The following is a 60948-nucleotide window of genomic DNA, read 5'->3' on the forward strand; positions in this document are numbered from 1 at the left end:
AGCAATACTCTGGTTTTAAATAGGAATCTCCAAAAATTTTTGAGTAGGATAGAATATTGTACACCAATTTGTTATTTATATGGTGCTGCGAGTATTCAAAACTCAAAAGGAGACCTTAAAGGGGCAAAAAAAAAAAAAAAACAAAGGAAGACCTCATGACTCATGAGGTCAGTTCAAGTTTCTGAATTATTCTATCAAGGGTACAGGAAAGCAGCCAAAATTGGAAAAGAATAGAAAATTATGAATGAAACACAAAAAGAAACCAAGAAATCTATAAATAACCCTCAAATTGCAATGCTTTTCCGGTTAAAATGAAGTTGTACTTTATTACTCTTATTATTATGTTTTTCTTTTGGTCAAATGATGTCGTACTCAAATAGAGTGGAATTTGCCAAGAAATATAAGGGTTCAAATCTTATCTATTAGAAACTAGCTTCCTTAATTTCAAAGAAGGAAGTTGATTAGAGATCCCCTCTTCATATTCTAGTTTTTAACACAGTGGAACTTAAACATTTGCAAACCCTTACATTAATAAAGAAAAAAAAAAGCCAACCAATCGTTCTTGATTGCACACATGTTGCTAAATCTTGTCGTCAACATTGGTTCTTGGTTGCCTGCATAATTCTCATCTTTTAATTTTGCAATTAATTACACTAGCTGGAAATGAATACAAGTTCCACTTCACAGCTAAAAAAGATTATTAGCAGAAGTAAAATTTATTAGCATAATTTATTTGTAGCCCATGATCGCATGTGCAATATTGCAATGCAACATTGGCAATCGGCTAGGCGAGAAGACGGAAGAGATAGAGATGCCGCCGCCGAGCCTTAGCACCTAGCTGTCATGTGGCCGATGCCCTTCCGTTTTTCTTTTTGGGTAGAGAATGGGAGGGTGGGTAGATAGGGAAGGACCAGAATCACCAATTTCTAGAATGAGAAATAGATATCTTTAGTCATTCAGTTTATAGCTGTCAAACAAACCCATTTAATTAAGTTTATTCATACTCGCCCATGAATAAATGGGTATGGATATCTTAAATTTTTACGTATGGATATAAATGGGTTACCCAATAATATTGGGTATTATTGGGTAACCTATCAAACCCAATTAACCCATTTAGAATTATCTTCTCCCAAACCTCCTCTCTTCCCCCACCCATTTTTTTTTTTCAAATTTTCATTTTGTCATGATGTTAACTACTTTTGTTTCATTATTATTATTATTTGTTGGTTTTATCTTATCATTTTAATTTTCACTTAGTTTGTTAACTTGCTCATTTTTCAGCATTACCAATTTATGACAAATTTTAGTCTCTTTTCTTACTTTTTCAAAATGAAATTTTAAATTTACACACGAAAAAATGTTAGAGGTCTAAAATTTTTGGATTAAATTTTTATGTTAACTTTTATAGTACTTAGTTCAAATTTTTATATTCTTATTGTTTAATTATTAAATAGTATGTAATTTTGCAACATAGAGTACAGATGGAAAAAAAATTGATAATTAGGTTTATTAAGCATTATAAATAAATATTTAAAACTAATGATGGGTGCAAAGGATGGTACAAATTGATAATTTAGTTTGCAAAAATGAATTTAAATGAATTTACAAAAAGTTAAAATAAATGGGTTATAAATGGGTAATTGAGTTTCCCAATTCATTTTTTTTACTTACCCATTTATACCCATCTAATTAAATGGGTATAAATGGGTTGACTCACTTATACCCATTACCCATTTTATCCAACCCAAATCCGTCCAAATCATCCATTTTGACACCTCTAATTCAGTTATATCAGATTGATTAATTAGAGTTACCACAGGCAAATTTGGCAGCTAAAACCCAAGTTTTGTGAACTTATTTCACATATAAGTAGTAAAATACTAGTAATGAAGAATGTAAACATGCAAAAAGTTTGTCTATTTGGTAGTGCACCAAATAAGAGGTGGATCCAAAGTTTTTTTTTTCTATCAAAGTGTTGCAACTTAAGTGGTGAATGATAATTTTAAAACTTTAATAGTACACCTACCTTCTTCTTTTAATTATATTTAGATCTTATATATATATATATATATATATATATATATGTTAAATATCCAATAACACTGGCGCATTCACGTGGAACAAGCTAAGAATCTTCTGCTGGAAATATTTTCATTGAACCATTTTTTACTCTTTTCTTGTCATATTCCTACAATCAACATCAATTGCCAAATATGAGTTGAATCAATACAATAATGCAATATTTAGCCAAAATCACAAGAAAATATTAGCAATTTCATTAACCATTATGTACCCTATCACAGTCTAACAATTAAGTGATCAATGACCAGAAGAATGTTTGGTATATGTTAATTTGTCACAAATATTTGTAAAATGAGCAAAACTTAGGATCCAATAGCTTGTATACTTGCAAGAAACTACTACACAAACAAACGATAATTCTTTTGGCCGGAATGTGATCAAAGCATCTTAGTATAAGCTCGAATCTTGTACTAATTGATGACAAACATCTATGAAATAGTTAGAGACTTACTCTCAAGTCTCATCCTAGCAAATCAATTTCTTAACTTGAGGTGTATATGATAACAAAATTGAGTTTCTGTTTAAAAAGTATAAGTTGTGAATTGCCAGGTTTTATTTTTTATTGGTTAATAACTTCCAAATATTAGATTCATGGTTTCTTTTTAGAAATTCCTATGTTTTATTTGATATATTTACTTTAATTTGACATATAAGCATCATTCAATGTGATATGTAGCAGGGGCGGATTTAAGGTGGGGGCACTAGGGGCACGGGCCCTTACTGCCCCCCTTAAATTCCTATAATACTTATACAATTTTAATATAATTTTAAGTGTGCCCCCAGAGTTTTCTTAGAAAGGATATGAAAGAATTACGTGATTTTTTAAGTTAGTTCATAAACTAAAATTTTAAAAAGATACGTGGGGCACAAATTCCATTTGAAATAAACTAAAAAAAGCCTTTTCATTTCAACTAGCAAGTACCAATCATATCATTCACTTTCTTTGGGCCCCACTCCCCAATTTCCCTTCCCTCCTCTGGTCCCCTATTTTTCCCTCCACAACCGAGAGCCATTCTTACTTCCACAATCAAATTAGTTATCAAAATATAAAAACTCGCAGTGAGCAATTGTAAATAGTTTAATTTGTTTTTGAAAAAAAATTATTATTACATTAATAATTTTAAATTTGTCTTTTTATGTTTTTCATGGAATATATGCATCATTTGTATTTGTTGGTGAATTTTTTTTTTGCTTAAAAAACTATAAAAAGATTAGGTAAAAAATTTTAGTGCTGCTTTTGCCCCCACTAAGAATTTTTTTCTGGCTTCGCCCCTGATATGTTGTAAGTTTTTTCCAGCTTCCGCTATTGTCAAAATTTTATTTTCTTTTGCAAGTCAAAATCAAATTAGGATTTGTTATCCCTTATGTTATGTCCAGAACCTAGTAGAATAAGATTAAGTAGCATTACATTATTTGGTAGAAACTATGTTTAATTAAGTAATTTCTTTCCAAATCTAACTATATTTCTAAGAAAAATGCAATATACTTCTCTTCCTAAAATAAATATTTAACAATGATATTACACAATTACCCTCAACAATATCAATAAGTCATTCAAATTTAGAACTAGCCAGAATATGTTATGGGAGGGTTAATGTTGGAAAGAAAAAACTAATTTTTACAATAATTAATAAAGTAGAAATACTTCTTCAATTTCCTTTTACAATATGGTTCCCTTTTTTTGGGTTTAACTTTGTTTTACAATATGGTATATGGTTTCCTTTTTTCTTTTGTTTAACTTTGTTTGGAATTCCTTTCCTTTTAGAATACTAAATTTTAGAAGACAATAATTACATCAACACTAATATCCATAAATATCCTTCCCCCAATTCGTATTTGAAATTTAATATACGCTTCATTATTTCATTATACAAGGGCATTACTGGAAAGCGAAAACTAAATTACTAAAACACCAAATCACATTTAAGGATGGCAACGGGGTGGGGTTGGGGCGGGGTGCCTACAAATTCTCCCGTCCCAACCTCGTCCACCGCCCCCCGCCCCATCCCGCCCCGTTCCGCTTTGACTGCGGGTGCCCCCGCGAGACTAATAAAAATTTGTTATATAACTTTATTATAGTTAAATTTTAGCAAATAATCAAGTGCTAAAATATCAACACATCACCAAATTATTATTCATTGTAATTTCATAATTGAAACTTATAAAAATAATCAAACAAAAATTATTTGAATACAATCCAACATGATGAAATAAATACAACTAAAGTAGTAAATTTTTTACTTTTAGCACAAATACAATCACTAATTCATTATTGTACTTGTGTTTTTTTTTGAGAAAAAAATGTTATTGTATTAAGTGTAATTAGGGATTTAGTATAAATGTATTAGTAAATTTAGTATAACTAATTAATAATTTCTATTAGTAGTCATATATAATTATTAGTATAATTGATAATATCAATTATATTACATATACTAATATACATTATATAATACATATAACTAATAATATCATTATCATAAGTTTGTAACTAATTAAATTAAATATTATATATAATTATATACATATATATATTTTTAAGCAGGCGGCAGGGCGGGGGCCGCCCGATTTCTAAACGGGGGGAAAAAATTCCCCCCGCCCCCGCCCCATTAGCCCCCCGCAGGGCGGGTGGCCGCCATTGCCATCCTTAATCACATTGGTGCTTTTAATATATATATATGCATATATACATACATGTATGTATGTATATATGTATGTATGTATATATGTATCAAAGCTTCAGCATCATTGAAGATATTCTTTAAACAAGACAACCATACTTGAACCAAATTTCGGATCTTTTAAAGGGTCTTTTCTTTGACATTCCAGAAAAAATCCCTAGACAAAATCCTTGTAAACCAAAACATTTCCAGGAAATTCTTGATAGATTCCTTATTAAACCCATGACCTTACAAAAAGAAACCTTTAACCCTAGGAACCTGAATAACAACTCTCAGGAATATTCAGTCCAAATGCGATTACTAATTATTGGTAATTATGTAATCGAAACAAAAGCTCTAGTTGATATAGGGTCAGACCAAAACTATATGCTTGAAAACCTTATTCCAATCCATACAGATGTATATATATACATATATGTATGTATGTATGTATGTGATAGACATTTGCACAGAGAGGTTTATTGGGTATCTAGTCTAGGCGATGTCCACAAAGCCAATGAGGCAACCACAAAATTAAAAAAATAAAAATAAAATGCCTTGAGAAACATTAGACAGAGATTCAAGGGATTGTCAACCATGGCATTCCAAAAAACAAAGGAAAACAATAAATTAAAGAGGAGAATCATCCAGGACATCAAAAATTAAAACCCAATAAATTAACTTTCTAATGTTGAAATAATGATCAAGTGAAAAGCATCCCAAGTCCAAAACTTAAGTTCGATGTTATTTTTTGTTAATAACAGCTCATATAAGTGTGAAAACTGTGGAAGACAGAAGCATAAATCAACGTATCGAGAAGAAAATTGAATATAAACCTAGGATCCATGAGCTACTAATAACTTGGCACATGTTTCACTCTATAATTATCATGTCTGGAGGTTCAATTTTTTCTCCTGAGGTTTGTCCTTTTTGGCTAGATTATACTCACCTTTCACGATCAAATTGAATTTTCAACGTACCAAGGTTTTCTCAAATCACTTCATACAAGATGCATGATATTTGTCCTGATTTACCATATCATCTTAGCATTTGGCATGGGATCTTACTGTTGACCTCATTGTAATGACATGCCATTAAAATGGAACTAATAAGTAGGAGTATGTTTAGCGGGTGCCGACCGTCCAAATGAATCTGTCCTTTTGCAATTTTACTTGTGCAAGAATAATTAATTTGTGGGAAAAGCTCACTATTTATCTACAAGGACTAAATAAATATTGGCTATGGTTAGCGAGAATGTATCCTTGTAGAGAAGATTTTTATGTAGGGATATTGTTACGAAAAAGAGAATTTTGAAACATATAGTTGGATTGGTTTTTCCCGATTTTAAAGAGTCACAGGCTAAAAAAGTAGTAGTGGTTCAAAAATTTTCCTTTTTTTTTTTCAAATCCTAGTTTGAAGCCCCTACTTGAGTTAATAAATTGAAATTCACTAGTAAAATTAACTATTGTAGAGTCATAATTTGGACTCAAATGTGATAAAGTGCATTATTTGAGCTACTTGAATACTGTATTTGGGAAAAGCAATTTCGAAGACAAAGAAGAAACAAAGACACAAAGTTTTCCCAGTGACCATAACACTGGTTCCTAGAAACAACATAAGAAAGGAGATAGATAGAAACACATTATCGACATTATATAGTTCTGTCAATGTTTGTCAATTTTATATTGTAACTTAACATAGAAGAATTATCAAAGTCGTAAGAAATTTAAGGACAAAATACTAGAAAAATTCGTACTCACAAAAAAAACAAACTACAGCAAACAAATGGAGTGGAGCCATTGTAGTAAAAAAGAAAAAGAGAAACTAAAGCAAGAGACGTGATAGAAATTGAATAGAAAGAAGATAGACAGCAACATGATTTTGAGAGAGAGCGACGAAGCTACCTTACTCGCTACACTACAAAATCATGGAAATTATGTTAGACACAAAAGTAGGATCGTAGTTTAGACTTGTAAATCATAAACAGTAATTTGAGGCATACCTTATGACCATCGCGACTCCACAATTAACTGATATCAAGTGCCCATTATTAATACGGCTTCTAGGTCTGACATCCTTGTGGAAGAACCATGCAACTTCTAATTACAGGATACCTTCCCTACCTAGTCTTCCCTCAACTACTCTCCTGGTATGTTATTTTAGTGATGGGTAAAAATAACGTATGTCAGAATAGTGAGAGGGACCAGGAGCTCTAGAGTATTTATAGAGTCACAATCTTTCCCATCATGGAATAATGATAGACTCCAATACGCTTATTGTACTTTATTTGTTAAACCTAATGATAAGATATAGCTTAATAATCACTGTAATTATCAGATAAAGTACCACAATAAATATAATACATCCACATAGAACGAATATTGGATTCCCTGCTTCCTCCAGTTATCTATTCTCATTAGAATTTTGTAATTAGTTATTATTTATTCATATAGTTATTTATTCTTATAATTAACGGGAGTTGTCATAATAATATCATATGTGGTCATGTAGGCCACATAAATATTCTAACATTCTCCCACTTGGACAAATGACTACATAAATAATAACCGTACAGAATCAAATAAATAAAGTAGAGTGGCCACAACATTTAATTATTTTTATCCTACACTGTCATTAGAATGAATCATGGCGGTCATCTATCAATTTGAATATATTTCCTTCCATGTATCACAATTCTAACAACTTAATGTAGATAAACCTAATGAGGAAGAAATGGACAACAACTTTGATATATATCCATTTAATGGTCCAAATATTAATCCTGTGTATAATTCTCATGATAATGTGCACAAACAACAGGATTTAATATTTTTACACTTATATGTCCAAACATCAATAATAGCAAAACCCTATCGAACTTATATGTTCACAAAATCTTTTGATACCAATATTTCATTAATGGGTGTGCTCAAATGGACACCTCAAATCTGACATATTTTATGGAATAGTGTAATACATAATTTGCTTTAATGTGCTTAAATCCATTAAAGCACTTATTGTTCTATAAGGATACAATAGTGGAAAGTCTCAACGAAACATAATGGCTTAATTAACCAAAAATAGTTAGAAACATAATAGCAACTATACAATAAACTAATGAATTCTTTATGAGTCATATGATCGTAACAACAATTTAGCCGGCATCCTTAAGTTGTAACATTAATGATCATAACTCAATCTAACGAACTCAAATAGTTGCAGCTATTTCGTCATTAATATTCTAATTTTATGTCAATTTACTCAAATCAACTCCCACTTTTCCTTATATACTTTAATAAAAGTGTCAAAGTTGAATGGCCAATAGTACAAAAATAACAAAATATAGGCCGAACAACAAGTACCTAATTACAGTATTATAGCATCCATATAGCTTGCAATTATTTCAAAATATAATAAACAATATTACAATCTTAGATTCTTAAAAAACTCTTTAGTGAAGGTTAGATGAGATAGTTCAAAACATTCATTTTCTATCTCTATTAAAATACCAGATACATTAAAGGTATTACATATATCTTTCACTTAATATTTTTAGGTAAGAATTGATTATTATCCAAAATATGGAAGAAATTATTATCTATATACAAACTAAATACATGTTATCCCCACTAATCTTAATGTATAACGATTTACTAATATCATTCTTTTTAAAACAATATGAAGAATATATTAGGAAAAATAAATCATTAATGGGATATCAATTTGGTTTGGATAAAGATTCTCCATCACTTATAATCAATAGGACATACTCTCTTTTACACGAACATAGGGTAGACATTTGTCATAGAGATAGATAAATTGCATATACTTTAATGTAGTTCCAAACATAATGAACTACAAGTGCCACAACCAATATCAATAAACACTCTTATTAACATTATAAGAGATTTACTATATTTGTACTTTTTAAATTGAATAAGTCACCAACAATTATATCATTATATCGTTTAACACTACCAATATATCTTAATGATCCTGATAGACCATGCATTACCGACAGTGTTAAACAACATCTTCTATTGTAGCACCAAACTTAAATGTAGTTGTGAAAATAACTTTATAACAATCAAACCTAAAAACACACATAAACTCTTGAATTTATAAACGTAGATATTAGCAAGTTTACTTGAATTGAGAATTTCCTGACTCCCACTATTTCCTTAATAATTTGACTAGCGGGTTTATAATAGAACATTCATTATATGATCTCTCAACTAGAGTCATGTTGAAACAATTACTGAAATTTTAAATTTCTCTTAAAAAATAATTAATCTCTATAATATAATGGTAACATGTATGATTCACCTTACTTTTCAACCCCATTATTTGTGTCAAATCACTTATTCTATTTTATCAAAATCAAGTATTTCTACTATAAAACACTTTTGCAACATATGACAGTATAGTTCATGAAAATAATCATCATTTTTCTAGCGTGCAATTAGCTTCTTTAGGAACTGATTATGTTAGGATCCAAGAGCGAAATAAACAACTATTGAGATATCAAGTGTACAACAATTTAATGACAAACAAGCCACAAGCATGAAAGATAAACGACACACAATTTTAACGTGGTTCAGCTCCATTATTGAGTCTACGTCCATGGAGAGAAACTCGTTCTTTATTATGAGAAGAAAACCCTATACAAGAATTCAATTTGAATCCAAACCCAACCCTTGTATGCCATATCTCATGTTCTAAGAACCCTCTCTCTCCCCATGTATAAGACTACACATCGCCTCTTATGTGCCCTTGTGTATCCCTTGTGTAGGATGCCAATCCACATATTTATAGGGAATATTATTTAGCCAAAATTCAAATAACAATAGAAAACCAATTATAATTCCTAGATTTGTACAGAATAGGAAATAACTTCTAATTCTAAACTAAATAGAAAATACTTTGGTTACTATTTCAAGTAACTAAAATCGATTACGAAACTAGTTACTTCCACACAAAATAAGAAATTTATCTAAAAGAAATTAAGTCAATTTTCTAATAAATCTCCAACTTGGCGAAAATTTCTTTTAGTAACCATTTGCCTTCAACTACCAAATAATATGGTACCGAACTACACACCTGAATCAATACAGTCCTGATACCAAATTGATTCAATCGGCAAATGAACATGTGCAATTACCACGAGTCCAACCTCCAGTTGACTCATGAGAAGGTGCCTCAATTCACCGTCTTCTTTTGCAAGATTTCTTCTCACCACCACTTGCAATCTGGGATCCCCTTCTGCGAACTCTAACCCTAATCATTGAGGCAACCAAGTGATAAAATCACCATACTCCTTCCTGATGCGGACGAGACCCATGGTGTTCAAGTAGACCCTGTAAAGGTGCCCCAAGGCCCAGTGACACGAGCACGATCCAAGAGATTCAAGGAGTCGCTTCAAGCCTTGGTTTATGCCGTCCAAGCCCAAGAGAAACCGCCCATTGAAGGGATTGAGTTAGAAGATCCTGGCGAGACTACTAAAGTATTGCTTACGGTTGAAAATGCAAGTGGTCAAGGTTCGAATGGCGGATTGGGCCGCAGTTAAGTGGCTACGCTGAGCTGTACGGGGGTCTCGCTTATTAGGGTTTAGTCAAGACTATAAATAGCCTTAAGTCATGTTTTACATTCAATTTTTGTGATATTTTTAATAAATTTCAGAATTTCGTCTTGCATTAAGGCAAATTCCTTTAGCTTGTGAAAGCTAAGTTGAACATCCTAGCGTGGCTCCTAGGTTGTTTATTGACTTATCAATCAAGCGATCACACTTGATTGTGGCGTCCTCCACCGTTGAATTCGTTCTTGAGTGGTCCAAGTTGGGTTCAACTCCATCAATTCGCAACGTGTACTCTAAGATCCAATCTTTGCTTCCGCGTCTCACATCACTTCCCATCCTCAGGATTGTCTCGCCACATGTGGTTTCAAACACTCCATCTAAAACGAAAAACTCATAACTGTTAGAGTCTTCTTGCGCATGAAAATTAGATCTCTTTGTTTCTTTGGGACACGTGCCACACCATCCAAAAAATATAACCGAAATCTAAAAGTCACCGGGGTGAAATATCAACCGTTGGAGGAGTGAGAAAGTTTCCAACGATTCACGTCCAAAATGAACATTGGATTCCACCTTTGTCTTGACCCTTGAATCACCTGTCTAGATTTATCGTCAAGTATTTTCATGCTTTTCGACTTTCCATCCTTCACCATCAATGCTTTTTGTCAAACCATTGAAACAAGGATATCACTCTTTAAATTGTTCAATTAGTAACAACTACCAATCCGCTTAATCTTAATAGTTAACCAGGATCCATTTTTGAACAACCAAACTCTTGATACAACCATTCAATTTGTTGGAATCCAAATGCTTGTGAAGAGCCCAATCTCGCAACCAAACTCTGATATCACTTGTTAAGACCCAAACGCGGAATAAACAACTGTTGAGATATCAAGTGCAAAACAATTTAATGACAAACAAGTCACAAGCATGAAAGATAAATAACACACAATATTTAAGCGCGGAATAAACAACTATTGAGATATGAAGTGCAAAACAATTTAATGACAAACAAGTCACAAGCATGAAAGATAAATGACACACAATATTTAACGTGGTTCTGCTCCACTATTAAATCTACGTCCATGGTGAGAAACTCGTTCTTTATTATGAGAGGAAAACCCTATACAAGAATTCAACTTGAATCCAAACCCAACCCTTGTATACTATCTCTCATGTGCTAAGAATCCTCTCTCACTCCATGTATAAGACTACATATCGCCTCTTATGTGCCCTTGTGTATCCCTTGTGTAGTATGCCAACCCACATATTTATCGGAAATATTATTTGGTCAAAATCCAAATAACAATAGAAAACCGATTCTAATTCCTAGACTTGTACAGAATAGGAAATAATTTCCAATTCTAAACTAAATAGAAAATACCTTGGCTACTATTTCAAATAACTAAAATCAATTAGAAAACTAGTTACTTCCACACAAAACAAGAAATTTACCTATAAGAAATTAAGCCAATTTTCTAACAAATTTCAACCTTAGCGAAAACTTCTTTTAATAACCATTTGCCTTTCAACTATCAAATAATATGGTACCAAACTACACACCCGAATTAATACAGTCCTGACACCAAATTGATTCAATCGGCAAATAAACATGTGTAATTACCACGAGTCCAACCTCCAGTTGATTCGTGAGAAGGTGCCTCAATTCACCGTCTTCTTTTGCAGGATTTCTTCTCACCACTACTTGCAATCTGGGATTCCCTTCTGCGAACTCTAACCCTAATCATTGAGGCAACCAAGTGATAAAATCACCATACTTCTTCCCATCCTCAGGATTGTCTCGTCACATGTGGTTTCAAACACTCCATCTAAAACGAAAAACTCATAACTGTTAGAGTCTTCTAGCGCATGAAAATTAGATCTCTTTGTTTCTTTGGAACATGTGCCACACCATCCAAAAAATATAACCGAAATCTAAAAGTCACCGGGGTGAAATATTAACCGTTGGAGGTGTGAGAAAGTCTCCAACGATTCACGTCCAAAATGAACATTGGATTCCACCTTTTTCTTGACCCTTGAATCACCTGTCTAGATTCTCCGTCAAGTATTTTCATGCTTTTCGACTTTCCATCCTTCACCATCAATGCTTTTTGTCAAACCATTGAAACAAGGATATCACTCATTAAATTGTTCAATTAGTAACAACTACCAATCCGCTTGATCTCAATAGTTAACCAGGATCCAATTTTGAACAACCAAACTCTTGATCCAACCATTCAGTTAGTTGGGATCTAAATGCTTGTGAAGAGCCCAGTCTCACAACTAAGCTCTGGTACCACTTGTTAGGATCCAAGTACGGAATAAATAACTATTGAGATATTAAGTGCACAACAATTTAATGACAAACAAATCACAAGCATGAAATATAAATGATACATAATATTTAACGTGGTTCTGCTTTACTATTGACTCTACGTCCACGGAGAAAAACTCGTTCTTTATTATGAGAGGAAACCCCTATACAAGAATGCAACTTGAATCCAAACCCAACCCTTGTATACTATCTCTCATGTCCTAAGAACCCTCTCTCACTCCATGTATAAGACTACATATCGCCTCTTGTGTGCCCTTGTGTATTCCTTGTGCAGTATGCCAACCCACATATTTATAGGGAATATTATTTGGTCAAAATTCAAATAACAATAGGAAACCAATTCTAATTCCTAGACTTGTACAAAATAGGAAACAATTTCTAATTCTAAACTAAATAGAAAATACCTTGGCTATTATTTCAAGTAATTAAAACCAATTAGGAAACTAGTTACTTCCACACAAAACAAGAAATCTACCTAATAGAAATTAAGCCAATTTCCTAACAGATTACACATTCCCACATAAGCTAAAACATCTATATGTTATTATTTCAACTTCCTTAAGTATTGATAATATATCCCCATGTAAGCAAAAATACCTATCCAATCCATGACATAAATGAAATTCTTGACAATAATGGATAGACACACTAAAAACATATATAATGATATTTTTAAGATTTCACTGTACGATAATAAAGAAAAATTCAAACTGCTATATATTATGTCCAGAAGTGTTCATTTCTTGATACAAATACATAACTCAAATTTTGTCAATTAAGCATTGTATATTCTTTATCAATGCCATCTATCAAGAATTATACACACAGGATATTCAAATTATCTCATTATAACTTTATTTTCTATCTTTTATACGTTTATATCTTTTTTTCTTGTACAAATATTTTTGAATACAAGAACAAAGACATTAAGTTTGAATGGTTATCAAAATAAGATAAATAAATATCTTTGACCACTTTAACTTGACAGAAAATTATTCACAAAATTTCGCATTATAATTACTGATAGAGTAAACTCCTTTTGTCATCCATAACAATCTGACCAATCTACTTTCTGTAATGTAGTCTAAACATATGTCATGATAAAATTTAAAATCGTTAGGTCTTTTATTAAATTTTATCGTTAGGTCTTTTATTTTTATCTAAATGCACTTATGGAGACATATTTCAATCTCCTCTGCAAACTTAATGAGTTTTCATGATGCCAACATTGTTACATAAGACAAATAGAGTTTTGTTCAATTTCATACATCATTTAAAAATCTAGAAATATAAATTTATTATTTAAAACTACTATTGAATAATCAACATTAAAATTGTATTCAATAGTTATTAATTTAAAATAAACGAATTCTAGATTGCAACAAAATATATTTTGAAAAAGACTTTCTATTATGGATAAAAATACTCCACTTGTATATCCGTAAAGGCATTATTTTCTACAATAGGCACTTTACCTCAATCAAATATGTTACATTTCTCTTTTGAAACTAAACATACATTGACAATGTGAATTGTGTGATGTAAGATAATTCATCTAGTGTCATTCATAGTCATAAAAATAAGGCATTCCACTAAATTCTTTCAAAATAATTTCCAATCATAAAGACAAATATTTCAATGTTTTCTTGACTAAATAAGGACAACATATATTTATTTTAATATATATTTTCATCCTTTATGAAAACATTATTGTCTCTATCTGCATTTCTAGTTTTATGAGATACAATATTAACCTTAAGTAGTGTCTTGTCTCTCAAATTTAAACTACTCTTATTCTTTCACATACACATGGTTAAGTGTGAGTAATAACCATATTCTTTAATGTGTATTATAAAAGATTTTTGAGCAGTTCGAAACTTCAAAAAGAGAATTTAAAATGAAATGCTGAAGAAATTATCAAGAATTCAATCAATGGATTTACCATAAATAAATCAGTAGCTTGCACCTTAAATTCAAGAATTAATTCACACAATTTCAAACTTAAAACAAAATATGTTTTAAGGGTGTTTAGTCAAAATTATACTATAATTCCACAACCACCTTTATGGAAATTTTGACATTAATCACTTCATGGGTAATAACCATACATCTCTATGTGTACACAACATTTAATGAGCATATTAATTGCTCTAACTACTTGTATCCAACCATTATATTAGCACATACACATTAAGGTGACATTCACACTCACGTGTGCTAATTTAATTTTGCACCAAAATCAAGAGAGCAGAATAATATGGCTAGCATAAGGGAATAATTACAAATTATTGGAATATAATATAAGTTAAAAATAAGAATACTTGTATAAGGCATAAGGATGCTATTTTGTCATACTATAATTTTAATTAAAATAGTAAATCTAATCTCATATGCTAAAACAATAAATTAAAGAAATAGTCCTAGCCTTTGGGCGTAGAAAAATTTCTTAATTTAATGTCTAGCAAACCAACTTGTTTAATAGATTTACTAAATAATTGAACATTAGGTGAGCAATCCATTGCATTATCATATCCTACCTTTGGGTTGAATAACGACATGCCAGCGATTTACTCCATAAGTGAGAACAATTATTCACTTATAAAATCATAATAGAGATATTATATTCAATTGGGCAATTTTACAAGTGAGTGACAATTATTCACTTGCATCAGAGAAGTTATACACCTTTGGGTAATATAACAATTACTTCATGAATATAGAAATATAATACCTTTAGACAAATTATAATTCTATAACATGATTTCACATGAATATAAATAACCATTTAATAAACTTTATCATAATTAGGTCACTTTGGTGACAGCTAATTAATCATCACCATCATGTTTATCTAGGTTATTTAACCTCAGGCTGCCCAAGAATATAACTATATTAGTTTAGCGTGTACTAATTTGAAATTTTACCAAATATGATTGAGAATTCTAAAATCTCAAATTGTCCTAGTACAAATTTAATGTGGGCTCCACATCATGAGTCTTTCATGAAATCACAATAATACTTGCTACTTTGCGAGTACAATAATCTTAAATTTCATAACATAGGGGTAGTAGTTGATATACTATATAATTATTGCCGAACAACTACTTGATGTTCGCGGCAACCACTTGAAATAGTGATAAAGCATGCAAGTATCATTGTATACTAGTAACCAGTAAGCAATTAAACCAGTCACATTAATTTAATTTATACGTAAAAGTAGGCCGGGAATGGTTGATCATCAAATATGATTGCTACCACTTGGACAAGTTCAAACCATTTTCTACTAGACCCTTGTCCTCAACAAAATCTCCGTTACATGAAATCCAATTTGAACCAGAAAAGTTCCACAAAGATTTCACACAAAACTTGGAAAAATTAATTGCAGACCGTATATCATTATTATGTTAGACAACTTATGCCAAGAGGTTCAAAACAATCATCCAATGTCCGATGCTTGTCCACAAGTGTATCAAAGACACAAATTTGATTTGTATCAATATAATGATACTAAACCAGCCCATTAAAAATTGGTTTGAAATAAATATGTGCTAGAACTTCAAGTATGATTAGTCTAACTTGGAAAAATGGTGCAAAAGTTATGTGTAATGCACAAAACACCAAAAACCGCTACTCCAATTATAAACACGGAGCCAAATTCAAGCAGTTTCATTTAGGACCAAAGAAACAAAAATAGGTCCTCAATTGTAGACCAAGTCATTATAAATGGAATAAACAAACAAACAGGTTCACAATCAATTGTATATCAAATTTTATGTAAACCCAATAAAATTACTAACATAATAGATTTACAAATCATAAACATCAACTGTGAGGACCCGTAAATTTTCCGTATTTTATATTATTTTATTTTATTCTTTCACATACATTTTCTTCATTATACCTATTATATTAATTTTCCAGAGATTTTATAAGTAAGTATAGTTTTAAAATAATTTTTCTAATATAAGTTAGTTTATGTGACATTAGTAGTGTATCTTGGACGTGGGACCCACTAGTGCGGTTAGTGCGATAAAATTTTAACCCCTAGTTGAAGTTTTATGTTAAGGGATATTATTTTACAAGGTGCTAGGAGATTATTAGAGGTTAGCTAGATATATTAACAATTGGGAGAAAGAAGATAAGCTTGAAACATCTAAGGTGCCACGTGTCGCGAATCCATTGGAAGTTGGACTTGACCAACTCTTATTTAACTTTACCAAAATCAAAATTGACCCAAATCTTCTTCATTCTTGCCCTCTCTTGGCCGAAAATTTGGAGAGCAAAAGAGAGAAAGATAGCTTCATCTTCCACTTCAATTTCTTGCCTAAACTTTGAGATTTCACCGATGGTCTTGCAAAATACTCCATAGAAGTTGTTCTCTAAGGAAGCTTGAGGGTTCCTATGGAATGATTTAGGAAGAGGAAGGTGTGGATAGCCTCTTTGCCTAAGGTTTAAGGTATTTATGCTAAGAATCTTTCTCTATTTCAGATAATTGCAAATTAGTGTCTTATGGAGGCAACTTTGGTAGTTTTATGCAAAATTTCATGGTTGGAAGTGATATTATGGAAATTTTCAGTTTTATCATGAATTTTCTGTCCAAATATGAAGCTTGAAGGTTAGTTAGGATTTCCTAGCTTTGACATGTGCAAAATCTAGTGTTTATGTGTTATTTCACTTTGCTTAAAGAAATTTCAGCTTTGATGCATAAATTTCAGGTTTAGGGTTTCTAATTTGGACATGATTAGAGTTACTTTTGGATCTACAAATTGGTTGTATATTAAGGGTGTTTGATAGCTTGTAATTTGTGGGTATACTTGTGGTTGAAATTGAGAAGTGATTGGTGTTAATGTTTGGATGGAAAAGTAAAGAAAAACAAAGGGAGGTACTGTCAAAATTTCTGCAAGAACTCCTGAGCAGTCACGGAAAATCTGTTATAACTTGATGTAGAAATGTCAGAATTGAGTTCCATTTGTTGCGTTTGAAAATAGATTCACAGAACTACAAACCATGAAAATTTCAGACCCTGGTTCTGTCTGTACGATTTATGGTGATTTTTCAAAGTTGACTGAAATATTGTACCCGTTCTGTCTTTTACTGGATAAAACAGCAATTTGAGGTTCGAATTTGACTGACTTGTGTTCTGAATCTTACAATGGTGTCTTCTGGGAAGTTGTATCCCTTTGAATGTATTTTCCAACGGTATAAATTTTATCAATTTTGGACTTAAGAAATTTGAGATAGGATTTTTCTTATAGTGTTGCACAAAACTTGAAAATTCTGTTTTCTTAACCTTGATCTTACTTTCATTTTCTACTTTAAATTTGGAGTTAGTAAAGCATTGTAGGTAGGGCTTTGAGGTTGTTCCTGCCTTTAGAACCAACTGTTACCTTTTCACTCCAAATCCACCTCTTTGCTTTGCATTAATGGTTCATTTGCATGGGCATACGACTAATAGTCGAGTCTCACTTGTGCATTCTATTTACTCCGTTTTGGATGTAGATGTAGAAACTTCAATTGTTTTACTTTGGTTATTTTTAGGGTTTCTTGGCGATTAAGCGACTTTGGGTGAAAACTTTTGAAGTATCTGTACTTGAATTGGTGAGTGTACCACTTCCCTAATTTGTTACTTATTTTGCTATCCGTGACTTCTGTATACTCTGTATGAAAGGAGGGTGTACTTTATCACTCTCATTTCTCTCGTCTGTTTTATTTGTTTCCTGCATACTGTATAAGTCTGTATTTGCTCTCTGTATCTGTTATCTGTATATGTTCTCTGTATAAGTCTGCGACCTCTGAGCTCAACACCTGTGGTTAGTTACTCAAGTCGAGTCGGCAAGGGTCAGGTCGATTAGATAACGAACCACAGTAGTCTGTTTCTTGGAATCTTTGGGTATTGAGACCCTTGATTCCGGTATACTCGAGTATTACAATTTCTGTTTCCTGTTTGGCGTTCGGGTCCGGTAAGGGGTATGCTTGGTGAACGGGATTTGGCGTAAGCGGGGTCTACGGTCATGTTTGTTTCTTCGAGCATTGACGGAGAGTCAACGAGTTGGGATCAAGTACTGCAAATAGGGAAATTTGGCTCCTGAGAGCCACCCGTATCATTTCTATTTAAGATGTTTGTTCATTTCCTTATTTGATTTGCGTATGTGACTAATTGAATATGAAATTCCATGATTCTTACTTGTTATTATTTTGGTACCTCATTGATCGTAAGCTCACCCCCTTCCCGTTACCTTTTGTTTTCCTTACAGGGAACAATACTTTTGAATTATGATTTTGAAGAAAGAAGTAGAGCGAGTTCTAGTTATTCTTTTGTATAGCACCTCTGTAGTTGAAACCCTAATTGTACTTTGATCCCTCGTGAATATTCCGACTTGTAATGCTTGTTAAACTTTTAAACCTTTCAGCGTTTGTATTCCTAAAGAGATTAACCATGTAAATTAAGTGTACATGTTGAGATGGTACTTTTACTTGGCTTGATGAACACTTCTGGTATCCGTATGGTTTGGTAAGTTTTATTTTAACTTGGTGGTCTCCAATTGTTTGTTTTCTTTGGGTTTCTGTGTGCGGTTGTAGGGGTTTAAGTGATTTGATTCCGTAGACCTGGCGAGAGTTGGGCAGGCAGTCCGCTAACCCCTTTGGTACGCCTTAGGGGAAAGTGGGGCTGCACATCAACCCAAAGTTCTGATACCATATGTTAGACACAAAAGCAGGATCGTAGTTTACACTTGTAAATCATAAAACAGTAATTTGAGACATACCTTATGACCGTCGCGACTCCACAATTAACTGATGTCAAGTGCCCATTATTAATACAGCTTCTAGGTCTGACATCCTTGTGGAAGAACCATGCAGCTTCTAATTACAAGATACCTTCCCTACCTAGCCTTCCCTCACCTACTCTCCTGTTATTAAGGCTATCAACGGTCCGGGTGGACCCGCCAACATTTTTCGGATACGGATAGGTATATAGAACCGCGACCCGGACCCGGACCCGAAACCATTTTATCTAACAGAAAAGTGGGTCGGATACGGGATATACCACTCCGACCCGTATTAGACCCTGAACCTGTTTTAATTAATTAATAATTAGAAAAATATACCAATTTATCAGAAATCACCAAAAGGCATACACGTTCTTTCATTCCCCAATTTTTCGAACCCTAATACCCCAGTCGCCGCACATCTCCCTCTCACACTCTTTTCTCTTTTGCTCTGCCTCCGCCCTCCGCCAGTCCGCCGTGGAACAGGCAAAGCCAAATCCATCTCTGACGCCTGATGCTGAGCTCTGATTCTGAACCATTGAACTCATTTGCTGTCTTCTGGACACCTGACCATGATGATCGCAACATGCATGGCTCCTTTTACCGTTTCTCAAGCTGTATGCATAAGCAAAACCCAATTCTGTCCTCACTCGGGAGGCTAATTTCTGGAAGTCTCTGCCTTCTGTCCTGTGGGCTGCGGGCAGTCCGCAGTAGTTGAGTTCTTTTGTTCTCTGGCGGTGGTTTTTGGTGTAGGCTCTTTGCTTCCGGATCAGCCTCTGTTATTCTTGTTGCCCGCTATGGCTTCTTCTTCTACTTGGGTTGGTAAGTTGTTCTAGTGCTTTGCTAGTAAAAATTTTACTAGCCATGTATGGTATGGGTATGGCGCTCCCTTTCTTGTTTCATTTTTATCTTTGAATTTGATTGGCAAGCAGGCCTCTTTATTGACAGGAGATATTATTATTATTAATTTTCTTCGCATTTGCTGGATGGCATCGGAGTCAACATCCAACTAGCACAGTGGTAGGTTTATCATTAAAACTGGATGAGATATATGCGGGCAAGCCCGACCCGGACTCGGGACCCGACGAGTGTGGTTCCGAGAGAGAGATTAAGAGACCCGTCGGGTATTTGGGCCGGGTCCGGAATTAATACAGTAAGACAGGTTTGGGTCCGGATTTCAGCCCGGACCCGACCCGTTGACAGGCCTACCTGTTATGTTATTTTAGTGATGGGTAAAAATAATGTATGTCATAGTGGTGAGAGAGACCAGGAGCCCTAGAGTATTTATAGAATCACAATCCCTCCCATCATGGGATAATGATAGACTCCAATACTCGTATTGTACTTTATTTGTTAAATCTAATGATAAGATACAACTTAATAATCACTGTAATTATCAAATAAAGTACCACAATAAATATAATACGTCCACATACAACGAATATGGGACTCCCTACTTCCTCCAGTCATCTATTCTCATTAGAATTTTGTAATTAGTTATTATTTATTCATACAGTTATTTATCCTTCTAATTAACGGGAGTTATCTTAATAATATTATATGTGGTCATGTAGGCCACATAAATATTCTAACAAATTATTAAGAGGACTATGCAATTGGTGGGGTGTTCACTCTTTGTAGGTCATTATTATGAGCTAATAATCCAACAGGAAAATAGAGAACTGTTTGTGGCACTTTCAGCTTTGTAGATCATTTGGCTCTCAATATAAACTTAATGGATTCAGATCTTAACATATTCAAATCGTTTGAGAATAAAACATTGAACATTTGAATTAATTAATGACACTGAATTTTCTAGGCAAAACTTACTCTCAAAATTAAGTAATAAACTATTCACTTATCACTGAATGTGATATGTACTTAAATGTATTAGATTTAATACTTAACAATTCAATAATTTAATGGATTCAGACTTCAGATTTCAGATTTCAGTTTTATCAAATGCATTCTCAGTTATAAATGAATAACTTATTACTTAATTTTGGGAGCAAGTTTTGCCTAAAAAATTCAGTGTCATTTAATTAATTCAGATGTTCAATTTTTGTTTATCAACAATCTGAATATGTTAAGACATGAATTCATTAAGTTTAAGTGTTGAAGTGTATTATCAAATAGGGCCTTAATTTAGGATTGTTTTGTGCAGTGCCAAAGAATAAGAGATGGACTCACTTTAACTCTGTGGACATTAATTAATCGAGTCTAATCAAACTCATTGAAGCATGAGTAATATAAATTAATATTTTATATAATTTTAAATAAGGATACAATTGACATTTCACACTAATAAATATAAAAAGATTCCAAAAGGATATATTACATTTAAATCTTGATTGAGTTCAACTGAACTTGACGAGTTTTCAAACTTCATATAGTAGACTCGAACTTGAACTCTTCAACCAATTTGAGATACTCGAACTAAATATTGAACTCGGTTAACTTGAGTTTTGACAAAACATGCTTGTGAGTAATTTGATTTGAGTTCGACTCGTTTTGCACCCATACGACAAAATACTCTCAATTAAGGGAGTAAGTGACTGTGTTGCAATTTTATGGTGGGCTCATCTCCCTTTTTGTGCTCTTATGGTACTTGTGGAAAAATCTGTATTTTTGGGAAGTAGAATATTGAGTAATAAAACCGTGTAAATTAGGAGAGATTAGTGGAGAGAAATTCTATATAACTATAACTGTGTATTAGCTGTAGAGGAGCTAATTTGGTGTAAAATCTTATTCCTAGGATTAAGAATATAATTGTGTATAGTTTCCTAATATAAGCTGAAACCTGTTGTATATATTCTTTTGGATCAATGAAATAATTATTCCCCTCATTCATTATTTTCAAGTTGGTATCAGAGCATCTTTGCCTGATTTTTTTTCTGTTCCATTTTTCCTCCTTATTTTTTACATTGTCCCCTGTTCCTTCATCATGTCTGAAACATCATCAGACTCTATCATTAATTCTCAAACTACTGCCTCTTCATCCAAAAACAGAATCGAATCCTTGAAAATTGGGGTTGATTCTCACTCAATTCAGATTACTACCATTCGGCTGAATGGAGATAATTTTCTCGATGGTCACAAGCAGTCCGGATGTATATCAGAGGTCGTGGCAAGATAGGGTATTTAACTGGTGAAACAAAGGCTCCAATAAGCACAGATCCTGCTTACGCAACATGGGACGCGGAAAACTCCATGGTAATGACATGGCTTGTAAACTCAATGGAAGAAGATATCAATTCTAACTACATGTGCTATTCAACGATACAAGAGTTATGAAAAAATATCAATCAGATGTACTCTGATTTGGGAAATCAGTCCCGAATTTTCGAGTTGACTCTCAAAATTGGAAATCTACGTCAAGGGCCTGACACTGTCACAAAAAATTTCAATTCGCTTAAGCGAATATGGCAGGATTTGAATCTCTTCAACAGCTATGAGTGGAAATCAACAGAGAATTTTCGGCATCATAAGAAAACTGTTAAAGACAGCCGAATCTTTAAATTTCTGGCAGGGCTAAACGTTGAATTTGATAAAGTTAGAGGGAGACTTATTGGGAGACAGCCTCTTCCTTCAATTGGTGAGATGTTCTCAGAGTTTAGAAGGGAGGAAAGCAGAAAAAATGTAATGCTGGGAAAGAAGGATCCTGGAGTTGCTGTTGAAGGATCGGCTTTAGAGGTTTCCTCATCCTTTAAAATATCAACTTATCAGCATAGAACATGAGAAAAATCCAGTGAAAAACCACAGGTCTAGTGTGACTATTGTAATAAGCCTTGTCACACTCATGACACATGTTGGAAACTACACGGAAAACCTCCAAATTGGAAAAACAAATGAGGAGAGAAGTCTGGACGAGGAGTTCCTACTGCTAATGAAGCTGATGCTGGCCCATTCACCAAAGAACAAATGGAGCATCTTCTTATGCTACTGAAATCCAGTTCTACCTCATCTGACTTTCCTAATGCTTCTATGGCTCATACAGGTATTGGATCTAAGGCTCTATTCATTCTTTTTTGTCTAATTCCTCAACCTTTTCTGCTAATGGATCATAGATTCTAGAGTCTCAGACCATATGACAAATTCATTTAAACTCTTCCAATCATATACACCATGTTCTGGAAATAAAAGATCAAGGTTGCAGATGGAGGTTTCTCTCCTGTTGCTGGAAAAGGTTCAATATAGACCTCAAAAAATATTAACCTGAAATCTGTTCTTCATGTTCCAAAATTGGCCTGCAATCTTTTATTAGTTAGTAAACTAACAAAAGATTCTAATTGTTTGGCTATTTTCGATGAATCTCATTGTGTTTTTCAGGACAAGAATTCGAGGATGACGATTGGCAGGGCTAGAATGATCAATGGCTTTTACTGTCTTGAGGATAATTCACCTAGTGCTCAAATTGCTCAAGAGTCTAGTAGTAATATTTCTGTATCTGCTTATGAACAAATAATGGTTTGGCATTACAGAATGGGCCATCCTAGTTTTATTTATCTAAAACATTTGTTTCCTTTGCTTTTTAAGAATGTGACCCCCCTGAAACTAAAATGTGAAAGTTGTTTGCTTGCTAAAAGTCAACGAAAATCTTATGTCCCAAGGTCTTATTTACCATCAAAACCATTTTATTTGTTTCACAATGATGTTTGGGGACCCTCAAGGGTTACTACTGTTTGGGAAAAAAGGTAGTTTGTAACGTTCATAGACGACCATACTCGTCTATGTTGGGTATACTTAATGCATAAGAAGTCAGAAGTAGCAACCATTTTTTAAAATTTCTATAACATGATAGAAAATCAATTTCAAACAAAAGCAAGTATTTTGCGGTCTGATAATGGAACAGAGTATTATAATAGTATCCTTGAAACATTTTTTGAAGAAAAAGGGATCTTACATCAGTCTTCTTGCACTGATACCCCCGAACAAAATGGAATTGCCGAGCGTAAAAACAAACATCTATTGGAAGTCGCTCGTGCCATGATGTTTTATATGAACTTGCCAAAATATTTTTGGGGGGATGCTGTTTTAACAGCACCTTACCTAATTAATAGAATGCCTTCTAACGTCTTACAATATAGTACTCCTTTATAGTGCTTTAAAAAAATTTTCAGTGAATCAAGAGTTAATTCAGATTTGCCTTTAAAAATATTTGGATGCACTGCTTATGTGCATATTCCAAAGAAATCTCGGTCCAAGTTGGATCCTAGGGCCGAAAAATGTGTCTTTGTTGGTTATGCTCCAAATCAAAAAGGGTACAAATTCTTTAATCCTCTCACACGAAAAGTCTTTGTCACTATGGATGCAACTTTTTTGGAAGGTCTTCCTTTCTTTAACAAACCTTTGATTCAGGGGGAGAATTCTAGTGAATCAAATTTTTGGGAAACTGAAGCTTTACCAAATATAATTTTTGAAACAGATAAGGAAACGAAGATCCCTCAATTTGATAGTGCAGAAACTGATATTGGTTTATCAGATATAGAAATATTACGACGAGAGAAAAATCGGTCCAATCTTGAGCTTGTGGTCTACATTAGGAAAAATACTTGTAAAAAGGGTGAAGGTCCATTGATGAGTCCAGCTCTTGTTCATGAGAAGTACTCGAGTGAAGTCTGTCCAAATACATCAGGTAATACTTCACCTTTCTTTTCTTCTGCTGTTCCAGAATCTGACCCAGATTTAAACCCTATTCTTCCTACTCAAGAATTTGATCTTGATCTTCCCATCGCCATTAGGAAAGGAACCCGTACTTGTACTAGACATCCAATTTTCAAATATGTGTCCTATGATAGCCTTTCTCCTAAATATAGAGCCTTTACCACTGAAATTTCAAAACTTGTGATTCCTAGAAACATTAAAGAAGCGTTGGATGATTAGAACTAGAAATTTGCAGTATTTGAAGAGATGGAAGCATTGAGGAAGAATGATACGTGGGATGTGGTGGAGTTGCCTAGAGAGAAAAAGATTGTTGGGTGCAAATGGGTGTTTACAGTTAAAAGCAAAGCAGATGGTACTGTAGAAAGGTACAAGGCTAGATTAGTTGCGAAGGGTTTTACACAAACCCATGAAATAGATTATCAAGAAACATTTGCCCCTGTTGCCAAGATAAATTTTATTCGGGTCCTTTTATCTCTTGCTATTAATGCAAATTGGCCATTGTACCAACTTAATGTGAAAAATGCCTTTCTTAATGGAGACCTAGAAGAGAAGGTGTTTATGACTCTTCCTCCAGGTTTTGTAGACAAATATGGTGTTGGAAAAGTTTGCAAACTGAAAAAATCTTTTTATGGACTTAAACAATCACCAAGAGCTTGGTTTGAACGCTTCGGCAAAGCTGTTAAAAAATTTGATTTCTTACAAAGTCAGGCTGACCATACTTTGTTTTATAGGCATTCAAAAGAAGGTAAAGTTGCAATTTTAATTGTATACGTCGATGACATTATTTTAACAAGGGATGATTGTGAAGGATTAGAGAATTTGAAGAAGTTTCTGACCAAGGAATTCGAAATCAAGGACTTGGGAAACTTAAAGTATTTTCTAGGGATGGAGTTTGCACGATCCAAGGAGGGAATTGTTGTAAGTCAAAAGAAGTATGTGCTTGATTTGCTCAAAGAGACAAGTATGATGGGATGCAGGCTAGCTGAAACTCCCATGGAGCCAAATTTGAAACTTCAACTAGCTAGTGCAGAGAAAGTAAGAGACAGAGAAAAGTTTCAAAGACTAGTTGGAAGACTTATTTATTTATCACACACTCGGTCTGACATAGCATTTCCAGTAAGTATTGTTAGTCAGTTCATGCATTCACCGGGCCCAGAGCATTTTGAAGCAATTCATAGAATCCTAAGGTACCTAAAGGGAACACCTGGCAAAGGTATTTTCTTTAAGGCACGAGGACATCTTCAAGTTGAAGCCTATACCGATGCAGATTGGGCTGGATGTATAACAGATAGAAGATCAACTTCTGGATATTGTACGTATATGGGAGGTAATTTTGTTACTTGGAGAAGTAAGAAGCAGAATGTTGTGGCAAGGAGCAGTGCAGAAGTAGAGTTCCGGGCTGTTGTTCAAGGTATTTGTGAAGTGATATGGATTAGAAGAATATTACAGGAGTTGAAGGTTTCGGAAGTACTTCCAATGAAATTGTATTGTGACAATAAAGCAGCTATTTCTATTGCTCACAATCCAGTCCTTCATGACCGAACAAAACATGTTGAAGTAGATAAAAGGAGGTGTAGTCTGCATGACCTATGTGCCAACTAGAGACCAAGTGACAGATCTGCTTACAAAGAGTCTTCCTAAAAAACAGTTTGATTTGTTAGTGAGCAAGCTGGTGATGAAAGATATCTTCAAACCAGCTTGAGGGAGAGTGTGGGAAAATCTGTATTTTTGGGAAGTAGAATATTGAGTAATAAAACCGTGTAAATTAGGAGAGATTAGTGGAGAGAAATTCTATATAACTATAACTGTGTATTAGCTGTAGAGGAGCTAATTTGGTGTAAAATCTTATTCCTAGGATTAAAGATATAATTATGAATAGTTTCCTAATATAGGCTGAAACCTGTTGTATATATTCTTTTGGATCAATGAAATAATTATTCCCCTCATTCATTCAATGAAATAATTATTATGGTACTTAATAGAAAGTCTCTGACCAAATTTCGGCATAGATATACATGTGTGTTTAAGTAGAAATGAGGAAAGATCACAAGAGAATGAGAATCTACCACTATAGATAAAGAAGAACCCAACTCAAAATGAATTATTCTATCAAAGTTACAGGAGAGTAGGGGTGCAGCTGAGTTTTGAGCATGTTGTGGGTTAAAGTTGGTTTTAGATTTTTTTCTCCTTTCTCGTCAGTTGAAGAATGGATTGAGGAAAGTGGGACTTCAATTTCTGTAACTCAGCAGTCAGGGATTGATTTAAGAAGACATTAGACATTAATGTTGGTAGAGCTACTATGGTTGGACTAAGTCATGGACGAAGTTAATAATAGAAAATTATAAATGAAACTTTTAGAAAGCTACCGAGAAATCTGTAAGCACAGTGTTTTCACCTACCATGGTTGGACTAAGTCATGGACGAAGTTAAGAATAGAAAATTATAAATGAAACTTTAAGAAAGCAACCGAGAAATCTGTAAGCACAGTGTTTTCACCTACCAATGCTGAGAAGCAGCTTTTTTACCACTATTTGTAAACCTTGAATTCCATAATAATGTAGGCCCCGTTTGGCAAGTGAGTTTTTTGGGTGTTTATCTAAAATTTTACTGTAATTTACTATAGAAGTTTTTTAAAATTTTTTTGAAATGTATAGTTTAAAAACTTTGAAAAGTTTTTTGAAGTTATCGTAATTAAAATTTTTAAAAAACTTATAGCAGACAAACTTGGCAAAAAATTCAAGTGCCTAACAGGGCCGTAGTTACTTTAGCCTGAGCTTTAAGTACCCCCTACCCGTATTTTAGGGTAAATTAAACATAACCTCCTATGGTTTCACTCATTGTCATATAACACTATAACATTGTAAAATATCTATTTCACTCCTTTAGGTTCAATATAAACTTTACGAAAAATAATCTCTGTAATGTTGTTAGTTCAAATATTAATAATTTCCTTACTTAAATACTAAAGCAAATAAATGACAAACCACCTCGGATAAAATCGTGCGTGAATTGTGTGGATCAATGCAAAAATTGCAATAAGGTAAGGTGGGTATTTATATAAATCATGGAGGATTAAGATTTTATGATTCCATCACATACGTTTTCTGGAATGTGTTTAGTTCAATCACCTAATCAATTATGCATTCCTTCCATTTTCTACTTTGCATAAAATCACATAAAGATTATATATGTTGGATCCTTAATCCAACGTTGGACTTCGTAAACTGTCAAATAAGGTTAAGTCCAATTAAAGTGATCAAATATGGTTTGGACTTGATGTATCTAATAGGATGTGAGCCTTTAATGTGTAGAGATTTAAAGGTTCCTATTTCTATGATGGGTTGAAATAGGGTTCCAAAAGGTAACAGGAATGTTACCTATAAATAGGGTTATGGTCTCCAAGTCACACGTATCATTCTTTTGTCGTATTTTTTAGTACCACAAAATATAGTTCTTCCCCGATATCCCATCGTCAGGAAAGATACCAGAGAAATACTAAAGGACTCTCTCAAGAATCGGCGAATACGTGTAGACCTGGAAGGCCACCCCAATACCCTTCGAGATTCATATATCAGTTTATCGATATGAATCCAGGTACGCTTGCGCAAGTTTGTCGTTAATTTATTTCTTGATAATCACCATATAGATTTTAAGATTAATACATGATGGCTTTCACCAAAGGCTAATATAAATTACCACCCTAACAAGTGGTATCAGAGCAGAATATGGTTGATTATTGAGAAATAATTTGGATTTAGAAATTTTTTGGTTTTATGCAATAGACCAATATCATTGCTGGCAAGTAAAATGTCATCAACATACAATATCAGAAAAATATACTTGCTTCCACAGAACTTATGGTAGATGCAAGCATCTACTAAATTCATCTCAAAACCAAATGAGATGATCACTTGATGAAATTTGAAATACCATTGTCGAGACGCTTGTTTGAACCCATAGATGATTTTTAAGTTTGCAAACCATATTTTTTGGATATCTTGATACAAAATTTTCTGGTTGCATCATATAAATTGTCTCATCAATGTTACCATTGAGAAACGATGTCTTTACATCCATCTAATATAACTCAAGATCAAAATGTGCCACTAATACCATGATAATTCTAAAAGAGTTTTTTGAAGAAACCGGAGAGAAGGTTTCTTTATAGTCGATACCTTCTTTTTGTGTAAATCCCTTAGCGACAAAACGAGTTTTGTATCTTTCCACATTGTCTTTCGAATCCCTCTTGATTTTAAATATCCATTTACAACCAATGGGTTTCGCTCCTTCTGGCAATGGGACAAGATCCTAAACATCATTGTCTTTCGTGGATTTAATTTTCTCATTCATGGCATCGATTCACTTTTAAGAATTTAAACTTTCCATGGCTTGATGGAAGTTGATTGGATCATCTTCCATCAATCCAGAGTCATCCTCATGTTCTTGGAGAAAAACAATATAATCATCTGGCACTGCACTTCTCGTTTCTCTAGTGGATCTTCTTAATGACACTGGTTCTTGGAGCGGAAGAGTTTGTTCTTCTATAACAGTTTGTTTTTCGACATTGTCTTGATTTGTCATGTCATGATCTTGTTCAAGAATAGGATTCTGAACAATATCAATGACACCTGTGGGAATATTAATATATTCCTCTTTAAAGACAATGTCCCTTACTGTATTTTCTCCCCCAAACTCGACATCCTCAAAGAACCGGGCATTTTCTGTCTCAAAAATTGATTTAGTTGTGGGATCATAAAACTTATAACCTCTGGATCTTTCAGAATATTCAATAAAATAACAACTAATCATTCTTGAGTCCAGTTTCTTTTCATTTGGCCTATAAGGCCTTGCCTCAACTGGACATCTCCAAATATGTAAATGCTTTAAATTGGACTTTTTTCCTGTCCAAAGTTCATAAGGGGTTTTGATAGTTGCTTTAATTGGAACTCTGTTAAGGATATATACTGCAGTTTTAAGTGATTCTCCCCAGAGTGACTCTCGTAAGGTAGAATGACACATCATACTCCTTATCATATTTTTAAGCGTTCTATTTCGTCTTTCAGCTACACCATTCATAATGGGTGAACTCGGCATAGTGTACTGTGGGACGATACCACATTCCTCTAGGTATTTAGCAAATGGTTCTGGACGTTGTTCACCTGAACCATCATATCTACCATAGTACTCACCACCACGGTCAAATCTGATGCTTTTAATTTTTTTATTTAGTTGATTCTCAACTTCAGATTTAAAATTTTTTAACACGGCCAGTGGCTGTGACTTTTCTGAAATGAGATATATGTAGTCATATCTTGAAAAATCATCTATGAACCTTATAAAATATTGTTGACCATTCCAAGCAGATGTAGGAAATGGTCCACAAATATCAGTATGTATAAGTTCTAAGACGTCTAAGGACCTATTTGTTTCAAATGTCTTTTTATTGGTTTGTTTCTCCTTTATACAGTTAATACAATTATCAAAATCTGTAAAATTCAAGGGGTCGAGACTTTCATTTGACACAAGTCTTTCCATTCTCCGTTTGGAGATATGTCTCAATCTCTTGTGCCATAATGCAACTGAATTTTCATTGGTTAATTTTCTCTTTACTCCTCTAGTACTCAAATACAAAAATTCATTAAATGAAACAATTGCATTAATTAAATATAGATTATTGTAGTGCATTAAAGAACCAGAACCAACTAATTTTGAATCATGAAACAATTCAAAATTTTTATTTTCAAATGAACAAAAATAACCAAATTTGCCCAAAATAGAAATAGAAATTAAATTCCGTCGAAAAGACGGTACAACAAATGTTTCATTAAAATTCAAATAAAATCCGGTCTTTAACAATAATCTAAAAACTCCAATTGCCTCAACTTGAACTGTTTTGCCATCGCCCACGTAGATATATCTTTCATTATCATTAGGTTTTCGGCATTTCAGGCAACCCTGAATAGACACACTGATGTGAGTTGTTGCACCAGAATCTAACCACCATGTGTGCCTAGGTACCGAAATTAAATTAACCTCATAATAAATCAAATTAAGAAGCATATCTTTCTTAGCATGCCAAGCGTGATAGTTGGTGCAATGTTTCTTTTTATACCCTTCAACTCCATAGAAGAAACAACTATTCTTTCCCTGATCATCTGATTTCTTTTGTTGTTTCTTTTGTAGCGCTCTACCTGCAGTTTCTTTTTTCTTCTTTCTCTTAAGTCCCTTACTTTTATTATTAGTGGTTGATATCAGATGGACACTTTCTGTCTGGTCTTGTTTCAACCTTTTCTCTTCCTCTACACAGTGTGAGATGAGTTCATTTAGAGACCAAGTCTCCTTTTGACAGTTGTAACTTACCTTAAACTGGCTAAACTGTGTAGGAAGAGATATTAAAATCAAATGCACTAATAACTCTTCAGAGAGTGTCAATTTAAGTGCATTTAATTTTGAAACAAGATGAGACATTTTTATAATGTACTCTCTGATATTACCTTTACCACTAAATTTCATTGAAACTAGGCGAGTCAAGAGCGTACCAATTTCAGCTTTTCGTTCTTGACAAACCTTTTTTCAATGTCCTGAAAGAATTCTTTAGCGGTTACTGTCGTTTCTGACATTGTTTATCTGAATGCTTTTGGAACGGTCTTTTTAATGATCATCAGATACATGCGATTTGATCTCTCCCACCTCTCATTATTTTTCTTTTCATCAGAGGTACTCTGATCTGTAAGAGGTGGGGGAGAATCATCCCTTAACGCAAGGTCGAGATCCATTACTCTAAGTACTATCAAGAGATTTTCTTTCCAGGACTTGAAGTTTGTGTCATTCAACATATGAATATTATTGATATTGATAGTAATATTCGTAAGATCATTTGCAACTGAACAGAAAACATAAAATAATTAAAACTATACTCACATAAATCAAAATAATAATAAATTTAAATAAAGGTAACCCCATTTCAAGATACCAATGTTCCATTAATATTTTATCTTTGGATAAAATATTAAATTCTGAGTGATATCTTGGTGCAATAATAAATACTGATAATAATAACATGTCAAAAAATAAAATTTTCTTTCGGCCAATTTATAAATTACATGTAAAATCCAAATAATTATCACGTATTTATTATCACAAGTGCACATGTAATTTTATTAAATATTGTCATTCCTTTGGGCCGATCAATATTCATAAAATTACAAGTACCAAACTAGTTATATTTTAAAATAAATTAATTTTCATAATAGATGTCACTTTGGTGGCATATTATTTCAATTAATTTATTTCAAAATATATATAATCATACCAATATTCAAATTTAAAATTATACAAATTAAACAAAAATTTTGATCAAGGTCAACTTTGGTTAACTGTGGTCAAAACGCGGTCAAACCAGTCAAATCTGGTCAAATCAGTCAATTGGATCAAGACTTATTGGACTAAAAGTTCATATCCATAATTGAACCAATTTTATCATTTAAGTCCCAAATTTTCTTGAAACCCATAATTACTTTATAAAAAATTTATATTTAGTGGGCCTAATATATGGATTTTATAGGACTTAAATGTCTTATTAACTTTATTAGGGTTCACTTAAATTAAAGAAACCCTAATTTTCTTAACATAATATTGATAAGGAAACCAGCCAAAACATCCAATTATAAACAAATTGAGCTACAAAGGATCACATTGAATATCAATCTGGATTCATAAACAATGAATGGTCAACTATCACAGCAAATAACCAAAGTTTGGTTAGTGGGACTTGACCGAAACCAAAGAGAGATAATTCGTAACTTGACCAGAGACATAATGGAAAGTCATAACAAAAACTATTTTGGGTTTCGGCTCTTAGCATAGCAAGACAATGGCCCACTAGAAAGTTATGTTCTTTCATATTTCAGCTTTCTGTTTCGGCCTTCTATTTGAGAGAAGAAAAGGACAACTACTTCACAATCAATTAAGATCCCGAAACACGTGTCAACTAGTCATAGTATGCTAAGTCAAATTGTCCAGATGTAAAGGTCAATCGGCCATTATGTCAAACAAACTGATTGGATACAAATAAACTTAAGAAGCATCATAGTTCTGAATTCATGTAGTGCGGCGGAAGCAACCAAAATCATGCACATATATATAACGAAAACACTAGATCAATTGGCGACCGAAAATCAAGATAATGTTGGATTAAGGATCGGCGAATACGTGTAGACCTGGAAAGCCACCCGAATACCCTTGGAGATTCATATATCAGTTTGTCGGTATGAATTCAGGTACGCTTCCGCAATTTTGTCGTTAATTTATTTCTTGATAATCACCATATATATTTTGGGATTAATAGGTGATGGCTTTCACCAAAGGCTAATATAAATCACCATCCTAACAATATATACTATTGTGCAACTTTAGACGTGTTATGTGGCATTGAAGAAAATTATAGGGAATTATATGTAATTTATCCTTTTTTTTATCATGAATTGTAGTTATATATATTATTTTAATGCTTTTTGCCACTAAATGATATTGAACCTTTTATTGGGGGTCAAATGATGTTGTAATCAATAGAGAGAAATTTGAGAAGGAATATGAGGGTTCAAATCTCATCTACCTATTAGAAACTAGCTTCCTAAATTTCAAAAAAGTAAGTTAATTAGAGATCCACTCTTCATATTCTTTTTTTTTTTTGTGCTAGCGCTATACGTTAAACAAATTGCAAAGCCAATCGTTCTTGATTGCCCACATGTTGCTAAATCTAATCATCAGCATTAGTTCTTGGTTGCCTGCATAATTCTCATCTTTTGATTTTTCAATTAATTACACTGCAAAAGAATACGAGTTAACTTTACCACTAGCAAAACTATTAGCAGAAGTTATCTATAGCCCCTGATCTCATGTGGAACAACTTGCAATGCAGTAATGCAAAGGCAACAGAGATCCTGGGCCTAGGTGGCTAATGCTGAGCCGTAGCACTCAGCTGTCGCGGGCTGCTATGAGCTGTGGGAAGGACAGGGAGAAGGAGGCCTTTAAAAAATGAGCTAAGTTGTGCAAAGAGTGGGCTGGGAACATTAACATTAATTTTTGTACGTTTTCTCTTTGAGGTAATTTTTGGTAATAACTTTGTCCAGTGCTGAGGGAAACCCCGGTCGATTTTGCATTTTTAGTTTGATATATGAGGGCCTCTCCATCTCTGAAGACCAAATAGTATAGTTCGGAATTGCTGATGGTTCTGCAGCAAGCTCAATATCAAAGAACAGGGAGATTGATGTGAGCATCTATCAAGTTGAGATTGTTATGTATTAGGTCCTGAATCCTCTATAGTTTTGTACTTTATCACATAACCCTCTATAGTTAAAAATATATATATCGAACTCCATTATGATTTGGGTTATGGTGTCATTGTTAGTTTTCCCGTTAAAACTAATGGTCAATAGTAAAAAGTCAAAATCAAACTAATAAATTGACAAATTTATGCTTTCACTATTTTTTTCTTCTCTCTCTCCCTCTCTCTCTGGGAAGAGAAGAGGTGATTTTGAAAACCTATACTTTGGCCTACAAAATCTTAATTTTCTTCAATATAAAAGAGATGGAAGGAAAATAAAAAATAAATAAATAAGAAACAAAAAGGATGGAAGGGAAATATAAAAAAGTAAATGAGAAACAAAAAATACCAAATCTTTTTTTACTACAAATATCATTATAGGTTTTTAAACCATAATTTTGATGGCATTTTCTATTTCGTATTTATCTATTTTATTTAAATTTCTTCAAGTAGTGGAAAGATAAATTTGTCAATTTATTAGTTTGATTTTGACCTTTTACTATTAATGGTTAGTTTTAATGGAAAAAAAATTAAAGATGCCACTTTAATTCAAACCATGAGGAGATTATATATATGTTTTTAAACTATAGAGAGGTTATGTGGCAAAGTACCTAATTATAGAGGATAAAATGCAATTTACCCAACTTAATATTAACTAGCCCTTACATTGCTAAAGCAAATGGGTCAGTGGCTGCTCTTGATTGCCAACATACATATACGTAGATCATCCACATTTTTGTTCCTAATTGCCAGCATAAACCACATCTTTTGATTTTCCAATAAATACTGCCAAAAAAAAAGTAACGAGTCCTTCTATACTATTAGAAGATTATTGATTGTTCACCCGGATTTGTCAAGTTTCGAAAAAAAATCTTTAGAGCGAATTGAATCGAATTCAAATTTTGTGTTTTGTGATAATTCCTAAAAGAGAACAAATGCAGATTTTGAGTGTAAAAATATTTTAAGAAACAGTGATACACATTATTGTAAGTTTATTAGCACAATCAAGGCACAATAAGATAAAGAGTACATTAACAACATCAAGCATTATACACAATACATACAATAAATAAGAAGGTAAGACACAGAAGATGATGAACTTCTCTCACGGACGTCGAAGGGGAAAAATTACTAATAAAAAATAAAAACAAAAGAAGAGAAAGCAGTGTTACGAAAAAGATAAATTTGAAATGTATGGTTGAATTGGCTTTCTCTGAATTTAACGAGACATAGTAGGCAGAAAAATAACAATACGTCCAAACCAAATCATCGTTCGAATCAGCCACTTGAGTTAATAAATTGAAATTCACTAGTAAAAATAACTATTGTAGAGCCATAATTTGGACTCAAAAATGATAGGGTGCATTACAAGGGCTATGGTAAATTCTATGACGTGGTATACCTGTAGAATCCAAAAATTCTAACAAAAATATATAGGAGATATATTTCATAAAATTAATGTATATGGGAAAATAATTTACACACATAAAAATATGTGTGGGAGAAGAGGAATAATACCAATAATAATCTATTAATCACATCATAAGAACAAGGCTCTCAATCCTCACTCTTCTCAACTAAACACAATAATATGACTCCCTATTTATAGATTAAATGACTTGATAAACAAGTTTTACAACTATAACAAATTTTCTAATAAAATATTAATTCTTAAACAATAAAACTACCATAATTTGATTCCAATAGAATTACTAAAATCCTAACTTGACTAAAACTTACTAAATAACAATATAGAAATTTTCTAATTTTGAGTCTTGATTTAATGTGCCAACATTGCCTCCTTTAAATCAAGTTTCCTCTTGGATCAGGTTCACCGCCATCACAGAGAGATTAAGTTTACAACCATTACAATCAATAATCTCCCTTGATTTTTTTTGCTGCAATATTCCACGTACCTGGATAGATTTATCTCGTTGTCCAATTTATTTTTCACTTGCGAAAATAATCCACGCTTCAGGATAGACTGTTTTTGTCGCCCAATTTAATGTCAACTTATTTGACAATTCACTCTGTGATTTTCATAATCACAATTCAACTGATAGGATTTTTCTTTGATCTCTGTCGTAACATCCGCAATCAATCTGACAATTCTTGAACCAATCTTATGGCCCAATCCCTACAAACTAGACACTCCATGACCAACCTTATGGTCTAACTCGATCAACTAATTTTTTTTGCAACAATTTTTATACTCTAACTCTTACAACGAAAAACAGCCACAATTAATCCTCATAATCGAATCAATCCTTCAATGTCTACAAGCACCCCAGGATCAATTTCTTGAACCTAGGGTTCTGATACCAGATGTAGAATCCAAAAATTCTAACAAAAATATATATGAGATATATTTCATAAAATCAATGATATGAAAAAGCAATTTACACGCATAAAAATATGTGTGGGAGAAGAGAAATAATACCAATAATAATGTATTAATCACATCATAAGAACAAGTTGCCAGTTAAATTTGGGAATAACACTGTTTTACCAGTGATTGGTAAGGAAAAAATTTCTATTAGCTTGAAAAATGGGTCTACTGATTTTATTTCTGATGTTTTCTATGTTCTTGGGTTGCATCAAAATCTGTTGAGTATGGACCAATTGTCTGAGAAAAAATATGATATTCATATCAGGAATGGTATTTGTACTATTTTTGATAAAAATATTGGAATGATTGCCAGTATACCAACGACTTCAAATAGCTTATTTCCACTGAATTTGAATAGTGTCAATTTTTTCTGTTTGACTACAATGATAGATGACAGTAATTGATTGTGGCATATGCGATTTGATCATTTGAATTTGATAGTTTAAAATTTTTGGCCATTAAAAGAATGGTTGGTGGATTGCTTAATATTAGAAATCTTGGTAGAGTCTGTGATATGTGCGTTTTGGAAAAACAACATAGGGATACTTTTCAGACTGGCAAATCATGGAGGGTCAGAAGACCATTAGAAATTATTTATTCATATTTATGCACTGTAGAGGTTCCTTCTCATGGTGGTCGCAGGTATTTGTTACCTTTATTGATGATTTTAGTAGAAAAGCCTGGGTGTATTTTTTGAAACAAAAATTTGATGCCTGTGACACTTTTAAAATTTTTAAGACTTTTGTTGAGAGACAAAGTGGGTGTCAGATTAAAATTTGGAGAACAGATAAGGGTCAAGAATATTTAGTGTGTGATGATTTTCTTAAGAAAAATGGGATCTAGTATCAGTTGACTACTAGGTACACTCTCTAACAAAATGGAGTGGCAGAGAGAAATAATAGAACAGTTATGGATATGGTGAGATGTATATTAAAGGTGAAAAATATGTCAAAATCATTTTGGACAGAGGCAATTTCTTGTGCAATTTATCTGTTGAACAGGTGTTCTACTAGGAGTGTTCTCGAAAAAACTCTTGAAGAAGTTTGGAGTGGTAGAAGACCATTTGTTGGTCATCTCAAAGTTTTTGGGTGTATTGCCTATTCTCATGTCGCTGGTCAATTAAGAAAAAAAATTGATGATAAGGGGGAGAAGTGTGTATTTATTGATTATAGTGAAATCTCTCGGATTTATAGGTTGTATAATCCTGTGATAAAAAAAAATGATAGTGAGTAGAGATATGACTTTTGACGAATGAGGTGTTTGGGATTGGTCTACTGAAGATCTTGACACAATAGAGGTGACTCTAAATTATCAGCAAGAAGAGGATAATTATAATATTCAGCCATCACCAGTTGCTCAGGGTCCACAAACTGAGTTAACTGGACGTCCCTAACGTTAGCGACAGATGCCAGCTCGTCTGCAGGATTACGTTATTACACCAGATGATATTCCTTCTGACGAAGATATTGTGAATTTTACTTTGTTTACAGATTGTGATCTAGTTGTGTATGAAAAAGCAGCAAGTGATGATTGTTGGATGAAAGTAATGGAGGAAGAAAATCATGCCATAGAGAAGAATGACACCTGGGAACTTACTTCTCTTCCAATTGGTAAAAAAGCCATTGGAGTGAAGTGGGTGTACAAGACAAAATTTAAACTCAGTGAAGAAGTTGATAGATATAAAGCGAGACTAGTGGTGAAGGAATACAAGCAGAAATTCGGGATTGATTATTTTAAAGTGCTTGCACCTGTTGCCAGGCTTGACACGATCTGTATTATAATTTCTCTAATTGCCCAAAATAATTGAAAAATTTATTAAATGGATGTCAAGTCAACTTTTCTGAATGGAGTTCTTAATGAAGAAGTGTATGTGGAGCAGCCAGCAGGATTTGTCAGAAGAAGTCAAGAAAATAAGGTATATAGATTGAAGAGAGTTTTATATGGATTGGAACAAACCCCAAGAGCATGGTATACAAGAATTGATTCCTATTTTCTGACTCGTGGTTTTCAGAGATGTCCCTATGAGCACACTTTATATATTAAATCTTCTGCTCGTGGTGATATTCTTATTGTGTGTTTATATGTAGATGATTTAATTTTTACAAGAAATAATTTAGAGATAGTTGCAGAGTTCAGGGAGGCTATGATTAAGCAGTTTGAGATGACAGATATGAGACTCATGTCATATTTCTTGGGAATTGAAGTCTTTCAGTCTAACAGAGGAATTTTTATATCTCAAAAGAAATATGTAAGTGACATTTTAAAGAAATTCAAGATGGATACAACAAAGCCAACTATGACACCAATTGAAGAAAAATTGAGGTTGACTAAGGAGGGTGTTGGTGATATGTGAATCCCACCTATTTTAAAAGTTTGGTAGGAAGTTTGAGATATTTGACGTTTACAAGGCCATATATCAATTTTGTTGTTGGTCTAATTAGCAGGTTCGTGAATTTCACGTCAATCACATTTGCACGCAGCCTAGAGGATTTTGAAGTATATTGGTGGTACTCACAGTTATGGTATTTTTTATTTAAAAAATGATCCGGTTGAATTATTTGACTACACAGATAGTGATTGGGCAGGTGATACACTAGAAAGGAAGAGTACTTCAAGTTATGCATTTTTTATTGGTTCTGGCGTGTTTTCTTGGAGTTCGAAAAAGCAACAGGTGATTGAATTGTCTGCAGCGGAAACGGAGTATATTGTAGCAGCTAACAGTGCTACTCAATCTGGGTAGCTACGTCGCATACTTGGTATTCTACAACACAAGCAGGTTAATCCTACAAAAATTTATTGTGATAATAAGTCAGCAATTGAGTTGTCTAAGAATCCAGTGCTTCATGGACGTAGCAAGCATATTGACATCAAATATCACTTCATACGTGAGTTGGTTCGAGAAAGGGAAATTGAAGTTAATTATTGCAGAATTGAAAAGCAAGTGGCTGACATTTTTATCAAGGCATTGAAGACTGAGACTTTTGTCAAGCTGAAGAAGATGTTGGGCATGTTCAAATTAGAGGAACTTGGTTTAAGGGGGGCTATGTAGAAAATTATACCAAGTTTATTGGTTAGACTTATTTGCTGGCCATATGGCATTAGCTTATTAGTTAATAACTAGAGGGAAAAGCCCGTGCAACGCACGGGAGTTTAATGCCTATGATTAAAGATGGTTAACAATTATTATTTGGTATTTTGTAGTATAATAATTGAAATATGACAATTTTATTATGTGATATTAAATAGAAAAATCATAAGTTACATACTGAGTTAAAAAATATAATGTGCAACGAAACATAATTATAAAATACGATCAACCACTTTGCATCCAATCTTGTCAAATAAAATAGCTACTTATATCTGCTAGTGCACTTTAGGCATATTAAAATCTGCTATTTAGTTTGAATTTGACCTTGATATAAGGGCAATCCACCAAATTATCTTGTCATATAAATGAAATTTGAATGATTAGCATACTTGAAGAAATCATTGCTACTGAAATTTTGGTTCTTGCAAGCTAAGTTCTTGAATTTATATTGGTTTCAAGGACATATCATGATTATCATCATGGGGCCTCCACATTGACCAATCAATCAATTATGATTTATTGTATGATTTATGAGATATAGCAAAGTATCTCCTTCTCGATAAGGGATTACAATCTTGAAACATCAGTTATTGAACGAGTTGCAAAGATATACAGCAACTAGCCTACTAATATAAAGGAATAATTACCTCAAAAACAGTACTAAGGAATCTTAATCCACTCAATCCAAGAAAACAATTAAAAGTAATGAAATAAATACTTTAGATTTGCAGCCAAATAGTTATAAGTAGATAGTTAAACCTATTGGCAAATCAAATGAAGTGAAAATTTGCCCAAATGGAATCATTAATAGATTAGCAAACGATTTCAAAACTATCATAACTAATAGCTAAAACAACGAAGAAAGTTGATGCAATCTGTAAATGGGAAATTTTATGATGATAAACTTATCTTAAACCACAAATACCAATAAACATATGTGATTTCCTCCCTATCAAGTCGTCTGACATGGACAATTGAATTAAAATAGTAAAAAATTATCTCACATATAAACTGTAAGATTACATATTTCTTACAACCAAAAAATAGATTGGCTAAAGAAAACATACCTATTGAGATTTCTTAAAACCAAAAAATTGATTTGTTAAAGAAAATATACCTATTGAGAAAGTTGCTGCAAAATAGGGAAGACTAATAGCTAATGTAGCAAGATCCGAATTTAATAAGCCATCATGATTGTGGTGGAAGAAAGCTGTAAGTAAAAGAAATGAATTTAAATAGATGGGGTTACTATGGTAACGGCCAAGAAACCAACCTTATCCACTAATTGGCATTAATTGTATCTTAACATCTATATATCATAAGTTTGCAAAATAACTCATGAGAAAAGTTTCAGGAAATTAAGAGACTTGGATGTTAATACAATTAAATAATTAGAAGGGCTTTTATGTAATTTCACTAAAACTAAAGTTGAATTCAATTGTACCCAATGCTCAACCAGACATTGAATACTGCCACATATCAAACTTTCCCTTAGTTTTAAATATTTGAAAGGACATCTAAATAATTATAGCAAAACCAAATTAGTTATAATAACTTGTACTCAATACTCCAATTGCACTTTAAATACTCTCACTTTCCCAAAATAGTCCCACCCTTGTGGTTAAAATCCAAAGACCATCTTTATCTTAAACTCTTTTTTATATAGTATAAGGATGTTAGTAGCAGTGTTAGTTTATAGATGGAGTCACATGGGATTACTTATATTAAGGTATAGCACTAGTAATTGTGCAAGTGCGTAAGACACAAGTGTATTAGATACAGTCTCTGCGTCAATTGTAAAAGGTGGAGTCAGAAGCTTCTGTCTGCGTGTAAAAGAAAAGCCACGCAGCCGCGCTGCGTGAATACTTGAGAAAAATTTCCCTTTGCCTCTATTTCGTTGTTCTTGAATATTTTTCTGTGGATTTATAATTTGTTATTAATTTGGGTCCTTCAGAGTGGTACCAGAGCTATGGTAAATTGAAGTATGGCAAACTCTAACCCCAATATTATTTGTTTTGTCAAAAAACTCAAAACAAAGAAGGAGTTCAATTTTTTTGCAGAAACAAATGATAACCCATCTCAAGGCATGTAAATTACATCGGTATATTGAATCTGCATTTGCTCAAGATACTAGTAACGATGATAAGGCGAAAAACAGTTTGACTTTGTCATAAATTTATCATGCAATTGACATGTCAGTTTTTGGAAAAATTGCTACAGCTGATACGATAAAGGAGGCTTGGGATATATTGGAGAAAACATACAAAGGGATTGACAGAGTCCAACAAAATAATTTGATGATATTGAAGAGCAATAATACCAATAATAATCTATTAATCACATCATAAGAACAAAGCTCTCAATCCCTACTCTTCTCAACTAAACACAATAATATGACTCCCTATTTATAGATTAAATGACTTGATAAACAAGTTTTACAACTATAAGAAATTTTCTAATAAATACTAATTCTTAAACAATAAAACTACCCTAACTTGATTCCAATAGAATTACTAAAATCCTAACTTGACTAAAACTTACTAAATAATCCTAACAAAATAATTAGAAATTTTCTAAAATTTCTAATTTTGAGTCTTGATTTAATATGCCAACAATACCACATTGTAGAAACAAGAGTGAGTGTAACCAAAAATAATAATAATAAAAAGGAAAAAACTCATGTGATAACACCACATGGTAGATGATCCCTCGAGCTATTTGAATACTGTATTCTGGAAAAGCAACTTTGAGAACAAAAGAAGAAACAGAGGCACAAAATTTTCCTAGTGACCAATGACACTGCTGGTTCCTAGAAATAGCTTAAGAAAGGAGACAAAGAGACAATATATATTGACATTATAAAGTTCTGTCAATTAATGTTTATCATTTTTATATGATAATATACTAGTACAAAAGAATTGTCAAACTGTGTGAGAAAGTTAAGGAGAAATACGAGGAAAATTCTCACTCGCAACAAAGAAACTGCAGCCAAAAAAAAAAAAAAGAAGAGGGGAGTGGAGTCATTAAAGTCAGTCAAAAAGAAAAAGAAAAAAGTAAACAACCTAGTAGGGGCTAGTAGGTTTACGGATCTGATTAGACCAAAGATGTGTTTTGATACATCCTCTAGATCCGATTAGAACAAAGAAGCGTTTTGACACCTCTTCTGAATTTTTTTACTGCAAATGGGATTCGAACCCCTGATTTACCGTCTAAAAAAGGACTTAATCGAGCTTTAGCTCAGTGGTTAGAATTGGATGGTGTCATAGCTTGCTTAATTTCATTTCGAATGGACATACGGCCCTTGGTCTCATCCTCCGCATTTTGACACGTTCGAGCAAATCACGTCTTGAGATTTTTAAATTTGACGCATTGTGTTCGCTTTCGTCCTGTGCTTTATTGGTGCCAATTCGCGTAATTAGCTCTTCAATCATGTCTCTTGGCGAAGGCAACTTTTTTTTATGATAGGATATGAAATATTTCACGAAATTTTGAGAAATATGTGTATAATTTATCTATTTGAGTTTTCCCATACAAATGGTAAGAATAACAGCTCACATTGGTATTGGTTATGGTCCTACTATCGCTTTTAATACTTCACCTTTGATATTTGCTATTGTCCCACAGTCACTTCATCGGTGCTAAGTGAGATTTTGAAAATTTTAGGTGATATTTCGTGACCTATAAGAAAAGGAATTGCACGTGCATGTGAATAAGGAGATCCATAACCATGTATTGGAAAGAAAATAATTGCGGAAAGTGATTGTTTGAATTTAGTTTAATACGTCCTGAGGACACAAAATAAGCAAAATCAACAAAAGGGGACTGATTATACAACTTTTAATATTATTACCCCTAAATCGCATGCACTTCAACGCAAAAAATTAAATTTTTGCAGATAAAATACTACCGGATTCACGTCTTATTCTCTGCCTTAGGATATCAGTCCAGCATATAATCGAACTAAAAAAAAAATCTGATCACATTTGAGCCTCAAGCCTGCAAATATTGAGTGTGAATGCAATCGCCTTCTTTTTGCTTTTGTTTTATTTTATTGGAAACCAGGAGACCAGTCACATCCTCAAATGCCAACAAATGACCGCAACCAACTACCAATATAATTCACCTAGCGAGCCTGGTATTTTGCAACTGCGGTGCCAGCTAGTGCAGTCAAATAAACAAGTCACTTTCTCCTGCACCACGCCTTCGTCAAAATTCTAATATCCAATGAGATTCAAGTTTTCAAGATTTGATGAAATTCTTTATTTCACAAAACTGATGATTTTCCACCCTTATTAATCAAGAAGGTTCCTTGTTCGTAACCATACTCTCATACTTCCATGGACCTATTTGTTTAATTCTTTATTTGACTTTTGACCTATTGGTTTCCAAGTGACCACCGTGATTTTAATGCATCCTGCTCAAATTTTGAAAATGGTTGCGCTACCAAATTAGCCATGTCCAGTGCCCTTCAGCTACTGCTTCTTCTTGCTAGTCTTGCAGCCTCCATCAATGGCCAAGAGTTCATATTTCACAGCAGCTTGAGGCTTGATGGTGTTACTGAAATCATGCCTGACGGATCAGCCGTGCAGGTCAACTCAACAGGCCTAGTAAAGGGTCAAGTATTTTATGCACAACCGTTGAAGATCAGGCCATCCCAGACCAGCAATAGCATCTTTTCCTTTTCAACCACCTTTGTGTTTTCAATGAGAATTGAAGACCAACTTGCTGAAATCAGTGAGGAAGGATTATCGTTCATCATGTCTTCCTCAAAGTGGCTACCTCTCTACAGCTTGGTGCCTGAAGGAGGAGATAGGAAACTGGAAGATTCATCGTCACTGATTTCGATCAACTTCAAGGCTAGCCAAGATTGGATGGGCATCGAAAATAATCATCTTGAGGTCACGATCAATGGTGCTCCAGTAGTGAAGCATTCTCCACTGGGATTTTACAGAAAATCTAGTGACGAATTATGGAGAGTAAGGATCACAAAATCAGGGCAGATGAGTCAAGTTTGGCTGGATTATGATGGGATGAAGAGAGAAATAAGTGTTACAGTAGCTCCAGTTAGCTCATCAGCCCCTGAAAGACATTCATTTTCTTATCCTCTGGACATCGAACCATACTTTTCTGATGACATTTTTGTTGGATTATCAACTTCTAAGCTCGTAAAACCTTTAGCTTCCAAGCACTACTTGTTGGGTTGGAGCATGAAGGTGAATGGCAAAGCACAAAATCTTGATCTGGATGAGATGATAGAGAACAATCAAAATGAGGTTTTTGGGATCACTCCAGGAATTGAGGAATTCCAGAGATTTACATGTTTCAGCTGCCTCGAAAAATATTTAAGCAGGATGAATTGTACTACTGAGCAAATTGAAGTCCTAGAAGGCCAGTGCATGATGATCAATCACGGTATTATGTAACCACCAATGCAGAATATGGCTCAAGGAAGAAACTTGGTTGATGGCTTTCAGTTAATAATATTTCAGCACTGCAAAAGCCAGAAACAAATGATCAAATTTGGTATTGATGTTTGTGGAATTTTGAGATGGTAAATTATTCTTGTAAATCAGCATATCATCCTGTTACTAGTAATTAATGAGAATGTTATGTAAGATTGTTTGGGTTTTGTAAGCATCTTCTTGTAAGATAAGCTCTGGTTATCGATGTTCCTCTTGAAAAGAGGGGGAAACTTTGCATAAAAACCACAATGGTGGTAAAAGAGCATACTAAGCTTTTAATGCCTGAAGTGGTAAAAACTGATGTACTAAGATAATACAGCAAATTTTTACATCAATCGCATGGTTTCTTAGCTAAGACAACCATTTACAGGTAAGTATTGCTTGAAAATTAATAGCTGTATTTTAGTCTCATCAACAAGTACCAAAACCTTGTCTGCAGGGAGGTTGCTGTGGAAGTTGCATTGGATGCCGATCATTACTCTGATGAAATCCATGCTGTTGATGTGTTGAAGGAACAATCTGAAAAATTTTGCATCAGTGTTAAGGACCTCCAGGTTGTGAAAACACCATGATTTCATTAAGTTTCAAAAACCAATTTGTGCACTTCAAAAGGCATCAGTTGCTTCTATACAACTCTCTAAATTGTATCTATAGATTAAACTCGTTTATGATGGCCATATCAGAGCCTGCATAATAAAATGAGTACTGCTTCTGTAACAACAGTGCATTCCAGATACATCAGCCTGCAGTTATACCAGAACTCTGAGCAATTAATACAAATTTAATAAATAAAAAAGCGGAGAAATAGTAAGAAGAAAGGAAACAAAAAGACTAAAATCAAAAGCAAACATGCTTGAAAATCAAAACCTCAGTATCCTTTCAACATCAAGAGCGGTTTAGAACTTTGAGAGCAAATTCCATCCATCAAGTCGAACTCTGCAAGAGTCCGACGCAACATAGGTGTATAGGCAGCTGAGCAAGTCCATTTTCAGTGTCTGGATCACAGAACCATATATCTTATCTTGATTCTTACTAAAGATAATATCTTTTTTCTGATAATAATATTATTTCACCTGTATGTTTAAAACTTCTAATCAGGATGTGCATTATTTTAGAATTTCAAATTAGCTAAGCAGTAACAAATAACAATTATGAGCAGTAAAAAATGATCATACAAGAAGATAATACGTCCAAGGTGTAAAGTTTCAACATATCCGACTATAGACACCAACTTTCGCTAACAAAAATTTAGTTCGTCAATCACGACCTTCATCACTTGACCCAAGACTGTAAGACCAAATAGACAGATTAATCTTTTCCAATTCTTAATGACATAAATAAACAAGATGCAAAAATCAAACCTGCCAGTATGAGAGTTTGATACCCCAAACACAACCAAAGTGATTCCTAGTCAGATGTTTAGCATTATAGTTGCTCTTCTTGTACTCAAACTCAAAGCAAAGGCAATTTCAATTCCTTCTTCCATCTACGAAACAGAAGTACATTCGATAAAGAATCTTCAAAGGCAGTTAGATATTGCACAAGCCAAAAAAAAGTTGCACTCCAAACTTTATTTCCAAGTTAGAATTTCAGTCAGTGAACATGTTCAAATGGTGATTCTTTCTGCCATAATAACACTACCACATTCACTCCCATTGCAGATAAGAAAATGCCAACCAGACAGTCACAATAGACTAGCAAACCAGTATTGTTGCCATGGGTGCCACTTATCCTTTTTGGTTCAGCTACATGATTATGGTTCAGTGTTTGGATAATTAAAGGCATAAGGAAGTATATAAGCAAATTCAGGAAATTTCAGGCATCAAATTCTATTTTATATGGTGTTTATGATGACCTCAATGGACAGACTAGCATGAACTATACACAGCTATCATCTTGTATCTCGCTAGTCCTCGCTATTTTGTTTCACCCAGAAGCACGATAGCTAGAAGATACTCGTCATCTTACTTCTCTGTCTCTCCCTCACACACAAACACCTTTGTCCATCTTTAGTTGTATATCTTACTTGCATTCAAGACATTGACATGTCGGGCTACAACTTGTGAAGCCATGGGTAAAACAAACCCACAGACAACATTAGGAAGAATGTATACGATCTGTTTGACTGGCCAAAAATTGGATGTTGAATTGATTGATCTTTCTGGTAATCCACTTAGGTTGAGAATATGAATTCTGTTTCTGGAGATGTACAAGCAGCAGTGAATCATGGACTGCATATGCAGTCATTAGCAATTACAAAGAATTTAAGTAGACATATGCATCTCACAACTGCATGAAAACAAACACAAAAATGAAGGAACCAAAACAACTCCTATTATCTACTACTAGGCATTTTTCAATACTCACTAGGAACGAATACCACAAAACCCACATTGTAAGCAACAGATGGAGGATTCTGGATTCCAGGCTGGGAAAACTGCAGATAGAAATTTTTACCGGGTTAACTGAAGGAAGGTGTCGAAAGCATACATGTTCCAGGAAACAATTATGAGCAAGGACAGCTGTACAAGATAAATACTGCTTCAATAGCCAATGCCATCCATAAGCAGAATGTGTGACAACAAAGGACACTGAAAGCAAAATCAACTCATATGCCAAAGGTGAAGAGGTGGTCTGAAAGAAGAGCAAATTTAAAACCAAAACACATCCATTAGCAAAATTGACATATGCATCTGCACACATTTTCACTTTTCATTGATGAATAAATCCACCAGTTCAGTCAGATATAAACTATGAACAGGTAGAAACCAGATTAAAGAGCAAGTCTTGCTTGACTCACTAGGGTGACAAATTCAAAATGAACATGGAAAATAGGATCTTGTCTTGATATTGTCAATACAGCAACTTCGAGCAAGTACATATATCAAATGGCCTTTCATAAACCATATGAAAAGTTAAACTGTGATTAATTGCTCTAGGGTCTTCAAAGCTAAAATCAGTATCATGCTGACAGAATTAACAGTATTCCCACTTACTGAAGCATGTGTGATACATAAGTTCTTAAATCATATAATACAGAAGCAAGCATGGCCTTTTGATTATAATTCACAATAACCAAAAAGCCTTTTATCTGAGTTAGAGCAACTAACAAAATTCCACAAAACATGATTTTCCTAGCATTTCAACTCATATACAAACTTTCATGGTTTCATATTTGTAGTTCTTTGTCCACAAATTTTCAATTTTACCATTTATTTGTCATCCTTGAGGAAAGTACAGATCATTAGTCACGTCCGTTAAACATTTTATTCTTTCCTTTTTAGTAAAACCCCAACTAGAGAGTATAGCAAAATTTTTCTTCAATCTCTATCATCTCAGTTGATCCATTTCTTACCTACTAAAGGAAGCCTCTTATATTCCTCAGGTACCTAGGAAGAAATCTTCCGCTAGAAAAGTGTGGGTGGAATAAAGGAAGCAATTGTCCTTCATGCATTAATTAAAATAGAAAATGTACAAGAAAAAGGACACATTAATTGAATATCAGCTACGTCTGCATAAAAACATTTAGAGGCCATACACAATTTTAGCGTCCATCAGTTACTACACATCATTTTTTAAGTGGTAGAAGCAGGTCCAGGAAGACAATTTGCACCATTGAGCCTCAGTGCATAAAGAAGTAGAAAGCATGTCAAGGCAATTTCCTTTTCTCAAGAGTATCCTTCACTACTCGTCATAAATCCAACATAAGACTTATACAAAAACAGGTCAAAGTTACAGTTATGTACTTAACCTATACTTCTACTATGCTTCAGGATCAAAACTGGAATTGTGGATAGAACTCATAAGCAATTTATGTAAGGAAAGCAATTACGGCCAGAACTGTTCCAAGTGAACACTGTTACGAAGGAAGTTAAGTATTAAGTCTTTACTAGTATGATTCAAGAGGCAGATGTCCTAAATATGCATCTACTCTGCCAAAACACATAAACTACCTAGTTACCATTTGATATAAACTACCTAGTTACCATTTGATTCTGAAAATCTTTATCATCAGAGCCTAAGAGATATTGTTTAGCCATTGGTCAAATTCGCTGATTCATGAATACCTTAATCCCAATGCAATTGCAGAAATCTATAAGACAATAGAGATGGTTTTTTCCAAAGTCATGCAGGACCAAGGATCAGAAGAGTAACACTTAATCCACATTAGAGATTCTTTAATAAAATCCAAAAAACACTGGAAGTCATTCAATTCTATCCAATGTGGAAGATGGAAGGTGACAACAGCAAAATGCTTAGCAACGGTAAGTAACATAGCTCACTTGCAGAAGGAACTAATTTAATTAAGCTACTCCCCTAATCAAATCATGACCACCTCAGTTGAAGGAATCTCAACTTCGTCAAAGCTCAAAAAGTGTAACTAGATAGAATTTGGTCAAGTTTGAGTCAAGCTAGAGCACTTTTGTACTCCTATTGGCCAGCTCATTGAGTTTTATTTATTTCAATATTCAAATGTTTTCCTCAGATGCTATGTAAAGTAACTAACCAACATTAGGTAGGAGATGCCAACTGCTGCTTTACCCAAGCCTCAAACTCAAGTAGGTCGAACCTTGAGCTCGATGTCCACTTAACTAGCCTGCTAAAGTTAAGAGTAATAAAAAACTTCCAATCCATCTCAAGCTCCATAAACTAGATACTAGACTTGACTCCATTAGATTAGACCACCTAGGAAGAAAGGCATCCGGGCATAAGCCTCACAGACAATCTGCACATGATAGAGCAAAAGAATAACTTCAAACTGCCCAAACCCATAAATGCTACACTACAGTGCCAAAGAAATATTAAAATTTATACGGAAAAAAGAAGTCCTGAAAGAGAAAAACGAGAGAATTTCCAGAGATCTTGAAAAGACATAAATTTAGTATGGAGAACACCAACAGGAACTCAATCTCCAGAAAGAAAAATCTACCTCGAGAATCTAAAGCACTGCCCAGTAAAGCTCGAAAACTCAAGAGAAGGTAATTGTCTCAGTGTGACCTTTGTCATCCGACATTTTCTAGCTTCTATTACTTACTCTTGCGACGTGAAACAACTATCTAAATTTTACGGAAGAAGGAAGATTCTTCAGGTTATTGGCAACAAATTTTAGTAAAATGGAAAAAGTGGATTTATCTAGCGAAAACAATCTACTAACATTTGTACCTGACTATTGTCAACCAGCCATCCTCTTCAATTTTCACAACAAGCCATCTGCTCAAGATGTGCATAATCATAGTGTTCGCCAAGACATCATGATGGAGACCTTCATAGGAAAACTTGGACACATTAGAAGTGGTACATTAGTTCAAGAGCCATAAATCTCATGCAAAGGTGCTCTGCAAAGAAAAACCAAAGTGAAAAGACAAGTTGCCAGAAAACCTTTGAAACAAAAAATCTAGAGATATTGGGAGGGACCAAAAAGTCTATAAGCTCATTAATACACAAAAGCATAATTCAAGCTCCAAACTTTCCATGTTGCTCAAACTTAATTTTGAATGCAATGTTTTATCAAAAAGGAATTCAGTTTCACTTATTTGAGTTAAACTTAGCACTAATTAGCAAGTTTGGAAAACATGGTTTTGAAACTAAGTGGATAAAACATTAGCTGTTACAATAAATTACACTCAAGACTTGATATGTAAGACTTGAGTGACTATCTATCTGGTGACTACTACCAACTCAAATGTCAAACATAATCATTCAGCTGTATATCAATCCAGAAAGATATAATAGAGAAAGTTTTGGTAAAATACCTTTACCACTTTCCAGTTTCCAATTTCCAATTTAGCCATTCAGGCCATTTCCAAGCAAACGAGCTCTTCAAGGAATCTCAGACAATAAAATACACCTGCAATCATCCATTTACAGCTTTTAATTAGAGAGACCTTGGAGCAACTCTTTGAACATATCAAATAGATTAACATAATTTCCTTCGGTGGAATCCACACATGGTAAAATACAGAGGGTGGATTAAAGTGGCGAGAAACCTTTTGCAAGTATTTCCTGAAGATGCTTTTATTAGGATTGTTTCGTTCAGTGATAACTAAATCCAGTAACATCAAACCAGTGGATTAGTCAAGAGAAAAACCTTTCCCAGTCATTTCTTCAAGATGCATTTTTGCTCAACATAGTCATCCCTTTTAACAAATCCACGGACAATGGTATTGTAAGCAAGGTCATCTGGATAACAGCTATCTTCTTTCATTTTCACAAGAAGCCCCTTAGCTTCCCTCAGCTTTCCTGCTTCACAAAGTCCCTTTACCAACACAGTGTAAGTCACAATGTTGGGAAGCAGTCCTTTACTAGGAAGACTTCGAAAAATATCTTGTGCAAGATCAAGTTTCCCACTTTTGCAAAATCCATTAATGATGATGTTTACCATGGTAATATCAAGGCCTATCCGGTCACTTCCAATCTTCTCCAGTAATTGCAATGCTTCATTGATATGTCCATTTTTTGACAAGCCATCCAATATGACACAGTAAGCGTGAAAATCAGGAATCAGGGCAGTAGCTTTCATCTTGTTGATAACATGTTTTGCTGTAGCCAACTCTCCCATCCTAAACAAGCCCTGTAAGATAGTTGTGTAAGTGACAATGTTAGGTTTTAAACCTTTAGATTTAATCTCCCGAAAGAGCTGCATAGCCTCATCCACTTTCATTATCTTGAAATATCCCTTAATCAAAATACTATAGCTGTGAGTATCAGGATGCATTCCTCTAGCATTCATCAGATCAAAAACTCTTCTCGCATCAGCAATCCTGCCCAGCATACAATAGCCATCCATCAGTGAACTGTAGGTGACTATATTAGGACTCTCACCTCGTTGAATCATGGTATCAATCACATACTCAGCATCATCAATTCTTCCATCCTTACAAAGTGCATCAACCAACATATTAAATGTACGAACATCTGGATATGTATTAAAATCAACCATACCAACCCACACCTTTTTAGCCTTCATCCATTTACCATTTCGACATAGACCATGAATCAAACAATTATAAGTGATGATATTTGGGAGAATGCCCTTATCAATCATCTCAGAGAAAAGGGTAAGAGCCTTATTAACCATCTTATGTTTGCACAAGCTGTCAATAATGGTGCTGTACATAATAGTATCAGGCTTACACTTTCCTTTTTCCATTATCCTAAGAACTTGAATAGCTGCGCTAGTGTTTCCCTCCTTACACAGACCATCTATTATGGTACCATACAGAACCCCATTGGGCTCACAGAGCTTTACACATATTATCCACTCCAATAATTCTAGTGCCTCGTGAATCATACGTGCTCGAAACAACCCTCTGACTAAAGTGGTAAAGGTTACAACATTAGGCGCGTAACCACGCTTGATGAAGGACCCCAAAACAGAAAAACTACAATCAATCCTATTCAAGAAAGAGTAGCAAATAATGGCTCTCGTCATGATATAATGATCAACTGGAATAAAACCCAAGAAGCACATATGTTTGTACATCAAAATAGCAGCTGAATAATGCTCCAACTTAATGACTCGACCGAGCAATTTGTCAAACTCAATAACGGAAGGCAGAGGGCTCGTTAACACCATCTGCTCGTACAAATCCAAGGCAGCATCAAGAGTTTTAACATTGTCAGCAAAACCAGATTTATAATGACTCTGATTGTGAGAATGAATAGTCCTTGGAGAATAAAAATGGGGCGAAAAAACACTAAAATTGCTACTAATGCAACAAAAGGGTAATGAAAGAGGAAGTGGGCTTGGAGAGAAACACTGAGAAATACCTCCAAGATTGCTGTTGGAAGAAGAACTGAACAGTCTCCAACTCCAAGCTATGATAGAAAAGGCATGGACATTTCTCCTCATAATCTCGTATACAGGGCTCAAGTCTCTGCCATTGATGTTAATCAGAGCCCCGACCCGAAGGGAAGGGTTTATGAAATTGAAACCCCGAGACAAGGGGTTTTAGAATGGGTTTTTTTTACCCAAATAAAAGGAGAGGGGGAGCTAGAAGCTTTCAAAATGGCGTCGTTTTGGTGATTTATACTATATGGGAAGGCCACCGTTTTTTGCCAAGAAAGATTGCGTGGAGACTTATAGCCATAGGGAATGGAATAGGTTAAAAAGAATAAATAAAAAAAGAGAGATTTTCTATAAAATTTTAAGCTCGCACAGATTATCGAAAGATAGACTACATGTGGTGTAGTGGGCGGTTGGGTGGGGACTGACAGGGGATGAAATAGGTAAAAATAAAATAAAAGATCTTCTAACAAAATTTTAACCTCGTACATTCTTTTTTTGTTAAGAGTGTCAATTAGGGTTTCTGAACCAAATTTTGATAAGTTTAAACTTAAGTTCACAAATTATTCGAATTTTTGAGTTTCAATCTTTCAAGATTTGGACTCAAATTAAGGGGCTCGAGGTAAATTCACACTATTATACGAGTTTTGAACTCAAATTGAGCTCAACCCAATTCATAATTAAATACATAATTATATATAATACGTTTGATAATTATGAATTACTATACATAAATGATTAACATTTTATGTTATATATAATTATACATTATAGATGTTATATATATATATATATATATATAATTATACTCACATACAATTCAGGTCTTAATCGATCCTAAGTTTAGTATGACTTGAGCTCGATTCACATTTAAATCGAACCTAATATTTAGATTCAAACACAGCTCGATTTAATTAAAGTTTAGGTTCAACGGAATTTTTTTGGGACCAAATGAGCTGACCTCAGGCAGGCTACCCTATTGACAACCTTAGTTTCTGTTTGTATTCCTAAATTATGATTCTGGGAGATTGGAAATGTATCTTTGTCAAAGCGTTGGAAACACACAAGAAGTGCAAACACTGTAGTGTTTATTTGCGAGGGAAAGGGAAGGAAAGTGAAGGAAAATAACTTTCTTATAAGTTAAGTTTTGAATGTTTGTTTGTTAGGAAACTTATGGATCCACCACATAAAATTTTCCTGTAATTGCTAATTTTCTAGTCAAATATTTCCTACCGAAATTGATAGGAAGGTGATTTATGGGAAAGTTTTAACTAATTAGATTTCTTTTACAGCTTCTTCCATTCTAAACTATTTCCTCTATTCTAAACTTCTACATAAATTAGATTCAACTTGTAGTTAGACATTTTATTCTTATTTTAATAATTAATGAATTAGTAATTTGTTAAACTTTTATGACATCAATATTTTTCTTTTACATTTTATGCTCCTCTTTTATATCTATATATTTGTGAAATAACTTATATATATATATATATATATATATTATGGTTGAAGAATGTGATTAATTTTGAGGTAAAGAACCCTTCCAAAATGCAAAATGTTATATTTATTGCATGTTTTTACATATATTAAATACTATAAATGAAGAAGTTCAATATTGAATATTTTCTATTAACAAACATACTAGCCAAAATTTTCATGCCTTTTTGGATACAAGAATTTGTATTTTCTTGCATCATTTTCTTGTTAACCAACTATATCTAAGAAAATTAGCTTTCTTTTCCTTTACCTCACTTCGCTTTTTTTCATGACATACTATCTTACACAATTTTCCCATCAAACAAAAGAGCAAAAGGAGTCAATAGGAATTGTATGCAATTGGAAATGGAAAATTAGTTATTTTATTATTTTTTAACCAGAGAAAATTGTGGGTAAATACTATACTAAAATAATACATTATCTCCTTACTCTTGCTCTATTAAAGTGGTCAAGGGTAAGATTTGGGAATATAGTTGTCTTTTCAAAAAAATTTTAAATCACATTTTCCCAATTTTTTATGAAAAATTGCCCTCCATAATGGTATTTTAGAGTGCGTTTGATAAAACTGAAATCTGAAAACCGAAGTCTGAAAACCGAAATCTAAAATCTGAAATCTGAAGTTTGAATTCATTAGGTTATTGAATTGTTAAATATTAAACCAAATATATTTAAGTGTATATCATATTCAGTGATAAGTAAATAGTTTATCACTTATTTTTGGGAACAAGTTTTGCCTAGGAAATTCAATGACACTTAATTAATTCAGATGTTCAATTTTTGGTTATCAAACGCGTATGAATATATTAAGATCTGAATAGATTGAGTTTAAGTGCTGAATTGTATTATTAAACAGTGCCTAACTCACGATTTTTGTTACTTTAAATCCTTGGAAAAAGAGAAAATCTAGTAGGGGTATTCGCGGGTTGGATAAACCATCGATAAATTTCAAATTAGTCATTTTGTGATAGTATCAACATCCGCATTATGCATTAGATATCAACATTATGTGATTTAGATCAACTGGATATATATCCGATCCGTATTCGATTCTTAAAATTTCCTTTTAAAACTATAAATTCCAAAGATAAAATGAATTTTAAATGTATTGGAGTTTAAAAATATCATATAAGTGATATGTTGCACTTACATGTGAGTTTGTAATCATAAAAAAAAAAAGAGTTTTAGTTGAAATTAATCTTTTTTTTTGTTGCAATATAAACTAACTTTCATATTTTTTTTTTCTTATTTTGATTCACACAGATAAGATTTAATATTTGATCTACAAATTTTTTTTATCCACAAATTATATGACAACATGTTTAAAGACTTAATACCATATACAATGAAATCCTATTCTGAAAGAGGACATAAAAATAAGGGTAAACAACAAAAAAGCCCCCTGTGGTTAAGCAATCATACATAAAACCCCCTGTGGTTTCATATCATACCAGTCGATACCCCGTGGTTTGAATTAACCTGAAAAGTGGACGGAAATCGTCAAATATTCGGCGTGTGTCTTAAACGAACTGCAAAGGCGCGTGCATATGCGAAAAACAGATTTCCACCACAAACTTTCACCTGATATGCCTATTTTAGCCTTCACTCTTTAATAATAAGAGACCAGCTTCCGTTTCTTCTGAGTCTTCATTCAATCTGTTTCCAGATTATTCAGTAACTACTGTAGACACCAAATTTTTAGTGTATTTTTATTTACTGTTATTTTTATTTTTCATGCTAGTTTTTATTTACTTTTAGTCTTTTATTTTTGTTTTAAGTCATTTTAGCATAGAATTTATTTTTAAAAAAAAAAGGGGGAAACCCGCAAGCGGGTTTCAGGCTATTTAACAAATTACTTAAAAAAAAAAAAATTTTTTTACATGCAAGCTGCGTTGAGTTGCATATGCCCATCGGAGGGCCCTAGGATGCCCAGCAAACCTCCCCTCTCATCCTCACCCTTCAGGTGAGGGTTTGAGAGTATGTGTTTGATATAAATAGAACAGAAAAGCAGCTTTTAGTCATTTTACATAAGGGGGAAACCCGCAAGCGGGTTTCAGGCAGGCTATTTAACAAATTACTTTAAAAAAAAAAATTTTACATGCAAGTTGCATTCTTCAAAAGGGTATTTTCGTCTATTCACTCAGCTCCGTCTGTTTTGCCGATTTTCGTCCACTTTTCAGGTTAATTCAAACCACGGGGTATCGACTGGTATGATATGAAACCACAGGGGGCTTTTATGTATGATTGCTTAACCACAGGGGGCTTTTTTATTGTTTACCCTAAAAATAAAGATAAGAAACAAGAGATCAACCTATTATAAACTGTTAGATTTGATGTATAAAAAAATTTTAAAAATAAAAAATACTATGTGTGTCGAATAGGATACCGTAGATCACAAAAAATAATATCCAAATTCAATCAGTATTATTCCTTGATTCGAATATAATCCATCGGATAGGATATCCGCTAATTCGGATTGGATCCAAATCAAATTGCCAGGTTTGTTTTTTTGGAATCACAGAGTCAAGATGCACACCCCAAGATCTAGGTATTTTTCTTTATTAACTGTTAAAGGGCACAGTAAAATTGCACCTACAACCGTATCAATCACAAATCCGTGATATTTAAGGTCACAATTTAGACTAGAAATAGCTGTCTATTATATTGATTTAGTAATTATTGGTAATTAGTGGCTTTTGTTCAAGAACGCCTAAATAATTATCAATATAAAAACAAACAGAGAAAACATAACAAAAAACAAACATAAAAATGCATTTCAATTGTCGTTCTAAAAAGTTTTGCACGATAATAAATATAGTCATTACAATGATACCAATTGGTATCCATACTCTGGTTATGGTTTGTTTGGATAGGAGTTTATTTAGATGATTTATTTGAGATATTTATTATAGCACTTTTTATGATGTGATATATGTGAGATGAAAAGATGATTGAAATTTATGAAATAAATTATTTTACTTGAAATCATCTCAATCCAAACAAACCAATATATATATATATGTATCATTCCCCTTTCGCATTCCAATTCCAGAACATGAAGCAAACAAGCTGTCCTGAGGTACGTGCAATTCCGGGGTGAAATAGGAATTGTACGTGAATAAATGAACCGACTTATTTTCATGGTTTTGAAAAAAAAAAAAGACTTCTTATTTTTGTTTATATATTTATATAAATAAGCGATCCTTTTTTGTTTTAATTTGGTGGCTGGCTACTGACGATTTTAGCTCGGAAGAAGAAGGAAAGAAGCGAAGAAAAACACCAAAAACCACCCCCCGACGACAACGTCGCTTACGGCGGAGAAGGCGATGGCGAGCGGCGGCCCCGGAGGAAAAGTTTCCTTTAAGGTTACACTGACTTCCGATCCAAAACTGCCTTTTAAAGTGTAAGTAAAAATTCGGAAAACCCTCATATGAATACATATAATTTTTTTACTACTTTTTTTAAATTTGATTTTAAGTTCGGTAATTTTCTGCAATCGATTTTCAGTTTTAGCGTTCCTGAAGCTGCTCCTTTCACTGCTGTTCTCAAATTTGCTGCAGAAGAATTCAAAGTCCCTCCCCAAACTAGTGCCATAATTACCAATGGTATTCAATTAATTTTAATTTCTTGGTTTTATTTTATGAAAGTGCTATTTTATTTTCATTTTTAAGCTGAACCAAGAATTGCGACTTGACGTTGCCCAGTCTAACGATTTAACTTGATACAAATCCTTGATGTAGAAATTACTATGAAGGTTTTGCTAGTTTTTAATATTTAGGGAGTCGTTGATGTTCACAAATTTGAATAAAGTTTACATTTTTATAAAAATCCTTGACTTGATCTTCAATTATAAGAGTGAAATTGAAACTATATGATTTTTTAACGAGTAAGTGATCAGATTTCAATTCTTGCAAACAGATTGTTGTTACTAAGTCATTTGGAATTATAATACTGCTGTTGGCAAAATCTATACTTCTCTAGAACTGCAAAAAGCTAGAACGGATTTAGTTAAAATGGATAACATTTTCCATTTCTATTGATAAAGACTAATAGGATTAGGTGTCTGTCATTTTTTTGGGGGTCAATTACTGCAGCTGGAAATTGTATGTTAAAATTGATTTTTTCTTCTACAGATGGTGTAGGGATCAATCCTCAGCAAAGTGCAGGTATTTTATGGTTGATCTTTTTAATTCTTTTATATGCTGATTACACATGCAACTGAGCTATTATGATTTGTTGTTACTGAATTGCATCTAAGTGGTTTACGGGATGTCCTTCGTTGACTTGGGAGGTGGAGTCTGCCAATTTTTTCGGCGATTATCCATTCTGCTGGATCCCACAATACCTATCTATATTTGATATGCAATTTGCATCTTTTATTCTGTTTTCTATATACTTTATAGGATCAATTGAGTAACTGGTTCGAAATGCTTTGGTAAAAAACTGTGTTGTTTTGCTGAAATCTTTGTTCATACTTTCTTCGGAAGTGATCATCATTCTCAAGATGATTGCAGCATGAAATCTTGTCCAAATCAATATAATCAGACTATTCTTGTTAGATTGAACTTTGCTGATAAATCCTGGTTGGGGACCTGTATCTAGAGACATTATGTTTTCTGCAATAGTTGTGGAGTTTCATTGGTCTATATTTGACAATCGTGTGATTTCATGTTGTTTCCCTTCCTTCCTTGTGTCGTATATTTGCAGCGGCATAAGGGGTTCGAGGAAGGAGGAGAGACTGATAATGCTTGTAAGGTGTCATATAATGTTAGCAATTCTGACATGTAGATGTATGAAATGGTCATTTGCAGCTATTTGTTGTGAGATTATGCTGCTTTTTTAAACCCATATCAACCAGTCTTTTTTAAACTTAAGGCTTAGTGGTCTACATATTGACATTTAGGGCTTGTTCTGATTTAACCTGATATTAAATTTGATTTCGTATAATCATTTCTTTTGATGTTCTCATTTGCTTTTGCATCTAGATTTTATATCTTCTAAAAGCCAAAAAAGCTAGAATTGACAATCTACCAAAGAGTAGCTTTAACTGATTCTTATTATTCTATGTGATCATTTTTCATGATCAGTTTTTGAAGAATCCACAGGAAACGAGATAGGCCCTTAGACTGTCAAAGACTTGAATAGGGAAAACAGCTCTAGGTTTACTGATGTGACAATAGTTGAAACCTTCAGGATTTGGAGAATGCACTTTGGGCAAAAATCTAGATAACTTGCACTAAACCAGTGATGAATCACCTCTTCTTTTCTGCATCGTGATGTTAATGCTTCCTATATGAGGCTTCCAATTCTGCTAAAAACTAATCTCTAAATGGTTTCTGTCTTGAGTTTGTTCTATGATTAGAACTTTAAGAAAGGATTGGCAGAAGGAAATAAATGAAAAGAAGAAACCACAATGTTAATCAGTTTACCAAAATGAGATAAGAAGGTGACTGGTTTACCTGTTTGTTTTCAAATTCAAAAGTTTTTTATTTTCCCTCTTTTGTCGTTGAATGCCATGTGATATCCTATTTTACTTAAGCATGTGGCTCAATTAAACTTAGGTTGTTATTTGGTGATCCATGTAGTATTTTATCTGTTTAACTTGCAATTTACTAATCTTTGTTTTTTTGTGACTTTTCTTTCTTTTTTCCTTTTTTCAGGCAATGTCTTTCTTAAGCATGGCTCAGAATTGCGTCTAATCCCTCGTGATAGAGTTGGAGCTCATCGAGATTTAGTTAACGTGAACTGAACCGCTTTTTTCTCAGAATGAATTATGTATCCTGCCTTAAATACAGATTCATCTGAACAACTAGTTAGACACCCATAATTCTGCTTATGATGATCTGCAATGTAGAGAAATACAATTAAAGGGTTAAGATATCTTGTATCCTGGATAATGGAATAAAGTTCTTGTCCTTTAAAATGTTGCGGATATTTCATGGTTGTTTAGCAAATTTTATTCTTTCCTTTGTTTATAGCAATCTAGTGGGAGCTCTTGTAGCATAGAGTCTCAGGTTTCATTTTCATCTCTGAGTTCTCCCATTCTCGCCTTTCTTTTTTGCTTTTGTCCATGGGGGAACTGGTGAGCTACCAATTTCCATGATAGTCTGGATGCGTCGTGCGGTACGCTCTTTTGCTTTCATATAGATCCAGGGTACCCCTCTATTACCCTCTGCTTCCATGTACTGAAAACTAGAGGTCTGCGCCCAGTTGCTGCTAATAATGTCCTAGGTTCTTTTGCATCCTCAAATACTCTTTAGCTAGCTTGCTAGATGCTTAGGCTTTTACCTTGCAAGAGCATTCACAATGGTTTACACT

The 60948-nt window shown here is 33.6% G+C and overlaps 3 protein-coding genes across 3 annotated transcripts; 2 read left to right on the plus strand and 1 right to left on the minus strand.

Moving 5' to 3' along the window:
- Positions 1-44339: 44339 nt before the first annotated feature.
- On the plus strand, positions 44340-45308 carry LOC113773854 (L-type lectin-domain containing receptor kinase V.9-like). The gene has a single exon (XM_027318458.1). The coding sequence runs from the start codon at positions 44340-44342 to the stop codon at positions 45306-45308; it is 969 nt and encodes a 322-aa protein (XP_027174259.1).
- Positions 45309-50521: 5213 nt separating this feature from the next.
- Positions 50522-53199, minus strand: LOC113773855 (putative pentatricopeptide repeat-containing protein At1g12700, mitochondrial). Its single transcript, XM_027318459.1, has 3 exons — positions 51335-53199; positions 51101-51195; positions 50522-50610 (listed from the first exon to the last, which is right to left on the minus strand). Exon 1 carries the CDS (start codon positions 53197-53199, stop codon positions 51445-51447), a length of 1755 nt encoding a protein of 584 aa, XP_027174260.1. The 3' UTR covers positions 50522-50610; positions 51101-51195; positions 51335-51444.
- Positions 53200-57851: 4652 nt separating this feature from the next.
- On the plus strand, positions 57852-60584 carry LOC113774964 (ubiquitin-fold modifier 1). The gene is made up of 4 exons (XM_027319635.1): positions 57852-58033; positions 58138-58235; positions 58764-58796; positions 60291-60584. Exons 1-4 carry the CDS (start codon positions 57957-57959, stop codon positions 60377-60379), a joined length of 297 nt encoding a protein of 98 aa, XP_027175436.1. The 5' UTR covers positions 57852-57956; the 3' UTR covers positions 60380-60584.
- Positions 60585-60948: the final 364 nt, after the last annotated feature.

The sequence above is a fragment of the Coffea eugenioides genome, chromosome 6 (assembly GCF_003713205.1).
Source record: "Coffea eugenioides isolate CCC68of chromosome 6, Ceug_1.0, whole genome shotgun sequence".
Classification (NCBI taxonomy): Eukaryota; Viridiplantae; Streptophyta; class Magnoliopsida; order Gentianales; family Rubiaceae; genus Coffea; species Coffea eugenioides.

Coding starts and splice junctions, on each gene's coding strand:
- LOC113773854 (XM_027318458.1), top strand. CDS start 44,340: ATGTCCAGTGCCCTTCAGCTACTGCTTCTTCTTGCTAGTCTTGCAGCC.
- LOC113773855 (XM_027318459.1), bottom strand. CDS start 53,199: ATGAGGAGAAATGTCCATGCCTTTTCTATCATAGCTTGGAGTTGGAGA.
- LOC113774964 (XM_027319635.1), top strand. CDS start 57,957: ATGGCGAGCGGCGGCCCCGGAGGAAAAGTTTCCTTTAAGGTTACACTG. Junction 58,034..58,137: donor CCAAAACTGCCTTTTAAAGT/GTAAGTAAAAAT, acceptor ATCGATTTTCAG/TTTTAGCGTTCCTGAAGCTG. Junction 58,236..58,763: donor TAGTGCCATAATTACCAATG/GTATTCAATTAA, acceptor TTTCTTCTACAG/ATGGTGTAGGGATCAATCCT.